We start from the raw sequence: 68,271 nt of genomic DNA on the forward strand, positions 1-68,271 counted from the left end.
TCATTATTGCCATTACATCACTGTTTTAGCAGGAAAATGAGGCTCGGAGACACGGAGGAAATGCGCTCAGGTTTGCACAGCTGGAGAAATGGCAGGATTTGAATCTGGGAGAGTGTGACGAGGAAAAATCCCCGCGGCCTCCTCCTCCTCCCCCAACTACAGGTGTTAGTTGTCACAACCACAAGACACACCTGCTTTCCTTCATCTCTGAAAAGGCTGGGCTCCTGTCTGTCTTGAAGGCCTGGCAGTGTTTGAGGCCAGAAGGGAAAGAGGGCCAGCCGTGGGCAAACTACGGCCCGCGGGCCGGATCCTGCCCGTTTGAAATGAATAAAACTAAAAAAAAAAAAAAAGACCGTACCCTTTTATGTAATGATGTTTACTTTGAATTTATATTAGTTCACACAAACACTCCATCCATGCTTTTGTTCCGGCCCTCCGGTCCAGTTTAAGAACCCATTGTGGCCCTCGAGTCAAAAAGTTTGCCCACCCCTGGCTTAGGCCAAGGGTGCAGCTGGGCCTGCCACCAAGCTCACTGCCAGAGACACTGGCCTTCCTTCCTGTGGGACCTCTGTCCCCATTAAATCTTATTCTGCCCCAGCACCTTCCCTGGGTGCCCTTGATTGGGGTAGGCACACCCACTGTGCCCCCTCCCCAGGCCTACCTGCTGTTTTTTCCTGTTGCCCCAGCCCACCCACTGGGAGAGGTAGGGAGGCTTGTCAAGCCTGTAGGGCAGCGGTTCTCAACCTGTGGGTCGCGACCCCTTTGGGGGTCGAATGACCCTTTCACAGGGGCCGCCTAAAACCATCGGAAAACACATGTATAATTACATATTGCTTTTGTGATGAATCATTATGCTTTAATTATGTTCAATTTGTAACAATGAAATTGGGGGTCACCACAACATGAGGAACTGTGTTAAAGAGTCGCGGCATTAGGAAGGTCGAGAACCACTGCTCTGGGGGGTAGGAGAGAGCCAGAGGAATCAGGAGCAGCAGGGAGTAGCCACGCGGTGGGGGAGGGGGCCAGGTGGGAGAGCAGGGGGTCCTCTGGATCCTAAGGGCCCAGGAAATGCAGAGTTTTATAAACACACAGACACCCCAAAATAAACGGAAACCTCTGAAGGAACACTGGCGACTGAGGCCTTCCTCACCCCTCGCTTGGCAGAAAATGAGAACACACCCACCTTTTTCTTAAAGGGGCGCTTCTACTGCCCATTTGGGGCCTTCATTTCTCTTACAGATCAGTCTTCAATGTCAGTTCCCCTTGGTTCCCTGGGCTTTGCCACAGGAGTTGGTCTGTACCTTCTGCTTGAAAACGGCAGATGACATGTGCTCAGTCCACCTTTAATGGGCCTGTTGTTTGTTTTATTCTGTCTGGACCTTACTCCTCTCACCTGTGAAATGGAGATAATAGCAGCATTAACGGGAAGGGTGAAATGGGTTAATACGTGTAAAATATTAAATTGTGATGGTGCGGTAGAATCACTCTTGAGTGTTTGCAGTTTGCAATTACTGCCTGCTGTTGTTTTCTGATGATACGGGAGGGCAGCTCAATCTCAGCCCAGGTCACAAACCCCCTGGGGAAACGCTGATGTGCTCCAGACTCAGCCCCTACCCAGAGCAAACCTGACCCCTGAACAGTCCCATGCCACTTTGCCCGTTGCTCTGGCACCTTTCTGGGTGTGGATGTCAGAGACAGGCTGAGCCCCGGCCCCTGGAAGCCCCCAGAGAGGATTCCCGAGAACCCAGCTGGTCTCAGTGGGACAAACCCATAAATTCTACTTCCAGGCATCTGGGCAAACCTTCATTGTGATGATGATTATTAATTATTATCATTTGCTTGTAACAAGGAACCCTTATGAATGTAGTTAACAAAACCAGCTAATATTTATCAAGGCTTGTTAGGAACCAGCTACCATGCCATGCACAGTTTTATTTAATTCCCTTTTATAGAAAGGGAAACTGAGGCACATAAAAGTCAAGTAACTTGTCCAGGCACGAATTTTGTAAGCGATGGGTTCAGGATTTGAACCCTGGCTATTTCACTCCAGAGTACTGTATGCTTTTGGGGGTAAACTTTTTATTAAAAAAGAAGAATACACTGTTGAAAAGTGAGCATATCATGGTGTTCACTTGAAGACTTTTCACAAAGTGTATGCACCTGCGTAACCAGAACCCAGACCAAGAAGCAGAGCCTCACCAGCCCCCACCCCGATTCCCTCTGTGCTCCCTTCTCGCCACTGCCCCCCCACCTCTCTGACGTCCAATATCCTGGATGATTAGTTCTGCTTGTTTCTGAGCTTCGTATAAATGGAATCACACAGATTCCATTTTCTGCCTGGCTTCTTTCGCTCAACATGATGTGTGTGAGATTGAACCACGTTGTTTGATTCATTCTCATGCCTGTGTTGCATTCCACTGTATTAGTCATCGCTTCCTGCGTGACAAAGTGTGATGAACCTAGTCACTCCAAACAACATGCACGTGTCATCTCAGTGTCATCTCCCGGTTTCAGCGCTCAGCGGGGCCCTCTGCTCAGGGTCTCATAGGCTGCAACCCGGAGTTGACCAGGGCTGGGGTCTCATCTGAGGTTCAGCTGGGGAAGGATCCCCTTTCAAGCCATGTGGTTGTTGGAAAGATGCCGTTCCTTAAAGGCTGTAGACTGGGGCCCCTGTGTTTCTTCCCAGATGGGCCTCTCTGTGAGGTGAGTCAATCCAGTAGCAAGATGGAAGTTACGATTTTATGTAAGGTGATCACAGAAAGGACATTCCTCACCTTTGCAGCTTGCTGTTGGTTAGGAGGTACAGGTCCCGCCCACACTCAAGGGGAGGGGTGTACAGGAGATTGGACACCAGGAGTGTTGGGGAGCCATTGTTGTATGAGCCTCTTGGCATCCACGTGCGCACACGTCTCAGGTGCGGATACCAAGGAGTAGAGTCCACGTAGGTCCAGCTTTAGGGGATTCTGCCAACCATTTTCCCAAAGCACCGGTGCCGCCCACCTCCCTCGGCTGCATGACACGTAGGAACGTTCTGGTCAGAGCGCGTGCTTTCCCATCTCTCCTCCCTTCTCTTACAGAGGGGCTTGGACTTGGGTTCTTTGCGATAGTAGGTCCCATGTCAGGATCACCAAATTCCCAGCCACGACGCCAGACCTGCTGACGGTTTCAAGGCCATCATATAAACGGGAAGCTACGCTCCAGGAGGCAAGGATTCTTGTCTTGCTCATCAGTGTCGTACCGGCATGTCGCCGGCACTCAATTTTTTTTTTTCCCAATGAAATGAATGAGTTTAGGAACTGTTGTTCAAGGGGTGGGCCTCAGGTGTGACCTGAAATGGAGAGGAAACGTTGATGTATCTGAGCCCATGTGCATTTTCCTGGGAAGAGGACCCAGAGCCTTGACCAGATTTCTCCCCAGCAAAGGTTAGGGTGCCCTGTGACGGGGTACAGTCTGGCTGAGCTATTGGTTCACCTGAAGACACAGTTGGTCCTGGGGAAGGAGGCCAGGAACTGTGTACAGGCCCCTTGAGACGAGTACAGCGCTTGCCTGTGTTGACCTTTGGCCCATTTGGCTCTTAAGGCCCATCTAGCAACAGGCCTGGCCTCTGGGGCCCTCCCCCAGGTCTGCTATTGAAAGGCAAATTCCAGAAGTCCTTGGTGGCTCTGATTCGGGTCAGTGTTAAGCCAACAGGAGCCCCGCCTTTGAGAAAGCTTCTTTCAATCCACAGACAGCCTCCCAGTGTATCTGGTGTGAGGTGACCTCACCCTTTGCCACCCTCTCTCCTGTTTCCTGCAGGTTCCGCAGGCCTTGCTTACGGTCTGCGCTCCCTGCTCATGTGAACAGTGCTCCTATTTTGAGCTTCTTTGGAGGGGTGGGGGCGGGGGGCAGGTGGGTGTGGGGTGGGGGATGTTGTTCCCGTCAGATGCTTCGTGCCTTCCCTTCCAACCTCTTGCCTCTCTAGACATTTCTTCTCAGGTTCCCTCTGAATCATTTCATTTTTTCCTCCTTCCTCACTGTACTCAACACAGACCTCTCTCTTCCCCAGAACAACTGTTCTTTTCTTTCCCCTCCCTCACCCAAATCCTCGTCTTTCACCCTGTTTTCTGACCTCTCCTAAGAACGGATTGTTTTTTTGAAACCCAAGTCGCAGAGATCATCCCTTCTAATCTGAGCCTGAATTTGGATCCCTGTCAAGGAGCGAGGGAGACAGGAATGTTGCTGGGGAATTAGGATCCTACACGGCAAGGCTGGGTGCTCAAGGGGAGAGTGTGTGGAGGAGTCAGAGGAGCCCGGGAAGAAGAGAGGGGTACATTCTTCTGCTGAGGGCAGGGGTGGTGGTGGTCGGGAAATACTCTACAAAAAGAAAGCAGGTAACATTTGACCTGAGTCGTGAGGGATGGGTTAGGCTCTCAGGAGGGAGAGCAGGGAGAGGAGTCTGTGGCGGATGATAGGCACGGTGGGAATAGAGGCGAGAAGACAGGCGCCAAGAGGAGCTAAGGGTGCTGGTACCAGGGAGAGGGGAGGCAGGCGCCACGGATACAAACCGCGTGGCCATGGTCAGCCGTGGTATGTCTGTTTGGCTTTTGTGGTGTAAAGACGTTTGATTAGTGCTGAAGGGATAGGGCTCTTTCTGTGGCGTGGCTGAGAAACCGATTCTGACTTCAGCGTGAAAGCAAATTCACTGGTTATTAAAAATGAAAAGTCTAGAAGGAACTGCTGGGTTCAGGCCCAAGTGACGTCATCAGGCCTCCCTCCAGCTCTCAGCAATGCTTTAACCATGTGCACCCAGCCTCAGGCAGAACCTCCGTATAATGGTCACAAAAGGGCTGCCATGGCTCCAGCCCTTACATCTTCTCAGGTTTGAATCCCATGGGCAACAGTGATCATCTCTTCCCTGAAGTTCCCTAAAAGGCCTTTCGGCTTCTCATTTTTTCTGATGAAATCACAGGCCCATTCCCGACTCAATTATTGTGGAGGCTGCTGTACTCTCCAAATCCTCTCCAAAGCTGAACTTGAGCTACATGCCTATCCCTGCAGCCAGAGAGAGAGTCCCCACCATCTCTGAGAGACGGGGCTGAGATGGGGAGAAAGATGTCGTCTATGAAGAGTGGTCACAAGCCCACAATATTTTAGAGAAGTGAATTGATATGTGGGTAACAGAAACTTCAGATGTCCACCACAGTAGCCAACATACACAGATCATTTCAGTTTACATTAAAATCTGGATTTACGCCTTTCCTTGGAAAATGGGAGCCCCTGGCTATTCCTGGCTCTGCTCTTGCATACGGATCACCGATCTGGTAGGACTGAAAAGAGGCAGCCTCTGTCCTCCCGGCCTCTGCACGGCTCACATCTCCTCTCGGGCTTCCGGAAGCACTTGAGCTTTCACCCCCAGCTTAATTCGATTCTGTACATAAGTCTGTTTCTCCCACCAGCGCAGAAGTGCGAAGGTACCAGGGTCCAGCTGTTCTCCCTGTGCTCCCACAAAGTCCTGAGGACAGATGCCTGGCCATTTTCTGTCATTTCATCCTTTGCTCATGTTTAAATCCATTTTTGTTTTTTTAAATATTTAATCCATAGTGACTTTAGAATCTGATCTGATCACTTCAATGTCTGAAGCCCTTGGGCAAGGGCCTCCACCTATTGTTTGTTGTTTCTGCTTCCTCTGGCGCATACTGACTTGCTTCTCGTCGTTTGGCTGCGTTTTCATTTTTGATGGAAATTAACCTGTGGGGATTCTTTGCAGTGTGACTCCTGGCGATGCACAGGACAGCTCCTTGCCCGCCCCGCCCCCCCCCCCCCCCCCCCGTGTCAATGTGATTCAGCCCCAAATGCCAATAGTGCCGAAGTTGAGAAACCCTGACATTGACCCATAGAAATAAAATCACATTCTTTTAAATTCAGTTTGCTCAGTTAAAGGATGTATGAAAACGTATACACCTGAGAATTCAACTCTGCGTGAAGGAAGATGACGGCATGGTCTGTGTTTAACAGCCCCGTAGGACTTAGCCGTATACTGTTCTTCTCCTCCTGTTTCTGCTTCAGGCTTATTTCTGGCTCCCATTTTGCCCCTGGAGACCTTTCTATTATTGGCGTAAGGGAAGATTAATGGACAATTTTCCTGTTTTCAAGTCAATGGAAACATTTCAGGGCTTAACATTTTTCTAAGCTTGGGAGATGAACATTAAAGTGAACTTTTATCCTAAATAGCAGTTAGATTTCAGGGCGGGGGCGGGGGGTGTCACTAATTATTTTTGCCATTTTATTGATTGAATGGATATTTTTCAACAGACTTAGCGTTATGTTTGTGTGTGTCTTTTACTTTCAATTTCATCATGGATTGGTTTCAGGTGTACAGCCTAGTGGTTAGACAATCATATACTTACAGAGTGTCCCCCTCGGTATTTCCTGCACCCCAGTGGCTCCATACATAGTTACGACAATATTACTGACTACATTCCCTGTGCTTTACTTATATCCCCTGACAGCGTTCCCTTTTAAGGTCAGTAAAAAAACGATTACGCCCTTCTGCCCGCAACCCCTCCTGTAAGACGTACGTCCCTGCACATTTCCTCTGCTGCATTTGTGCTGATTTCAAAGAACCGGCCGGTGATGACCTAACGTTACCATCGCAGCTGCTGGAACTGCGTGTCCTTTCCTGTGTACAAACGTCCATTTGTGGGCTAGGACTTGGAATCTGATTGAAAACGAATGTGTCATAAACAAAAAAGGAATGCCGCTTTTTATGGCGTTTTGTTTTTGGTTCGACTTTGAAAGCGGCAGGAACTAGATAAGGCAGATGCATCCATTCACTTGTTCCCATCAGGTATTCACACAGTTTCTCTTCCACACGCACATGCACGGCTTGTCACCGTTTATCCAAAAAGTCAAAGGAAAGCTTGCTATCCCATCGCTAGGTTATTTCTCTCTTATTTGTGTTTTGATGCAGTAGATGCAAATGATTTTTCTTGACTGGACACAGCTGTCAAGGGCGCATTCTGAAGTAAGACATCCCCAGGATAAATGCCAAGAGTTATTTGCTTGGGTTTAAAGTTCCCACACACCTCCCAGCACTAAGCCCCGCTGATTTCCTGAGAAGCACGCTGGATTTTTTTCCGAGAAGAAGGCTTAAAGTCCAGAAAAGGCCAAGCCATAATGTTTGTTCCCCAGATTGTATCTAAGTCAGTGGTTCTCAACCTTCCCAATGCCGCGACCCTTTCATACAGTTCCTCATGTTGTGGTGACCCCCAATTTCACTGTTACAAATTGAACATAATTAAAGCATAGTGATTAATCACAAAAACAATATGTAATTATACATGTGTTTTCCGATGGTCTTAGGCGACCCCTGTGAAAGGGTCGTTCGACCCCCAAAGGGGTTGCGACCCACAGGTTGAGAACCACCGATCTAAATTGTTTTCTTTTGTTATGTAGCCAGCCTTAGTTCCAAGTTTGCTTTCCAATAGTTTAACGTTTCTCAAAGTCTCTTTGCGTTTGTAACTACTCCTGCCCCTTGTCCTTCCCACATCCTTTATATTTCAGTTAGTAAACGCCAGGCTTCAATGCAGAGCTGGGACTGGGGATGGAGAAAAAAAGGAAGGAAGAGAAATCGGTTTTTATCGTGCCACGGAGAATTTGATTTAAAGTTCCACATTGGAGCGGGATAAGAAAACAGTCTGTAAAAATGACAGCTGGAAAAAAGACAAGACCACATGCTGGCTGATCTCCAAGGATGACTGTTGCCTACTTGTCTCTGACGGCGTTGAGCTGACACAGGTGGCCGGAGCCCCTCTGTCCAGGAGAATGATCTTTCTTCATCGAAGGCAGGGCTTCTCAACCTGGGCACTTCTGACGTTTGGGGCAGAATAACTCTTCGTGGTGGGGACTGTCCTATGCACTGTGGGATGTTTGGCAGCATCCCTGCCCTACTAGATGCCAGTAGCAGCCCCCTCCCACCACGGGGACATCGCCAACACCCGTGGGCAGGGAAATCAATCCCGGGGGAGAACCGCTGGTTGAAAGTGAGACGTCTTGTTGGCAGATGTGTAAGCAGCGCCGGGGACTGAGATGTTTGGCCACATGTTGCATGTGGGGCTGGTTGGTTGGCATCAGCATGTCACCCGTCTGACTGCCTTCCTCAACCCTGCGGATTTCCAGGGTCTGCTCTTCTCCTGGGGTGTTGGTGTCAATGAGACACATGTGTTGGGCAGCCCTGTTGGCCCGGAGCCACCTCTTCTTGCAAGGGCCCCCTTTTAAAGACTTTTACATTCATCTGGCAGATGATCTGGATACATCTGCATCCGCCTATGGTGTGCTCCTTCTCTGGTGTCTCTGCCTTTGCCTCTGGCTCAGCTTGCCCCTGATAGTTGGTCTCCATCGATTATTGGAGAATCTGAGATCGATGTGCTGCGGCTCCCTGTCACTTACCAGAAAAACTCCGGTGGAGGGGACAATTTGCATACTACGCTTTTATTATATAGGAGGATTTGCATCAGGAAAGCGAAAGGTTGGAACTTCAGGACCTGCTGCCAACTCCCAGATAAGAAGTGGTTCACTTTCTAACTGCTGCCACTCCCCGCCCACGGGAGCTTCTAGGAATCATCTAGGGCCTGAGAATTTACTCTTCCAACCACGCTCCCGGCCACACTGGCTCCCACAGGCTGCTCCACGCTGCAAATACTAGGAAGGCTCTTTGGGAGCCAGGTCTGTCTTCCCAGACGTCCGTGACCCTCTGGGCAGTTCTCCTTAGTTGACCTGCGTTCCTGGGCCCCGCAGGCAGTCCCTTTGTCCTCCCCACAAGGACATGCTCACCCACCTGCATGACCACACAGCCCGGCAGTTCTGGGGGCCGAGCTGCCTCGTGGCCAGTTCTCAGGGACAGAGATGTAGGAAGGATGTTCAAATAGGTAGTGAGCTGCTAAGAACCAGAACTTTCTTTTTTAAAAATATATTTTTATTAATTTCAGAGAGGAAGGGAGAGGGAGAGAAATAGAAACATCAATGATGAGAGTTCAATCATTGATCGGCTGCCTCCTGCACGCCCCCTACTGGGGATCAAGCCCACAACCCGGGCATGTGTCCTTGACCAGAATCGAACCTGGGACCCTTCAGTCCACAGGCTGACGCTTTATCCACTGAGCCACACCGGCTAGGGCTAAGCACCGGAACTTTCTGTGGGGCCTGTGGGCTGCCTCTGTTCTTGGGGAACACAACTCCTCATTCAGCGTCTGGAAAAGCCCTTTATGTTGAGTCGCACAGTGGAGTGTTTAAGAACTCAGGCCCTGGAGCCAGACGGCCGGGTTCAAACCCCAGCCCTGCCTCTTACTCTCGCTGTGGCATGGGCCCTTGAATGAACCCGAGCCTCCATGACTCACCTACACAATGGGTACAGGTGAAATGGGAGAACATACGTGGGGTGCTCAGCACAGCTCCTGGCATACAGTATGTGTGGGGTACGGATCAGCTGTTAGTATGATTGATACTGCTCCATAAGCAAGCCAGTCTTGGGAGAGCTGCTCAAGTAATTCAGCACCCGCATGTACTACAAATAAAATATTTTATTATAAAAAGCTCAGCTGCACGGCATCTTGGAAGGAACGGAACGTCCCCTCCAGCTTTCCTGCCGTTGCACAGGAGGGACTAGTCAAGTGTACCGGTTAAGATGGTCTTCAGCATCTTCAGGCCTCGGGCCCTCCAAGAACCGATAGCGTCTGGGCTCTGAGAACCCACCCTGGGCCTCACCCCCACACAGTCATCCAGCCCTTTGTTTCAGGACTCCGGTGAAGAAAGCAAAGGCTTAACTTGTTTTCTTTTGGAAACAAAACAGTCACAGTGAAAAGCAAAACCAAACCACACTCTACACCAGTCACCAGGCATCCTTTCCTGGTCGGAAAGAGGCTGTTGTCACCACTGATTCAGTTGAGGAAAGACAATGGGGAAGATGCACCGCCCCTCCCCCCATGGGGCCCGCAGCATCACGGGACCCGAGACAGCATCTCCGTCCAGTGCGCCAGCTATGGAAGGTTCTGTGGACGTGCGTCACCCCAGACTCACAGGACTCCCCAACCCACACCCCCCATTCGAAACTGCTCAGTCCGCATCTGTCCCCTCGCTTCTCAACTGTGGCTGGAGTGGCTTCATTGGGGGCTGTTGGTGCGGAGGGTGAGTGACCGGAGGGAACACCCCAGAGAGGGGCCGTCAGTCGGGGGGCCGGGCGTTGGGGGCCTTCTCCTGGACTTCGTCGTACTGTGGCGGGGGAGTCAAAGGCTCGATGGAGGGAGGAGGGAGGTTTTTGTCCGGCAGGTTGATCCTAAAGTCTTTGAGGTGAAGCTTCTCGGATTTAATCCTTCGAACTTTCAGTGGCTTCAGGCGTTTAGCCAACTTGGAGTTCTGCCTGTCGGGTGGGTGCCCCAGGCTGCCCTCCACGTCGGCCCTGGGGGTCGTGGGGCTCGTCTCGTCCAGCCCCGTCAGGGACTCATAGGAGGGGAGAGAGATGCTCAACCTCGGGCTGTGGTCTGGTTCCCTCGCTTCTGAGAAGTTGGTGTTCATCACTTCCTCGTAACTGGGGACGTAGTACCTTGAGGAGGCCTCCTCCTCGTCCTCCTGGCTGCAAGACAACAAGCACAGGCACGAGGGTGAGCAAGGCCTCAAGTCACCTAAAATCATGAGAAGATGGACTCTAAATCAAGCGTTGGCTCTGGGCTCATAGACACCTGCCTTGGAAAGAACCAATGGGTCTGAGAAGTAATAAAAGCTAACACTTCTTCTGTTTGCTGTGAGCCAGGCAGTGTGCTAAGTACTTGAGCACATATGAGCCAATGTCACTGCCCTATGAGTTAGGTGCTATTATGATACCCATTGTATGGATGGGAAGACTGATACATTGAGGTTACCTGACTCGGCCATACCTTTAGCAAGTGAGCGGGTGGGAAGTGAATACCGCATTCTCAATCACTACATCATATTATCTGGGTGTTAATCGCTCCTTGCCTGTAAGTCCCACACTTCACATGCCCACTGGGCTATTCTGATGCCCAGCTGGTCCTGTAGCCAAAAGGCAACATAAACATGCATGAAACAGCTGCCAGCTCGAAGCAAAATGGTTGGCCCCAGGTAGAGAAGGCATATCTGAATGTAAAATTTATACGGACAGTGGGGCCTTGACTTACGAGTTTAATTCGTTCCGAGACTGAGCTCGTTAAGGAGCTCGTTAACTCAAATTACTCTGTGAACTCAATGCAAAAAATCGGCCGAGAGACAGCTGGTATTTCAAAAAACTCGTTAGTCGGGACACTTGTAAGTCAAGGCCCCACTGTATTTCAAATTATTCTGTGATTTTTATCTTCCAGGTTCACCATAAGACTCAAAGAATAAGTCAGGTCCTCATCCTTACGTTCATTTGACTGTTGAAATAAAAACTCCCAAACCAGGGTGTTTTTTACACATTTATAGGGACTGATGCCAACAGCCATTTCCCAGAGCCCTACACTCGGACCGGTGGGATGGTAACAGCATCTGAAACCTTGCTGTTGTCTGGCTTTCCTCTCATGTCCTTCGGGCACGCACCGGGTGAGCTCACGGCTCGGTGAGTAATTATGGGGGACTGCTTTTCCTTCTTCGTTCTTTCCCAAGTTTTCTAGCACATGCACGCTTGTCTTTTATTATCAGAAAATAGGTTTAAGTTTTCCAAAGTAAAAACAACTCCCTCCCACTCTAAGTAGCGCTTTCCTATAAGATAAGAGCTACTTACAGAAAATTCAAGCACAGAAAGATCCGGTGAAGAAAAGAAAGCCCTCCCAGACCCCCCCACTGCTAACGCTCTGCTGCACACCTTTCCAGATCCGTCCCTACCTGACCCCACAGCCACTACACTGGACGCCATGAGGCTGCCCTCCACGTCGGCCCCGGTTGTCGCATCAGATATTGTGGGTTATCACACAGCATCCTGCACCGAAAATGCTGTGTGATAACCTCCTGTCCTCAGGGTGGCGGACACGGCCCCCCACCAGCAAGTAGAGATCAGCTGTGACTGCTCAGAAGGTCGCTGGAGGACAGGCCACAATTGAGCCCGATGGATGGATATTTAGGGTGCGTCTCTGAGAAACACAGAGGCACAAACTCCTTTGTGCTTGTGTGGCTGTCTCCCAAGGATCAGCTCTCCGAACAGAATCGACAGGCACCCACATCGTTAACACCGCCTCTTACTGTGAAACTCCCCTCCTGCAAGGTCACGCGGCCAGCGGCAGCCCGCCAGCGCCCGGGCCGTCTGTCACGGCCAGCACGAGAGGCAAAGAATAACGACACCTTCTCTGTGTTTGCATTTCATGGCTAACGAGGTTGGACATCATCAATAGTCCGGACGTCTCTGAAATGCTTGCCTGTCTCCTTCTGTCCATTTTCCTACCGGCGTGTTCATCTTTATTCATGTGCAAGGGCTCTTGATAATGGGGGCATTAACGTTTATCATGTATCCCCAACACATCACTCATCCTTTAATTCTGTTTGGGGCATTTGTGATCACAGAGAACACTGCTTCCCAACCACTTCCACTCAAAGCAGATGCCCACAGCACGCCGGGAGGGATGGACAGGCAGCCCAGCGGGAGGCTCGGGCCACCCCAGTCCCCACGCCACCTCCCTGGGGGCGTCAAAATCTAGGGGCACCTGTAACCCGCTCACACCACTGTCCTTGGGAGACTCTGGGATGGACGTATAAAGTGATTTGTTCAATGAGAAGCTGTGTTACGGAGCCGGAGTGGGGGAGTGGGAAGGTAAAGACTACGCTCTTCTCCTCTGAATTATGAAAACTCTAGCGAAGGAAATAAAGCCACACACTTTCCGACTGCTAGCATTCTGCTGCACACCTCTGCGGACCTTCCCTAACCCCACAGCTACGATATTTGGGTGTGTGCATGCATGGCCCTGGCCGGTCTGGGGCTTGCGGGGGAGCAGGGGGGTGGTCGGCCCGTCCTCACCTGTCCTCCTCCGGGGCGTGCGGCTCGGGCCCCGGCAGGTGCTGGATGTGCGCCATCTCCTCGCCCTGCCGCTGCTTCCGCTTGTCCCGGATGCTCAGGCAGATGGAGAGCAGCAGCAGCATCACCCCGGCCCCCACCAGCACGTAGGCCACGGAGAACGTCTTGCTCTTGAGAATGCCGCTGCCTATCTCCGTCTTGTTGCCCTGGGCTGTGGGCTTCTCGCCGGAGCTGAACCCGGGCACCAGGTTCCACATGGCCATGATGACCCCCAGGACCAGCATCCCCAGGCCGATGGCGGTCAGCGCGTAGTGCGAGCCGTTGGCCTTGGACTGGGCCATCATGCCAGCGGGGGCAGGGCAGGGCCCGGGTCCAAGGAAGAAAATAAATTTAAAAAGCAGCCGCCGCCGCCACCACCACAAAAACCCCTAAACGCACTGACCAGGATCCCTAGCGCCGCACTAGGAAAACAGCAGAACTCGGGCACACGCGAGGCATCGGTGGGGACAGCTGCGGCCAGAGCCTGAAGGGAAAGCAGAGGAGAGGAAAATCAGCTGCGATCACCAGGCCTTTGAGAGCGCGGCGGCTGTGCTCTGGAGGGAGTTGGGGAGCTGCACTGAGATGGAGCCAGGCTCCGGCTGGGCTGCCTTTGATGCATTCCAGATGTCTTACACCAGGAAGGCTGCCCCGCCTACGCCCACCCGAAAAGGAACAGCCAGGCCGCTGCCTGCAGGAGGCCAGAGAGGTCAGGCCTCCGGGTCGGTCCAACATCTTGTGGAATTAAATGAAGTGCAGTGAAGTCTCACGGGAGTACGCGAGGCGTGTGAATGATGGCACGCACAAGCCGTGATCAATGACTGTAGCAGAATCGCCTGGGCGACGGGCATCGGTCAAGGGGACCCAGTGCAGCCAGCCCACTGGGGTCTTCCCCAGCCTCAGTGGCTTCCCATTTCCTGCCGCGGAAACTCCAGGCTCTTCAGAATGAGGGTCATGGCCCTAGCCAGTTTGGCTCAGTGGATAGAGCATTGGCCTGTGGACTACAGGGTCCTGGGTTTGATTCTGGCCAAGGGCACCTACCTCTGTTGGAAGCTGGATCGCTGGCCCTGGTTGGGGCACATGGGGGAGGCAACCAATCGATGTGTCTTTCTTGCATCAATGTTTCTCTCTCTACCTCTATCTCTACTCTCTCTAAAAAAAATCAACCACCAATGGGAAAATATCCATGGGTGAGGATTAACCAAACAACAAGAACAAAAGAATGAAGGTCACGGCTGACCTGGCCTGGTCCTGCCTCTCCCACTCATCGCTCTCCTCGCCCTTCTCTGCACACCCACTTGCAGCATTTCTGCGGTTCGGTGACTACCCCAGCTCGGCTGCCCCTTCGGTGCGCTCCTCCGAGCCCCCGGCAACGAGTGTGGCAAGTCTCTCTCTTCCTGTGACCCTATCTTCCTCATCTCTGGGCCTGACCACAGCAGGGACTCAGAAGCTGTCTGTGGAGTCACAGGAATGAAGTGAACACAGGCCGCATGAAGACACACGTCCCTTCAGCCACATGGAGTTTTCCTTTGCTTAAAGGGACAGAAGCGTGCACCGTCCGCACCTTAGCTGCTGTGCCCCTCTTCCCTTGAAGCAGCTCAGAGACCTCGTGCTAAAGGGAGCAGCCAGCCGTCCCGGGGTTCCATCACCACTTCCTGGCCGGGAGAGTGAGCCACGTCAGCACGTCACCTGAAGGTTTAGCCTGGAACATGTCCAGGGGCCAAGGAGGACGAGCAAGCAATGCTCGTGCGTGCGTGTGTGTGTGTGCGTGTGCGTGTGTGTGTGTGTGTGTGTGTGTGACAGAGATGTTTATCCATTATCTGTTCTCTCACAGTGTCAGGCTGACAAGCATGGAAGTGCGAGACTCCAAACATCATGAAAGCAGAGTCAAGATTCCCACCCTCCTCAGCTCAAAGGAGACACAGATGACGTGAGTAGCAACGGACCAGTGACCCGGCCAAAAATCCAGGAAGAAGCGGTGCTCCCTGATGACCACTCCTCAATACGTTCATTCCGCGAGGCAGCCGCCTCTGCAGGCAGCCGAAGCCTACGGATGTTTAGATGGCCAAGGCCCTCTTTTCAACCCTGCATTCTTTCCGATCTTCCCCAGAGGACGCTAACCAGGCTGCTTGAAATCCGACGCTTCGGAGATATTTTCTCATTAAACAACGGCCTTCCTCTGAAACTGGCCATTCTGTTAGAAAATACTCTAGAAATATTTGGGATAACATCCTTCATCAGCTTGAAGTCTGTTCCTCACCTCCCTCCCCTATACACCCCCCCCCCCCCCCCGCACGCACACACACATTTCTTGTGCATCCGCTAAGCAGTGTTCCGGGCACTAGAGAAACACGGGTGAGCAAGGTAAGGGTGGGTGGGGCTTCCGGGCCAGCAGCCAGCAGTCCACAAGGAATAACCGTAAGTTAGGCAGCCGGGGTCCTAAGCCGGGCTGGAGGGCGTTTGGAAAGTCTCTGCAAGACGGACGTCCCACTGGCACAAGAGGGCCTGCACCCTGAGCATGCTACATTGGGTGTGCACGTGTATGCACGTGTGTGTACATATGTGCATATGCACGCATTTGTATGGTGTGTGATCCTCTATGTGTGTGCATGCATGTGCACAGTGTGCATGTGTGTGACAGGCAGGGCACAGGGGTCCTGCTGCAGACAGACAGAGTGGGACCAGCTGGGAACAGTCTACCGTAAGCACAAGGCACTGGTTTCTCACAATATCACTCCCGGCCAGCGAGGGGAAGGAGGAGGGGTTGGCAGCCCTAGAGACGCCTGGTTCTGCCGGACGGATCTGAGACCAGGCAGAGGCGGAGGGCGCAGTGGTGGAGAGGTGCAGCGTGAGGCTTTTGCTAGAAGCAGGAGGTGGAAAAGCCACAGACCGAGCACCGGTTAAGGTCCCGGCAGGTCGGCCTTGTGCCTGGGAGGCTGATGGTGTGTTTATTAAGCCAGCGATCGGGGCCACGTTGGCCACCACCCCCTCGTTAATTCTCCATTCAAGCACTGCCTTATTCGGTCAGTGAGTAAACTGGCCCGAGATGAGAGTCCAGAGCAGAGATAACACGTCAGGATCCACACGTTCTAGGCCTCAGATTGTCAAAGATTGAAAACAGATGATACTGATATTACCCAGGGTGGATGAGGGTGTTGGAATGGGCGATTTCATACAATTTTTCTGGATGGTAAATTTTGGCATTTACGGATCAAAAGTTTCCACAGCATTTAGAGCCTTTGGTTCTGCAATTCCCACTTCTAAGAATTATGTGTAAGGAAAGGATATCCATTATAGCTTTACGGTAGTGAGAAGCTAGAAGCGACTTAAGTAGCCAATAACCTGGATCTGGTGAAATAAAACATGCGCTTATTAAATTACGGTCTCCAGGCAACTAATGATGCATTTCAAAGTCCAAGAGCAAGGTTAAAAGAACGGTGAGCTCAGTGTGATGCTAATTTAAAAAGCCTATGTACACAGATCCGTATATATGAATATGTAAGAAAAAAGACTGGATGATCCTACTCATGTTAAAAAAGAGACAGTACATTTTCATATCTACAAATGCGTGTAAAAATCCCAGGTGAGGGGCACATTCCAAATTTATAACAATGATTGCTTCTGGGGAAGGAGGAGCCTTGGGAAGTGTCCCTTTTACTCTCTATGTCTGTATTTTGATTTTTTTTTTTTTTTTTACAATCAGAATGCGTTGTTGCAAGGCAACATAGCTTGGTGGTTAAGTGTGAACTTTGGAGCCAGGATGCCTGTGCTCTCAGATCCTCGCTCTGTACCTTCCTAGCTGTGTGACCGTGGACAAGTTACTTAACCTCTCTGTGCCTCAATTTCCACAACTTTGAAAAGGGGATAAGCTCTCCAGCCCTCATATCATAGGGGAGTTATGGTAAGTAAAAGCACCCAGGACAGGATGTGGCCAGCATGTAGTAAGTTCTTATAGAAAGGTTTGTTATTATAAATATTATTTAAAGTCTGCATTCTGAATGGGGTGAGATCACCCACAAGGGGAAAAACTTGGTTTTGGGGGACGGTGTAATAAACTTAAGACACTAGAGTGGTCTTGGCCCTCCGCAGTCTATAAACAGACAGTACCTCTGTGGTCTTCAAATTTCATGGGGGAGGGGGGCAGGGGGAGGGGAGCATTACAGAAAGAGAGTTTATAACGAGTCCTTAGGGGACAGTGGGAAAGAGGTTGAGAAACGCTACTTAATGTATCACAGCACATTGCAAAATCCTGGATCACACACACCATGATGTTTATAGTTATTTTCTCTGTGTGACGGGATTAGATCGATTTTTCCTTTCTTTTTCTCACGGGGAAAAATGAGACTTAAAAAAAAAAAAACCAAACAAATGTACACGTGTTGCTTTTTGAAAAAGAAAATGAGATAAAGGATGTTGTTTTGGGGGCTCACGGCAGGGTTATGTGTCCAGCAGTAGCTTCAGGTTGCTGGTCGATTGCACCGCCCCCTGAAGCCAGGATCCCAATGGCCTGGGGCGAGGGGGGTGGTGGTGGGCAGGATGTGAACGCTCCCTGAGGTGCAGCTTGGCTATTTATCTTATTTCTGGCTCGCTGACCGTGTTATATTTAGTGTGGTGTTCTTTCCCTTTGAAAAATATGGAAAGAAGCTAATTTTGTGCATAGAGGATTTGGACCACATAGCGTCTGACATGTTCCTAAAACAGAATGGCCTGGGTGCTGTGTCAGGACCCGAGGGGTCCCAGCTCCACCGAGTTCACCTCCGGACCCTGGAGTTGGACCCTCCATGGCTCATGTTCAAGGCTGTCCTGAGGGCTTAAGTGAGGGACCCTGTGCCTGGGTTTTCAAGAAAAATTGTTAACCAGTTAAGAGAGGCACTCACCTGTGGTTACCTGGGGGGCTCCAGAAAGGCCTGAAAACAACTCCTCATGCTCAAGCCTCGCGGCAAGGACCCGCCTGTAAGAAACCAGAGGAGCGTGGTAAGTCAGCTGTGAGCATCCCAGTGTGAGGCGCTCACGGGCAGATGTGAGTTTCCTTTGTTTTTCGGGAGTTAGAGCATGGGTTTGGGTAGGGGTACGTGCCAGGAAGGTTGCACCCAAAGAAGCCAAGATTCTGTACCAAAGAAGTGAGGTTGCAGAAGGATAACCACATGGTGGCTACATTTACCAAACCCTCCCATGGTTTTATCCATCGTATATGTGCTCCAGAGGTTAAAAGGAGAGGAAACACTCCCTAGGGTCATACAATGGCGGCACATATAACCTTGATACCAAAACCAAAACCGGATGAGGCAAGAAAGAGAAATGGCAGGCCGACTGGCCCCCACGCCTAGAAACCAAGGTCCTGAACGAAATCTCGGCGAACAGAATCCAGCAATGTTTTTTAAAACAAGATATTACGTCACAATGAAATTGGGTTTGTCCCCAAAACGTAGGGGTGGTTCCACATTAGAAAATCAAGTAAGGTCCTGTCCCAGGAGAAAGGATGAGCCGTGACAGTGTTGCCCAGTGGAGTATTAGGCAGCAGTGAAAACGACAAACCGCAGTTACAGGCACCAACACGGACCATTCTCACACACGTGACGTTGTAGAGAAAAGCAAGCTGCAGAAGCATACACGCAGCAAGATTCCGTTTATATGAAGTTCAGAACCAGGCAAACCACATATTGGTCGACTTTTGTAACATTGGGCAGGAATGCAAAGATGATAAACTAAAGTTCAGGATAGCAGCTCCCTCCCTGGGGGAGTGAGACATGGTGGTGGGGAGGGGAATAGTGGAGGGTACATGGGTTTTGACTTATGATTCCTTAAACTTTGCATGGGAGTTTCCAAAAGCCCATCCATGTCTTTCCACTCTTAGCATAAAATCCAAGCTCCTCTGCTATGGTCTTCAAATCCCACCCTGTTGGATTGGGCTCCTGCCTCTCTCACACCTCATCTCCTGGCTCGCCAACCCTCAGCGGCCTCTGTTCTGTGTCTCAGTCACACCAAGCAGGTCCTGCCCCAGGGCCTTTGCACTGGCTGTTCCATCTGTCTCTCCTGTTTGGCTTCTTTGCTACTTTCTCTCTCAGCTCAAATGCTGCCACCTCAGCAAGGACTGCCCTGACCACTCTACATCAATGCCTGCTCGCTCACCCCAGGCTTCGGTCCTTGATGACACCCCTTCCCGGGGTGGACAGCATTCCCTCACAACCTACACAGTCTTGCTCTGTGGCTCCCCATCTCCCCTACTGGAGCGTGAACTCCCTGAAAGAACGCTCCTGTCTGTCTTCATCTCTGTGTGCCCAGTATCCCGCACCGTGTGTTGGGAATGTAACAGCTACCTACTCACTGTCTGTAAACGGAACGAATAAGTGGATGACTATCTGGCGAGTTAAAACGTTTAGCCCACATCCCATGCGAATTGAGGGAAATTCCCAGTTCAAGGTTGGCACCGAGGGGGAGAGGAGGGGAGGGAGCTAATTTTCATGAGAACCTGGATCCCGAAACCTAATCGTATGCAAATGATTTCCCAGCAGCATGGGCAAGGTGCCCAGATGAAATGCGATTTCCATTCTAACCGCAGAAGGTGACCCTAGCACTATTCCCTGGTGGGGTTGGAGGTTTCAGCGGTTTCCGCACCTTCTCAGGTAGAAGTCAGCAGGAGTGGGAGAGCTGTGAGCCCGCCACTCCCACTGGCAGCTGTTATCTCTGCTCTCAGGCACTTGTCTGGCCAATCAGAGCCAGCAGGGATTTTTAGTTTTGGGGGGTCAGGGGGGGATGAGGAGGGGCTGTGTCCCGGGGAAGGTAGTCTCAGCTCTGGCCATCAGAGTGCTCCACCTGGCTGAGACCCACGTGGGTCCTCACTGCGGCCTGCACCTGGACCGGAGTCTCTATGAACCTAAAGTAAAGACAGTGATTTAAATAAAATCCAACAAGAGAAAGCAGCTCTGCCCCCTTCTCGCTGAGTCCCAGACATTCTATAGAACATGGTTTAGAACCCGGGGATCAGGTCTAGACCTCACATGGCCACTGAGCTCTGCCCTGTGGCCCTGGATGGCACAGCCCCAGAGGCGTGGGCCCAGCCGGCTTTGGGGGAGGAGCTCTCGGCAGTCGAGGTGTCTGGCAGTGTGACCAGCCCCCGCGACAAAGAGGCTCCTTGACGATTCTCCCTGCGCCCCAACCGCTTCCTGCCAAGCTGCATAAGGGATCCCCGCTCCATTCATTCAACCGGCTGCGCTGCATTCCCACCACAAAGGAAGGATTCAGCGGGGCCCTCTCGGCCAAGGTTCAGCCCACAATCACTTTTGTCACCAAGTTCCAGTCCCAGGCAGCAGGGAGGGCGTGGGGCCGGGGGACAGGCTCCCAGCCGCCGCCACTGCCGCTGTGCAGTCAGGGAGTTTCAGGCCACATCCCCAAGAGCCAAGGTCAAAGGGTGTCAGGTTCCTGTTCCATCGGAACAGGTTCTTGTGGATCGTGCTCACGGGAGCAGTGCAAGCCCCGTGCGAATGAATCACAAAGGGGGGTGGGAGGGGCAGCCTGAGCCGGGAGCCACGGGAAAAAGAAGGCTGGTAAGTAATCCGCAAGGCAGAGGGCTGACAGCAGCAGGACCGGTGAAGCCACGCGCCACGTAACAAGGTTTCCGTCAACCACAGACCGCATATTCGACGGTGGTCCCACGGGATTACTGAATTTCTGCTGAGAAATGAAGGCTATGGTTCAGGGGGATTTTTCCTCTAACGGGAGCAGTGTCTGGAGCTTGGCAGTGGACTCCCTCTCACTCATAGTACCTCAATTCTGAGCGCACAGATTGCACCCCAGTCCCTCGGCCACTGACCTGTTTACTCCCAGAGGAGCCCGTCCCCCAGCGATGCATGTTCAGAGGGCGCTGCAGCCCCCAGGCCCGGCTGATGGACTTCAGAGGACCCGGCTGTAGGTGCTCTGTTGAGGACCTAAGGTCCTGTACACGGACTCAGGCCCACGGGAACACCTTAACCTGTATGAAGTGCCACGGCCACTCCAGTGAGAGTTTTCCTTGTGGGACCAACCTGTCCCTGGACATTGGAAATATTGTCAGGTTGTAATGGTGTAAAGCAGAGATAGTTTTATTTCTTCTATCAGTTCAATACCAGAGAGAGCCTTTTATGCCAGACTAGGGGCCCAGTGCACAAATTCGTGCACCTTGAAAGGACCTGTGGGCTGTGAGGCTGCGGCAGGCCCAGGGGTGGGTCTTGGCCCATCCTCTGCGCCCCCGCCCAGCCCCTCCTGCCATGACCCCCAGTCCCCTGTCTGCCATCAGCCCTGCTCCTGCCGCTCCCATGAGCTGACAGTGCCAGCTCCGCTTGCAACCGCAGATGGCGCGGAGCGATTGGGGCTGGCGCCAGCAGCAGCTGCTGCCCTGATTTCCCCTCAGGAGCAGGGGGAGGTGGAGAACCCTCAGGGGCGATCAGGCCAGCAGGCACCGCTTACACCCACTGATGGTGCCGAGTGATCGGAACCGGCACCAGGCACCAGCAGTGGGTGTGAGCAGTGGCTCTGGCGCCGGCAGCGGATGTGAGTGGGGCCAGCGCTTGGGTGGGACCATGGCACATGGGAGCAAAGAATTTTCAGTAACCACCAGAGGCTCGCCCTGATGATAGGGACTGGTGCTCTGCCTTGGTCTGGCACCCCTGCTCACCTGCTCCACCATCCCGCTGCGGCCAACGCCTGCCATGTTCTGCACATGCCCCCTGGTGGCCAGCGCATGTCATAGTGACCGGTTGTTCGGTTGTTCCACGGTTCGGTCTATTTGCATATTAGTCTTTTATTATATATTATAGGGCCAGGGGAACACAAAACAAATTTCCAAAGTCAAAACAGTGGGTCCTCGGTTCTACACTCTCTCTGTGGTAACAGCCTCCCTCTTTTTCCTGAACCACCACAAAGTTCCTTGATCTGACCACTGCTCCGACAGGCAATAGCCACCCATGTGGCCATGGCAGTCCCTGTGTGTTCCTTATCCTTCGTCCTGGTTTCTCATTCCTGCTGACCCTCAGGCCACCGTCACTCCCTCCTGACAGTCACTGTTACGGTGACCGGCGTCTCCCCCAGCCAGTTTCTCCTTGATATTCCCACCCAGCCCACATCCCTGCTCATGGGGCAGCGGTGACAGCTCTGGTTCTCTGACCCTGTCGGAAGGAAGCGGGGGGAGGACTTGTGGGACAGAGTGATAAAGTCTGCAGTGTGTCCAGTAATGCCCAGGCCTTCCCACTCACTCACTGACTCCCCGGCATCTTCCAGTCCTGCAGGCTCCAGTCACGGTCAGTCCCTGCACAGGTGTACCGTTTTATCTCTTTACTGTACCTTTTCAAGTTTAGTTATGCTTGGACACACAGACACCACTGCTGCATGGCCTGCAGTACTCAACCCAGGAACCTGCTGTGCAGGCTGCAGCCTTAGAGCCTAGGTGTGGAGTGGGCTGCACCATCTGGGTTTGTGTAGGTGCCTCTGATGTTCGCACGAGGACCATGCATTTCTCAGGACCTACCCTGTCATTAAGCAACGTGTGATTGTAATAGAAGCACCAGCCTCAACAAGAACGAAATCGGCAGCAGCTGAGACCCTGAATCAGACCACAAACTCATCCCACCCTCACAGCCACCCTTCGGAAACGAGCAGCCCCCTGCCTCGAGTCTCAGAGAGGTCAGGTGACTGGCCTTGGGTCACCCCGCTGGAAGCAGCAGAGCCAAGGTTCACAGTCACATCCAGCCGGCGCGGATGTCCACCTCCTGTCCCCGGCACCACACCAGCTCCCACAAAGCCGAGTCCCCGTGGGCCGCTCTCTGGGCAGGACACACAGGCCAGAAATGAACACGGCACAGTTTATCCTCGGAGACACTAGATCACGAACACACGAGGGCGGGCAGGTGTGCACTTCTTTTTAAATGGCTTTTTAAAGAGTTTGATCCCAACAATTCCTGGGCCCCTACTGTGTGCCGGGGGCTACGGGGGAGCACACAGGTGCGTGAGACATGCTTTTATAGTCCGGCGGGAAGACAGGTGACCCTCACTCACAGAAGGGAAGGCGACATCCGGGTAACAGTGAGCGTGCGGTGAACACCGACTTTGCCAGGCCCTCCGTGGAGCTCCTCCCATATATAATCATTTAATAGCTATTAGTTCTATTTTATAGGTGAGGTTCAGAGAGGTAAAGCTACTTGTCCAAGGCCACACAGCCTGTGCAAGCAGAGATCAAGCATGTCTGATCCTGAAACCCGCACTCTTAACCACGAAGCAGTACTGCTGAAGCGGGCCCAGTAACAAGTCCACAGACAGAGCGACCCGGTCTAGTGAGGGGGGCGGGGAGCAGGAAGGTAAGACCGGCAGCTCCGCAGGGCCTGGAGGTACATGTACACGTCCTTGGGTGGAGTGTGGGGTAGGAGGAGACGAGGGTATTCCAGAGGCAAGGGCTCGGGCTAAGACACTGCAGAGCTCAGAGGCAGCCTCCCCGCCCAGCCTGGGTGAGGGGCTCAGGCCCTGCAGCTCGGGGCTCCAGGCTGACCCACTGAAGCGCTGGAGAAGTTAAGGAGGACACAGTCCCTCTGAAGACCAGAAGCCGGAAACAAATTAGGGACCTTTTCTGTGGGAGTTTGATGGGCCATGTCTTTCTCTGCGCCGGTGGCCGGCACGTGACCCTATTGAGAAGCCCGCACCGGGCACCCTGTCTCCAGCCCCGTGCAGTGTTTCTCGGGAAATGTGACATCTCTGTGCGCTCCCCGCTGGTGCTCACGGGTGCAGGGCAGCCGCCAGGGCTCCTGTCACCGTCAACTCAGAGTGACTCTGACACCTCGATCCTCCTCCAGGCCCGGGGAGGAGCCAGCAGTGGCCTCTCCGTCTGGCAAGCTGGGCTGAGCAGCTGAGCCCAGGCGCTGACCGCCACCCGGCCCAGCCTGCTGGCCCCGCATCTGCTCAGCAACAGAAATACCTGCCACTATCGTCTGGACGCCGACTGCAAGCTGGGCTCACACTGAGTGCTTTGCACACGTTAGCCTGTTTCAGCCTCACCTTTGTCCGTGTTATCACTGAACACACGGGGCAGAGCGGTGGAGGACCTTGCCCCAGGCCTCACAGCTCTAAGGGGTGCCCTGTGCACAGAATCTCCTGTTTGGAACTTCCTCATCCCGGGGGCAACAGAACCCCAGCCTTCCGGACAAGCTTAGCTAAACCAAGGCAGGGCCAACCCCTGTAACGAAGCTTGGCCACATGATCTGGCCACTGAGGCTACCCTCTGGGCACCAGGACCTTCCAGGGACCAGAGGACCAGGCTGGAGTCTGGGAGGCAGAAGTTGAGGCTGGAGGCACCTGGTTAATGCATTGGCTGCTTGCCAGGCTCCTGTGCCCGGGCATCGTCTGGACACGGCACTGTCCTTGGGCAGCAGGCCTGGACACTGACTTGACTCATTTGGTCCTTCCTCCCCAAGAGGCATTTTGCAGCAAAAAGTAGAAGGCAGAGGGGGAGCTGAAATGTGAGCACGGACTCCACCCGCCCCCCACGGTGTGGGCGCCTTGCAGGAGGCTGCATTCCTAGCCCAGCTCTGCCCCTGAATGGCTACAGAGACAACTTCATTCCTACCTCCTCCAGCCTCCGTCGCTCATCTGTGAGAGCGGAATGGGACCGGGACCTACCTCGCTGGGTTGTTACGCGTAACGAGGTCAAAGTTTTGAGATTCAGGCATTTATTCATTCACTCAACAGAATATTAACTAAGCACCTGCCACCTGCCACCTGCTCTAACGCTGGGGAGAGAAGAATGGCCCAAACAGATAGAAGGCCTGTCCCCATGGAGCTCACCGAGAACCAGCCTGGAGAATATCCTAGAGGTCAGGCTGGAGGGAAATGATGGTGCTGGGGAGGCGGGAGGCGGTGCCGGAAGCGGTGATTTTAAATATGATGGTCAGAAAACACAGCCACCGACCAAAGATATCTGAGCAAAGACCTGCAGGAGACGAGGAGAGAACCATACGAAAACCTGGGAGAAGGGCATTCTAGGCGGAGGGAGCCTGCACAAAGGCCCTGAGGCAGGGACAGGAGGCTGAAAGCAGTCAGTGAATGCATTCAGGGGAATCGTCGGGTGCCTGCTCTAAATGGGCCAGCTGACGACAGACGTGTGGAGGGCGGCGAGCACCCCTTCATTCCTAAAGCACCCATCCGTTCTTAAAGAGGCCAGGAGGGGGTGAGGGGCTGATTCGAGGCCATTTACACTGGGGGCAAAGAAGAATCTGGGGTCCAGCTCAGAGATATTTGCCACTCACCACCCTGTGTTTCTCAGAATTTGGGAAAAGGCATGTGGTGGGCTGAGTCATGGCCCCCAAAGCCATCCAGATCCTAGTCCCTGGCATCCTGACGGGTACTTTACGGGGCAAAAAGGACTTTTCAGATGCGATGAATGAAGGATCTTAAGATGGGCAGAGTAGCTGGGGTTATCCAGGTGGGTCCACTGATTGTTATTCCAAGTGTCTTCATAAGAGGGAGGAGGACGTACGACACGTGATGGAAGCAAGAGGCTGGCGAGACGAGAGGAGGGGCCGTGAACCGAGGGGTGCGTGGGGCCCCTGGAGCCCCCAGAAGGAACTGGTCCTGACATGGAACTGACTGTGTGTGGGCTCCAGACCCCCGGAACCGCACGAGAATAAATGTGTGTTGCTCTCAGCCACCGTGTGCGGGCTCAGCGGTTACAGGAAATGAATGCAGGCAGCGTTCCTGTTCGCACCTTCCCGGGGCGCCCGCCCCACTCAGCCTGTTGGCTTACCCGATGGCGGGTTTCATTGGGCCCAGTTCCTTCATCCTGATCAAACCAATCACTTTTGCACCCAATGCCCAGGTGGCCAGGCTGGAGGGGGGCTGGGCGAGCCGCCCTCCTCTGCCCGGTTTACACTTTAACCCAGGGCCCTGCGCCTGAGCCAAGTTCGCACTCGCTCTTGGCCGGGATGAAACTGGGATAAAAGGCACGCGTTCCCAGGCTGCATCCACAGGCACCCCGCTTTCCCGACGGCTCAGAACGACAGCTCCCTGGCCCTCGAACAAAACAAGCCGCTTACGTGGTCCTTGGGTGAGGGGTTTAACCGAAGCTAGAGGGTGTGGAGATGACCGGCGGACCTCTGCGGCCGCTGACTCCTGGGCGCAGAGCCCTCCCCGTTCCCAGGCCTCTCCCGGCCGGCCTGATTCTGGAGATTAGCACACGGTTGGAGAAAGTTTACCCTGCCCATATCTGGACATGTTCTTTTCCAGCCACGGCGACGGTGCCGCCATAGAAGTGGCTCACAAACCTTCTGCCAGGAGCCCTGTTGGCACACAGCTGACCTCGTCCTGCCCTCTCCCTGTCCCCCCGCCCCCCTCCAATTTCTACTTGAAGCATTTTAGCCAGAGCTGCTTTCTCGAGCCCCCAGCCTCCTCCTGCTTCCAATGTTTAGGAAGCCACTTGTCACACCCAATTCTTTTTTTTTCCTTTTGGAATGGTAGCAACAACATTTACCCTTCTCCTGAGTGCTGACCAAGGGCCAGGCACTGTGCTTCCCATGCATTTATGGTCATTAATAATTTATTTTATTTCTTTATTGATTTCAGAGAGGAAGGGAGAAGGAGAGAGAGAGAGAGAAATATCAATGATGAGAGAGAATCATTTATCGGCTGCCTCCTGCATGCCCCCCACTGGGGATCGAGCCCATAACCCAGGCATGTGCCCTTGGCCGGAACTGACCCTGGGACCCTGCAGTCCACAGGCCGCAATGCTCTATCCACTGAGCCAAGCCGGCAAGGGCTCATTAATAATTTTATTTATTTGGAAAATCAGAATACTTTATATATGTGGATTAATGCTTATTACCAAGATTTATTTAATAGGATTATATTTTAAATTTATTATTTCATATCTCATTTAAATTTCCCAAGAACCCTAATGAGAAAGTTTCTAGAATAACCTCCTTTTCACAGATGAGGAAACTGAAGTTCAGAGAAGTTAAGATACCTGCTCAGTCACACAGCGAATGACAGCAAAGATTCAAGCTGGATTTGTCTGGCTCCAGAGCGAGCACGCTGTCAGTCCCCCCACTCCCATGCCTCTCCATCCCCCCATGCCCACGGAGAGCCCCCTCCCCACGCCCTGGCTGCAGGAAGCCTTTTCGAGGCTGACCTTGGTCTCCGTGGGCAGGAGGTAGAGTTCCTTATTTTCCTTCGTGTCCTTTCCCCTCCATAAATATCAGCTTCCCCCATGTGACTCACTCAGGCCTCTGCAACCCTGATATTCATCTGGAAGTATTGTAAATAATTGACGCTGGGGTGTTTAATCATAAAACTGCAATTGAGGCTAAAACATGGCAGCCTGCAGGAGAGGGGGAGGGGAGTGACAGGCCGAGGAGAGCGGGGTTTGCTTTGGGGGGCTCGGCACCTCTTTCACTTCGGGGAAAACAACAAGAACTGCCCTCGGCCAAGTGCTCACGGCCTCCACAGCACGGCCAATGCTTCACTGTCTTCTCCCTTGTTGCTCCCAGCAGCCTTGAGGGGGGTGCTCCTGGAACCCCAGGGTCCCCCCAGGAATTAGCCCCCTCTCTGCCAGTGATGATTAGACAGACAGAACCCCCTTCACAGGGTTGAAGAGTGAATGTTTTATCCATGTTAACTGTCCAGCGCTGGTATACAGTAAGTGCCCAAGCATGGCGCACCGAGGGAAGGAGGACATTTGCATAACCCTAAACCCTAGCTCCAACATTAACTCTCGCCCAACATTAACTCTAAAGTCTCCTGGAACTGAAAAAGGTTCCTTTTGCTTTCTTTCTTTTAAAAAAATATATTTTTTATTGATTTCAGAAAGGAAGGGAGAGGGAGAGGGAGAGGGAGAGAGAGAGAGAGAGGAACATCAATGATGAGAGGGAATCACTGATTGGCTGCCTCCTGCACGCCCCCTACTGGGGATTGAGCCCGCAACCTGGGCATGTGTCCTTGACTGGAATCAAACCCGGGACCCTTCAGTCTGCAGGCCGACGCTCTATCCACTGAGCCAAAGCAGCCAGGGCTCCTTTGACTTTCTTTGCAGACGATCCTCTATAGATAAGCCCCCGGTGAAACTCCTGAGGTGCCAAGGATTTCTCAGGGGCTCCAGAGGGCACCTCTCAGCCGGCCTTCCTCTCTGCCTTCTGACCCATATATGCCAATCGGGGCCAGTGAAGTGCTGGAAAGGCAATGACCTCCCGGGGTGCGCCAGAGATAGGAGGTGTGCCAGAGAGAGCCGGCTGAGGTGCGATGTCACCTGCAGGGCACAGGGCACCCCGGATCTCTCCTTCTCCGCCTGTGCTGGAGGGCGAGGGAGGAGGAGGTGCCGGCTCACCAGCCTGGTATTCCAGGTTGCCTGCTCCTGGTCCCCAATATCCAGTCTTCCCTTCCGGCATCGTAAGAAAACTACGGACCCTCCCCTGACAAGGGCTCCATCTGTTTCCTGTGCTGCTGTGACAAGTGACTACAAACGTAGTGGCTTAAAGCAACGTCAAGTCATTCCCTTTCAGTTCTGGAGGTCAGAAGCCTAAAAGCCAGGTGTAGACAGACTGCATTCCTTCCAGAGGGGCTGGGGAACCCATCCCCTGGCCTCTTCAACTCCCAGAGGCCCCTGCATTGCTGCCCCACCTCCCCCACTTCAAAGCGCTCCATTCCGATTCTGACCTCGGCTCCATCCTTCCTCTCTGAGGGACCCTCCTGCCTGCCTCTTACATAACGTGACTCTGCAAAGGCCTTTTACCATATTAGGTGACACAATCACGGGTTCTGGATTGGGAGGAGGATGTGTCTGTGTGTGTGAGAGAGAGAGAGAGAGAGCGCGCACGGGGGGTTGGGGGGGTGCGTATTCATTAATAATTTCATTATCCAGCCTACCATTAGGGGTCTAGGCACTGCCCTGTACAATTTCAGGGGCTCACTGGCCTTTCACAGACTGTCCCCCAAGATAAAACCCCCACTCCGGAATGAACACATGGCTCTCGGAGCTCAGGTGTACCTGGTATAACAGCGTACACCAGATTACAAACGGGGGATTACACATTTGACAAGCCGGCCTTTTGTTTTTAAAAGCCTGCATCCCTAAGTCGTGATAAGAAGAGCTAACACGCACTGAGTCTGGATGATCTCATTTACTCTAGGTAGAAGCTGCTACCATCATCCCATGCTACAGAGCAGGGGTGGGGAACCTTTTTTTCTGCCATTTGGATATTTATAACATCATCCGTGGGCCATATAAAATTATCAACTTAAAAATTAGCCTGCTATATTTGATCAAACATTTAATTCACTCACCCCTAATGCCTTGGCAGGGCCAGACCAAATGATTTCCCAGGCCCGCGGGCCAGACGTTCCCCACCCGTTACAGATGCAGACACTGAGGCCCAGAGAGGTTACGGAACTTGCTCGAAGTCTCATGTTAATAAGTAGCAGAGCGAGGCTGTGAACCAGACAGTTGAGTCCAGAGTCCCTCTAAGATCCCGCCTCTCATCTACCTCCAAGCCATGCTTTAAAAAGAGTGGGTTTTTTAAACGTCTACACACCCTCCACCCTGCTTCCAAGAACAAAGCACTCCTTTGTCCAATGTCAGAAGCAGAAGCGTGCTGATGGCAGGGACATGAAGGCCCCGTGGGGTTGTCCCAGACCCCTCAGTGACAAAGACGAACGGATACCAGAGATTTCTTGTCCTACGTAACCTGTGACAAGCCGTGGGTCCGGCTGAGCGCTGACCCTGTGCCCTCCGCCCCTCTGCTCAGCGCTGCGACTCGGCTCACGGGCTGCCCGGGGTCCTGCCTCCCGTCCAAGGACTCTGCCCCGCTCTGAGCTGCCACAGCCCAGCTGGGGGTGAGATTCAGCCCCCTCCTGGGCCCAGGTGCCGAGCTGGACCCTAACCTGAGCCAGCACACATCCCTGGCTGCTCCCCTGTCCTCTCCATGAGAGGAGGGAACGGGCCCAGGACGGTGGCCTCAGGCTCTCACGGGCTTGTCCAGATTCAAATCCAGGAGCCCACGGCAGGGGTCACGGTATCCGTGCACCTGTGGGTGCTCCGGTCACCTCGCTGTCCCTCGGCCGGGAGCTACACTGCACCATCACCACCCCACGGGGGGCCTGACCGCCACAGGAGTTCACCTCATGTCTGGAGGTCAGACCTCTGGCCCAGCCTGCAGGGTGCTGGGATCGGAAGATCGGCTGAGGAAGCGAACCTCTGCACTTTGGGGCACAGACTGGGATGACTGCAGCCAAGGCAGCCGAGGGTGGGGGTCAGCAGGGGTCAAGTCTGCTCCCTGAGGCAGGAGAGACTTTCAGCTTCAACAATGACAGCGGCCGTGCAGAGAGTAACAACAGCAAATAACAATAATAATGACGAGGGCGGGGGGAGGAGGAAGCGGCTTTTTCCTGAGTGCCCCCACAAGGGGGCATAGATGAATGGTGCAGCTGGTGAGGGTGGGCCCAGGGGGATGTGTGTGGAGGCGGCAGGAGCAAGGCTGCTGAACTCTGATCTGCTGTCTCCCTCCAGTCGCTCATTCCACAAACAAGCCACGCCAGGCAGTTGTCCAGATGCTGTGGGGCATGGCAGCAGGCATGCCCTCCCTTTACGAAACTCCAGCATCAAACAGGAAAACCCCCAACCAGGTAACCTGGGGGACGCTTATTATTGTCACAGAAGACGTCTCCGCAGGGACCTCTGACTAGACCTCTGTCCAGAGCTTGTCGTGCTAGTCACTCCCCAGGAGGATCATGGGAGTCCCAGGGGACGGCCACACTGGGCTGAGGGGCCAGGCTGCCCAGGGCTACCTGGGTGGGTGGGGGGGGGGATGCTGTGTGGCTGTCCTGGGTGCCTGTCCAACTCCAGGTCCCCTTCTCCTGGCTCTAAGCCTGGGCGTGGCCAGGCCTGGCCAATCAGGTCTTCCATAGGGCAGGCCCCGCCCAATCAGAACCAGTAAAACTCAGTGCTTCATGTTGGAGGAAATGCTGGTGGGGTACCCCTCCCTCCCCTGCAGCTGCTGGTGGCCATCTGGTCCCCACTAGGGGAGGAGCTGCGGAGCAGGGGGAGGGGGCGGCAGAAATGAGAGCTGAGGTGAAGAGTGAGCAGGACCCCAGCAACACCACTCGAACCCACGAATCCAGCGGGACCTACTCAAGTTTCCGTGGTATGAACCAATCGTACCCCCTTCTGCCCCATAAAAATTTAAAATAAAATGACTGAAAACCAAAACAAAACAAAACTGCCAGGTGCCCCAGTCCCGCCTTTCCGAGGCGAGCGAGGGGCCGCCAGGTGCAAGCACCTGCGAGGTGGGCAGTCCGGAGCGGGGCGTGTCCAGGCCCCATCCCAGGGTTCCTGACCTCCTTCCTCGGCCAAGATGTTTTGAGGATGACTATCTGGGTCACTCACCAAGACTGGCCGTGGCAGTGACTGAGGAAGTGACAGTCACAGGGCTGAACGTTGGCTAATCTCCCCCCGGCCACCACCCTAGAACACACCACTGAAGAGACAGTGTCGCAAACCGCCCCAGCTGGAACGGCTCTGCGGTGAGCAGGGCGTACGGGGTGGAGGAGCCAGGCCTGCCCTTGAAAACGTTACTGCTGTGGTTGAAAGCACATCTAGCAAGCGGACACACACGCAGGAAAAGGGAAGCAGGGCACGTGGGGCCAGGCAGGCACGCACGAGGGGACGCCACCTCTCTGACCCGTGGGCCAGGCACTGTGCTGGGCCCTGAGCTAGCTGTCCGCAGCACTCTGCCCTCAAGCCTGCAAGAAGGGCAAACAGAAGAAAAGGTTATGAGGGAGAGAGGGCAGCAAGGAACAAAGTGGCATCAACAACCCCAAGGAGAGAAAAGAAAGTAAAACTGGAGAGAGAATGAGAACAGGGGGCAGGAAGGAGCAGGGGAATGAAGACGGGGTCCCTGACAGGCGAGGGAATGGCCAGGAGACTGGTCGGGGGTGCACAGGGGTGGAGGGACCTTTTGGAAGGGGGGCAAACCTGGTGCTGGGCCTCATGCTCCCACAGGGCAGCTGCCAGGCCTCTGCCGTCCCAGCAGCTATTATAGGGGCCGCACCCATGTCCGGGCTGTGTACACAGATAAGCCAAGAGTCACAGAGAGCCCAGAGCGGGGTTGCCAGGGTGTACCCTGCCACCTACACTCATTGCAGTGGTTGCCCAAGCACAGAGGGGATACAGCAAGCAGGGCCCTGGAGAGAGGCCACGCCCCAGGATGGCCCCCCACCTCCTGCATAACCCAAGCCGACCTCACACCTCCCCTGGATACAGACCACAAAGGCCTCCTCCATGGCCTCCCAGCCTCCTGGCCTGACCCCACCTGCTTTTGGTGGGTGGCCTTTCCAAAAGGCAAATGTAATTACACCATCCTCACTCCAGATCCCTCCATGGCTCCCCATTGCCCCCGGGATAAAGCCCTGATCATAAGGCCCTTCCAGCCCCTAACTTACCTGCCATGCCCCTCAGTCACAGGCTGATTTCTGTGCACTTTCCATGTACCATCTCATTTAATCCTCCCTACAACCCTACCTGTCTCCCCATTCTGCAGACAATTTAACTGCAACTGGGAGAGGTCCAGTAACCTCTGCATTTCCCACATTGGCAGAGTCACTGTCCTCTTCATCTGGGCTCCAGATCCATCTCACCCATGACCCCGGGATATCCCTAGGAAACACGTCCAGGCTGAAAACCACAACGCTAGTCGACTGGCTTAATTATTTTATAAGCAGCACAGATAATAATTTATGTTAAGATTATTAACAATATCTATGTTCAACACCTCGGCAGGTGGTGCCAGTCTGCTTGCCCAAAGATCTCAAACAAACCTACTTCCTGCCTCTTCGCTGCCGCTCCCGTCACCTGGGCGACCACAACAGCCTCCTCGCTGGTCTCCCGGCTGCCGCCCTTGCCCCGCCCTTGCCCCGCCCGTCTTCTCCACGGGGCAGTTCTGCAAAGTGAGCTTCTAAAAGCACCCTCTGTCCTGTCACTCCCTTGCCCGGCCTCTACTGTCCTGAGAATAAAACCCAATCTCCCCACCTGCCTTCGGGCGTTCTGTCACCTACCCCTGGCCCCTCGGCCTCCTTCGAGTCCTGGCCACTCAGAGGGAGGTCCTCGGACCAGCAGCCTCGGTGGCCGTGGGGCTGGTTAGGAAAGCAGAATCCCAGCTCCTCTGGGGACCTGCTGGGTCAGAACCCGAATTGCCACAGGTGAGCTGCACCTTCAAGTCCGGGAAGAGCTGCTCCGGGCCACCCCACGCCCACCTGGGGCTCCAGCCACACCGCCCCTCACCACTGGCTCTATCTAGTCTGTTGCTTAAATGTCACCATCACGCTGAGGTGACACGTTTGCAAGTAATGACCATGCGACTCTGTCTGAGAACTCTGCTGGTTTCGGAAGCGGCTGTGACGGCAACTTGTAATCTTCTTTGTTTACGTTATTTTGTGTCCCCTCCCATCCCCCACACCCAGAGGAAGCTCTACGCGGGCAGGCACAGGGCGGGCGGTATCGGGCACAGAGGAGGCGCTCTGCACATAGTTTTAGAATGAATAGCAGCCACAGGTATTGTGCCCTTATGAGGTGGTAGGAAATTTTCTTTCCAGGGATTATCTTGTTAATTCTGCATGAAACCTATGAGGTGAGACAGGTCCTAATTAAGATAATCCCCACTGCACAGGTGAGGAAGAGGAGGCACGTGACACAGGTCACAGAGCTGGTCACAGGCAGAGTAGGGGTCCGCCGGGGGCCGGGCGGGTAGTGATCTGGCCCCCGTGACAGCACCGGCTGCCCCTGCACAATCCCGCCCTCTTATTTGTAAATCAAACAGAATTTTGCACACACAGGGGGTGCTTGGCGTTGGAAAGAATTTCCTAGGGAACACTTCCGCAAAATCAGGAATTCTGCTGTGGGGGAGCCAGGGCCCCCTCGTGTGCTTCGTGTAGATGACATTCTCGTACCCGGTGTCTGTGCAAGCCAGGGCTGTCCATCCACGTGTTCCCGAAGGCGGCTGCTATAAACCCTTCACCTCCAGACACGGGCCCAGAAACGAGCCCAACAGGGAAGATGCTCAAGGGAAGGACCGGTCGCCACTTCTGTGCCCTCTGTTGGGGCTGTCATGCCCTCCCTGTCACAGCCCCCAGGTCAGTAATGTCCATCTATGGAGAGCTAGTGCCTGCCTTCCACGGCCTTTCCTGTCTGCCCTCTGCCTCACTCCACAGAGCACAACCACGGGGCTGTACCAGGTACCCCCACCATCGTAGCTCCACACACTTTATCACATCATCAGCACAATCGCTACCGGTTCTTGAGCAAGAGCTTGTGTTAGGCTCCCTCAGTCACCTCCCTTAATTTAATCCTCAGCAAAATCCTTTACACAAGGAACATGGAGTCTCCATTTTTTGCAAAGGAAGAACCTGAAGCTCAGAGAGGTCAAGTAATTTGCCCAAGGTCACACAGCCAGCTGGCAAGGGACCTAGAACTTGGAACCATTCACCTCAGAGTGGTCCTGGCAAACTGATACTCCTTCCTGAGTCTGCACCATGTGCCAGGCGCTGTGCTGAGGCCTACACTGCTTGATCTCACAACAGCTCCCATGACGTGGGTGCCCATTTTACAGGTGGGGAAACTGAGGCTCAGAGAGGCAGACGGACACATCCCCAAGGTCAGACAGGCAAGATGAGTGCAGGAATTTGCACAGCGCCACGCTGTGTGGCCGCTCTGCGTTTAGCCTGGCACGGTCGCACATTTTTCACTTATAAACCAGCCCTCGCGGAGTCTCATGCAGGCAGCTGGGCGTCACGGTTTGATAGTTTCCCTTTATTTTTGTTTTCGATCCAAAGGAAACAGGGCAGCTTGAGAAACCCACACTGGTTCCCAAGATGCAGGCAAAATAAATAAAACACACACACACAAAATCAACAAACAGAAGGGCTGTTTGTCCACCTTGAGCACCTGCCGTTCCCCCACCTCCGGTCTGCGAGCAGGCTGGGGCTCGGGAAGCCTGCCTGTCATTTAGACGCGACGGCAACTGCCAGCTGCATCCCCTCCAGCGGCGCCCTAACCCAAGCCTGGAAGAAGGCCTGCGTTTTAACATGAGGGAATCCGAGAGAGGGTGTAATCACAGGCCCCCGGTTCCCTGGACGAGGTTCAGAATGGCTTTTTGCCACACGTGCTGCGCCCTGAAGACGGTCCTGTCACTTCCTCGAAGGCATGAAGGACAACCACCCATCCTGGTGCAGCCCGGAGTCCCACCAGCTTAGTCACAGCCCAGAGCGTGCGACCTCGCAGATGACGGTAAATGAAGCTGACAAGTGTGATGGGCGGGGTGCCATTCTGTACACCATACACCCATCGCCTCGGTTCATGGTCACCATAGCCTTTTAAGGTTGCTATGAGCACCCCCCGTTTTGCAGAGGAGGAAACCGAGGCGGTGAAGCAACTTGTCCAAAGTCCTGCAGCTGGTAGAGCTGGGAGTTGAACCTACTTCTGGAGGCAGTGCACAGAGCCTTCCTGAAGAGGGGCGGGCGCGTCTCTCGCTCAACCAGCGATGGATGCTCAGGGCAGTGTGGTGCAGTGAAAAGCGTCAGGAGTTAGGCAACTCCCCAAGTGTCAATTCCAGCTCCTCCATTTTCCAGCTGTGTGACTCCGGGCAGGGATTTGCCCTCCCTGAGCCTCAGTTGTTGCTCTGTAAAATGGGGAGAAGAATAGCACCTAAACCAATAGGGTTATTGTAAGGATTAAGTCAGGTACCAATCACAATAACCAACATTTACTGAATGCTTCCCATGCTCAAGGCACTGTAAAGAAAGATGTACCGCCATCCTCTTCATTTTACAGATGAGGAGGCTCAGAGAGGTTGAGTCATTTGTACAAAGACACACAGCTAACTGCAGAGATGTGGGGATTTCAGCCTAACTAGCCTGACTCTGAGCCCAGGCTCCTCAGAACTGCACAGTGCATCCTCTTATGTAATTCAACACGTGCACAAACCAACAGGCCTAGTGTCTGTAACACGACAGCTCTCAACCCACAGCCAAAGTCATTATCATCTGGGGGGTGGCCATGGAGACAGAACCCAGAGAGGGCCTGTCTAGTTCTGCCTGCTGCCCAGTGCCTGGCAGGCGTCTACAGCCCTCCACGGGAGTCCGGCGCTCTGTTCCCGGCACAGCAGACCCTGTGATGCCCGGCACATGGCCAGAATCAGCGTGGACACTGAGATGCTTTGTCGGTGGCTTAGAGCTGGTCTTGGCGATTATCGGAAGTCCCCCTGGGACCAGACGTTGACCCCCAGTTGGTTTATGCTGAGAAACAGACGAACAGTAAGCCCTCCACATCTTCAAGAACTCAACTGTCCTGGCCAGAAGAGACAGTCATGATCAGAGTCTGGGGGTGCCTGCCAGGCTGGGGGAGAGGGGGGCAGTCAAGGTTGCCCGTGGCACTTGTTGAAAATACAGATGCCACTGGGCCCGAGCCCAGACTGCTGACTCTGAGCTGCAGGGCGGGGCAGAGGCATCTGCTCATTTACTTAAAGTATAATTTACATCTAGCAAAATGCATCTAGCAAAATCTTAGTGTACAGTTTGACGAGTTGGAACCACCACCCAGATCAAGTCATAAGACGTTTCCATCTCCCGGAGGGTTCTCTGTGCGCCTTCTTCCAATCAGCCCCCACCCCGGCCGCCACCGACCCGCTTCCCATCACTGTGGGTTAGTGTCGCCTGCGCAAGAGCCTACACATGGGCTCATACCCCGTGCCCTTATCTCGGCCTTCTTCCCCGCATCCATGTGCTGCCGTGTCTGTAGTTCGTTGGGTCCCTTTGCCTTGCTGAGCAGCGCCCACTGTGTGGATATACCACGTCTGTCTGTTCACCTGCTGACGGACAGCGGGGCATCCGCTCATTTGGGCAGCTGTGCATGAGGCTGCTGTGAGCACCTGCGTGTGAGTCTGCGTGAGCAGGTGTTAGCCTCTCTCCATCAATCCCCAGGCCCGGGACTGCTTGCTGGCACACAGGAAGGGGCGTTTATCTCCATCCTCTCTGCAGGTGCTGTGGCAGCCCGGCCGGGGTGGGGTCCCTCGCCTGCTCTTCTTCAAGCCCCTGTCCCGGTGAGGAGCCCCCGGGGTTGCAGGACCCTCTCTGGGTCACGGAGGAATCGGTCTTCCTGACCAATGATCCCTGAGTCATCCCACAGCTTGACTGACATTTAGCTTTGAAAGCTGAACCTGCTCTGGGTGGTTTGTTCTGCTTAATGATGTCAGCCTTTCACACCAGGGCTTAGCAGCCCATGGAGATAACACAAGGAGTATCTGGTTGCTAAGGCTGTGACCGAGTTTCATGCCTCCTTCCCCTGCAGTCGCGACTGAATGTGCTGATGAAAATGGGTCATTCACAGCCCTTCCTCTACCCCCACCCGGAACCCCCCAGGGCATCAGTGCCAATTTAGCAAAGGCAGGAAAGCAAGGTGGTGATTAAAATCTGTGTCTGGCCCAGCCGGCGTGGCTCCGTGGTTGAGCGTCGATCCATGAACCAGGAGGTCATGGTTCGGTTCCTGGTCAGGGCACATGTCTGGGTTGTTGACTCAATCCCCAGTAGGGGGTGTGCAGGAGGCAGCCGATCAATGATTCTCTGTCATCATTAATGTTTCTCTCTTTCTCTCCCTCTCCCTTCCTCTCTCTGAAATTATGTGTGTATGCATATATATAATCTGTGTCTGTCTGAGGGGTGGCCTTAGGCAAATTGCTTCCCCTTTCTGAGCCTTGCTTTCCTCCTCTGTAAAATGGGGACCCTGGCAGTGCTACCTCATGACACTGGAGGAAGGACTACCCAATCTGGGGTGTGGAAAGGAGGTAGCAGTGGCCAGCTGGGCAGCAGGTGGGGGGCAGAAGCAAAGGGAGCAGTAACTTGAGACCAGTTGTTATCTGAGGACCACCTCACCCCTACCTTGCAGAGGGAGGATGGGGGTTGCTAATATGCAGATTCTGGGGTCCCACTGGGGTCCCACTATGGATGTAAAGAACCAGAATCTAGGGGGAGGCTTCCGAGTGACCCTTGAACCCGCATCCTGGAGTATGGCCCGAGGCAGAGCCTGGGGAGTTGTGTGGCCCGAGGATGCAGGGACAGGTGGGGTGGGAGGGCCTGAGCGGGGCCGGGGCACGGACTTCACCACGAGTTTCGGTTCCAATCTGGAAAATGGGCGTCATAACAGAACCCACCTTAGTGCACTGTCGTGAGGCTTAAGTAAACCCACCGTGGAAATGGGCCAGGGAGGATCAGGACCAATTTATTCCTCCCCCAAGCCAGCCTCCCGGCGCTGACCCAGGAATTCCAGCCCCATGTGCCGCCCACGGCCCGTGGGTCAACTCAGCCACGTCCTACCACCTTTGCCAGGGAGGCACTGCCAGGCCAGGGTTAAAAGTTCCAGCTACGGAGTTAAGAGGTCGCAGGTTCGACTCCTGGCTGTACCCTTCCTGGTTGGGTGAACGAGAGTTCAAGAGATTAACACTCAGCTTGCAGCTATGGCAGCTGAGCTATAAAAGGGCATCATAAAAGGCAGTGTTTCTCTCACTAATGGAGTAATTGTCAGAGGCCATCATGCGCTCCAGCACCTAACCCCATGCCGGCACCCTTCGCACGGCCATGGACTTGGTCCTGCTCCCCTAGGACTGGGGGTGCAGCTGGTGCCTCCTGACAACCGGGCAACAGTCCCCACCCCCAGGCCCAGGAACAGCGGCCACGCTCTCTCCTGCGCTGGTGGGACAGCCTCTCTCCCTGCAGCCATGTCATGTCCTCCCTCCTGCGCGTCTCGGCTTTAACCCAGCTCCTCCAAGAGGCCCCTAAGGTGCCGCTTGCTCAGCCAGGTGCAGCCGAACAGGGGGCTCCTGACCGCCAGGGAGGCCCAGCTCTGCACCTGAGTCTCGGTTCCTCATCTGGAAAGTGGGCGTCATAGCAGAACCGACCTTGGTGCACTGTCGTGAGGCTTAAGTAAACCCACGCGGACAAACCCGGCAACCCAGTGCCTGGCCCACACCAGCACCCTAAGAGTGACGCACACTGGGCACTCCTATCCTCTCCCACGGCCGGTGTCACCTCCCTCCTGGCAGAGACTGTAAGCCCGTGAGGACAGGACTCGTGTCCGACACAACCACCCCCACATGGTGCCGAGTCTCAGGATGTTCTCGGCTCCGACAGGGAGGTGGCCGGTCACTGTTCCCTGGGACTCCTCCCCGGGGCTGCTGTCCTCCTGGTGAGAGCGGGTTCTCCGGGGGGGCGGGGGGTGTTAGGGTGCATTGTGGCTCTAGGTGGCGGGGCGAGAGCAGCCTGCATGGGCCAGCAGGTTCCTCCTCTGCCGCCCCCTCCAGCCAAGGTCACTCAGATTTCCAGGGGGCCTCCCAGGGGACCCCCCACAAGGCCCAGGCGGGATGAGTCAAACCAGGAACAACCCTGGATTCATCCCATCTGAGCCCCTCGCACAGGGAGGGGGCATTCTCATCCACGTGACGGACACCCCAGAGAGGGGGGCCCGGAGGGACTCCGCCCAAGGTCCCCGCCAGCGAGGAGCCAGGCAGGATTAGAAACGAAAGCTCTAAGCTCTCACCCAGGGTTCTTCCTTTTGCCACGTGCCAATCTTAACTAATCAGGCAATCTTAACTCAAACACATAAACAAAGAGAAAAACTCAACATCTGAAACACAATAAACCCCACCCCGACACACTCTGGGAGAGGGGTCCAGGGAGACACTCCCATACCCAGTAGCAACTACCACACCAACAGGCCGCCTTCCATTCTCCACCCAACGGCCTGTGCAACTCAGCTGCTTCCCCAGAAAGAGCTGCTGTTGTCAGTCTGTGTCCCCTTGGTCATACTTCGTCCACGTCACTTCAACACCTTCTGCTCCCCTCCTCCTTCCATCCATCACCCCCCCTTCTCCTCCAGACCTCCTAATGACAGTGCAAGCACATACCCGTCTCCCCGTGGCCCGGGCCTGAAATCTCAGTGACCTTGGGCATCCTCTCTCCTGCTAACTCCGTCCCTCATCAAACACACACTCCCAGGTCTCAGACTGGCAGCCCTGTGATGCAGTGTGGAGGACACGGATAACCTCATTTATAAAGCTTGAGAACCTGGTAAGCCGGGGCCAAATGCTCACATGCAATAGGCAGTTAGTGCTGGGTCATAGCCATGTCCTGCAGGAGGGGCCTGCCTCCCACTGTGCCCAGGCTTTCCCTCTCCCCGCTACCTCCCGCCTGGCCACGCTCCCCATAACATCTCCTGCCGCCTCCTTTTAGACACGTGCACTGGCGACCCCTCGTCCAGTCCGGCCCCAGACTTGTGTCTTCCTCCTTCGCAAAGCCTTTCTTTCCCGTGATTCTTCCTGCCCCCACCCACCTCCCTCCTCAGGACCCACCCCTGGGGCATTTGTGAGCCACAGTTGATTGCAAGCCAGGAAGAGAGCCCGCCCTGGGACGTGACCTTGATCTGGAAGTTCCCAGCCTCGGTGAGGAAATAATTTCTGTGGTTTAACCTCCCAGTGTATGGTTTTCATTACGGCAGCCTGAGCTGACCACGACCAGGCCCTTTTCTGAGATGCGGCCATCCCCACCGATAATGATTCCCAGGTCTCCAGGATGACAAGTCTCAGAGGCAGATACTGTACCCTGGTGAGGTCATGTCACTGCAGCCGATGGAGGTGCAGACCCCGCATTTCCTCCAGAGATGCCCTGCACGCTTGTCTCAGCCTTTGCCTCAGGCCCCCCATCCCCGTATCTGACCACGAGAGTCATCCTTCCTGTCCTCCTTGCAGCTGAAACGCAAGCCTTCTGCCCTCGGCTCTCCCTATGGCTCTAGCGCAGTGGTTCTCAACCTTCCTCATGTCGTGACCCTTTAATACAGTTCCTCATGTTGTGCTGACCCCCACCCATAACATTATTTCCGTTGCTACTTCATAACTGTCATGTTGCTACTGTTATGAATCGTCATGTAAATATCTGATATGCAGGATGTATTTTGTTACAAATTGAACATAATGAAAGCATAGTGATTAATCACAAAAAACAATATGTAATTATATATGTGTTTTCCGATGGTCTTAGGTGACCCCTGTGAAAGGGTCGTTTGACCCCCAAAGGGGTCGCGGCCCACAGGTTGAGAACCACTGCTCTAGCGCCTGCTTCGCAGTCAAGGCCCATCCATCAAAGAGCCCGGCCAGCAGCACTGCTCTGGTCCACTGAGCGCAGGCGCAGAGCCTCCCAGCTTGCTTTGGGGGGAAGGAGTCTGTTCCGCCACGGAGACCACCAGGAATCGCGAGTGCCCGCATGACAGACACCACAGGAAAGACTGTCGGGGAAAGGGTCAGCAGGTGGCACCCTCTCCAAGATTCCAGGTTTAAAAGAGAGAGTTTGGGATAAAGCAGGGCTGCAAGTGGGATGGTCTTGATGGAATAATTTTTTTTAAAGGTGGAATTTGTGACATTTGCCTAAAGAAGAAATAAGCAACTGATATCTGAATTGATGCCCGGAGTGTGAACCGAGACTCAGGAAAAGCAAGTCTGGTTGGCATGATGTCATGAGAAGAATCTGTGTAAGAATATGATCAGGGTGAGGCCCAGATTCCTAAGAAGAAAGGGCGGACTGAGGGCCCCTCGGGCATTCCCCCAGCCATGTCTGTCCACGATTGTTAACTGTATTAAGTACCGTGATATTTTACGCCGGAGGTTTGGTACACACACTAACTGAGTCCCCACAACTCTCCGTGAGGAAGGTAGGCATTATGCCCATTTTACAGATGAGTAAACAGTATCGGACCAGCAAGGGTAAGTCATTTGCCCAGGATCACAAAGCTATCAAGCACAAAACCAGAATTCTGACCCCCTTCTGTCTGGCCCCAGAGCCCACTTTCTGTTCCACATGCCAGGAGTTCCACGCCTGGCTGGATATCTGAAGCAACCAGAAAGTGTGTTCAAAATCCAGTGACCAAGAGTATCCCCAGGCCCCCCACTGGACACCTGGCGGGGCCCCCACCCGGCAATGGCTGCCCACAGATTTCTCCACCAGCCTCCTTGAGGTCCTGCTTGGGTGGCTGGACCTCCTGGCTTCCCTGATGGACATGGCCCCTGGCCCCTCAGACCGTCTTTCTCCTTCACCTTTGGCCCCCACCCCTAACATTGGGTAAGACCCAATTCTTACGAGAAATCCCTTATCCCATAGGTCACAGTGGCTCGGCTTCCCTGACGCACCCTGAACGAGATCGCCATCCTACCGTCTGCTCTCCCCCACAGACCTTTCAGTCTAAGGCAGCGGCTTCCGAAAGTGGTCCCAGACCGCCAGCATCTGCATCGCCCAGGGCTTGTGAGAAATGCATATTCTCGGGCCTCCCCCAGACCTACTGAATCAGGAACTCTGCAGGAGGGTCCGGCAAGATGGTTACCAAGCCCCCCCAGGAGCTTCTACCATGTACTAAAGTTTAAGAACCACCCATGTGGGCATTTAAAAAGCCTGCCTCTCTCTTTTCATTTGCGATGACGTAAAAGTTCTGGAAAAAGATAGACATGATGGTGACACATCATTATGAATGTGCTTAATGCCACTGAAGAGCTAATGCTTAAAAATGATTTTTAAAATTATTATTTTTTTAAAAAGGGTAATTAGCCAGAAGCTACACACTAAAGATTACACATTGTATGACTCCATTTATGTAAAATATCCAGAAAGCCAGGGGGTGGGGGGAAAGGGAGAGGGGGGAGTAACTGGTTAATGGGTGTGAGGTTTCTTGTGTGTGGGGGGGAGTGATGGCTAACCGGCTATGTCTGCGATGGTTGTCCAACACCGTGAATGTACCCAGTGCCAATGGACTGTTCACTTTTCAATAGTTAATTTAATTAATAGTTAATTTCTGAGGCCAGACATGGTATCGATGACCATTAGCATTTATTCAGACATCATTTTTAATCTGATGGTATTCTGCTGATGGATGTGCCGTAGTCTGTGTTAGGCCTTCATGCTGGGCATGTGGATTCTCTCCACAAGAAGACATTTCAGCTGGTGAAAACATTTTAATCAGGGTGCTGAGATTTAGCAAAGCCCCGCCCTACAACAAGCAGCCACACGCCACTCAGCTTCGGGGGGGAGGGATGCTATCTGGGCGGAAAGACCCCAGGGCCAGGCAGCATCGCTGGTGCACATTTATTTCAGGCACAATTGTTTGGGGGGAAAGGCTTTCATTTTCATGTGCTGAAGACAAAGTCAAATGCCTCTCAGACTTACCCATCTCACTCCTGAGACAGATGAGCTTGATTCCTTGGCAAGGAGGAGCGAACGTTCTCCAGAATTCCCAGTTATCTCCCCAATTCCCAGTCCTGAGGTTACCTACCAGGCAAAGTGCGTTAAAAGCCGGCACTCTTGTTTCCCATCATAGCATAGTGGTTAAGAATACAGAGCCTGGCCTGGCCCGTGTGGCTCAGTGGTTGAGCGTCAACCCATGAACCAAGAGGTCCCCAGTTCCATTCCCAGTCAGGGCACGTGTCCAGGTTGCAAATTCCAACCCCAGTGGGGGTGTGTGCATGAGGCAACTAATCAATGTTTCTCTCTCATCGATGTTTCCATCTCTCTATCCCTCTCCCTTCCTCTAAAAAATATCAATAAAAAAAAAAAAAGGAATACAGACTCTGGGTTCAAATCCCAGCACCACCACTTACTAGCAGTGGACGGTGAAACCGAGTGCGAAAGATGACAGAAGCCTGGGTCCCAGAAGGCCTCTGTGGGCCCACGGCCCCACCTTCCCCACCCAGCACCTTACACTGGAACTATGTCCTGAGTATCGTAAGCCCTTGAGCTGTGGGGCGGTTTGCACAGTGGCGAGCATACCCCTGCCTCAGTTCTCCCAAGTCATAGGACTGTTATGAGTTGACATATGCAAAATGCTTAGAACGGTGCCTGGCACAACTGGTATGTAAACTTAAACTAATATCTATAATAATAAAAGCATAATATGTAAATCGACCGAACGGCCAAACAGCAGAACGACCATCCGGATGACCACACTATGGCACCCACTGGTGCCAGGCCAGTCAAGGCGGATGCAATGCGATTGGTTGGGGGGGCCCTGTCATTGCCCCACGATCGCCCCGCAGAGGGAGGCCTAGGCCACTGGCTGGCGGGTCGATCGATCGAGGGTGATCAATGAGGAGGGGGGGCTCTGTGACCAATTGCCCTGCAGAGGGAGGCCCAGGCCACGGGCTGGCAGTGGGTGGGTGGGGCTTCCCTTTGTGGGGAAATTGATCATGGGGCTCCCGGACTGCCAGAGGGTGCAGGCAGGGCTGAGGACTGCCCCCCCCCCAGTGCACAAATTTCGTGCACCGGGCCTCTAGTTAGGAATAACTTGTAAAGGGCAGACCCACTCACCAGCCAGCCCAGGATCTGCCTCCTCCAGGGCCACCCCCAAGACAGGGATGATGGGGAAGGCTTGGATGTCCAGCCCCCCAGTTCCATCAAGGATATGGACCCCATCCGGGACATTTCCCCAAACATCTTGTGACTTCATCACTAACCGGATGTCTCTGCCTCCCAGGAATTTCCCTAAACGCTTTTTGAGTGTTTTCAGCCCGAAACCCTCTTATAGGAAGCAAATGTGTCAGCTTCTCCTGTCTGGGAGAAGTTCCCAGGACCTGGTCAACTTCATCCTGGGCAAGAGCACGCACGTGCTTAAAGCTGCCGACACACTTCCCCACATGCGATGAGTCAGTACAAACACGCAGGGCTGAGCTCCATTACCTTCATCTCCACCCGTGCAGCCAGGCGCAGTTCCCCTCGGCCCAAGACCGCCCTGTCCAGTCAACGGCTCCATCCGCTCCCAGCCACAAAACTCAGGACCCATGATCCGTAAACCCAGAGCTTGTACCCCCGGCGAACGACACGCTTATCTCTACCATTTATCTGCAACGGGTTGCTGGTCTCAGACCTATGGTTTCTGTTTCTTTCTTCTTTGTGTGTGTGTGTGTGTGTGTGTGTGTGCGCACAGATCCCATTGGGAATCTGATGAAAGCTACTGACCCTCCACAAAATGCAGACATGGAAGGTCTGATGCTTAGTGGGTCCTTACAGGCAATCTGGGGGCCCTGAGATGAGTTATTACAATCTTGAAATGACCCAACAATTTCATAACCATCTTGACGGCTGTACTATTTTATTGCTTTGATGACCAGGAGAACATCTCAGAGCAGCATTTACAAGCACCTTTATCTGCACAGAAAATTCTGGAAGCATGGCTACTTCTGGGGAAAAGTACGGGGGGGGGGGGGGTCTGTGGTGGGCGGAAAACGTATCTTTTCCATTGCACATCCTTTTACACATTTTTTTAACTGTGTGTAAAAACATTCGAATTAAACTAATTTTTAATTAAACAAAAAAGAGTTCATAGAAAGTTACTTAGGTGAAGAGCTACATACAATCCATTGTTACGTCCATTCCTTTGACATGGGGAGGTCACGGGGGGGGGGGAAAGGTCAGCTGACTACCCCACAGACTGGGACTAACACCAGCTGGGAAAGACAAAACATCACTCAAGGAAAGATGATAAATTGTTTCCACTTGGTGTTCAATGTAGGTCATTAAAGTTTCAAATTGGAGAGGAGGGTGTTATTAGTATTTCATTAGGTCCCTACACAGCTGGGGTGCTGGGGGTAGGAATTGGCCACACCTTCTTAGGGAAGTTTAGGAGGTGCACATGTAAGCAAATCGACCCTGAGCAAGGCTGGAGGTGATAAAGACTGTGTAAATGCTAAACAATGCTGGGGTGGGTAAGGGGGAGGGGGGGAGACAACTAGTGGAGGGTAAATAGTCCCTCACATGTACCTCCCCCCCCAATTCAAAGATGGTAGCTCTGCATTAATTGGGTCCAATGCTGTGAAATTGCCCTTTCTGTGAGTCATGGGGGCCTAGAACCTGATACTTCCCATGCCGAGGTGAGAATTGCATGAGGTCACATGGGTAAAGCTCCTGGCTCTGTGCCAGGCACACAGGAGGTACGAGGCACATAGTAGGTCCATCCCTTCTGCCCTCCCCTCCTGGATCATCAGCATGAAACTTTCTATGCTCGGCCATCCTATTTCATAAAAGCCCAATATGCTAAGTGTCTGGTCGTTTGGTCAGCCATTCAACCAAAGTGTAATATGAAAATGATATGCTAAGGCTGCTCAACCGCTTGCTATGACGTGCACTGACCACCAGGGGGCAGACAGTTGACCGGTAGGTTAGCTTGCTGCTGAGGTCTGGCGGATCAGGACTGAGCAAGATGAGCCAGACATGCCCTGGAGACCTCCCACGGTCCCTCCCCGGCTGGCCAACCTCCCATGTCCCTCCCCAGCCCCGATTGTGCACTGGTAGGGTCCCTTGGCCTGGCCTGTGCCCTCTCACAATCCGGGAGCCCTCGGGGGATGTTGGAGAGCTGGTTTCAGCCCAATCCCGCAGGCCAGGCTGAGGGACCCCACTGGTGCACGAATTCGTGCACTGGGCCTCTAGTTTCATATAAACATAGATGCTCCACATAAACCCGGCAATCCCACGCCTAGGTATTGCCCCAGGGGAATAAAACACTTAGGTTCATCCTAAAACCGAAACGCAAATGTTTACGGTGGCTTTAGTCATCATCACCAAAAAATGAAAACACTCCAAATGCCCTTCAACAGGGGAAGGGGTAAACAAAGTGTGGCACACCGTAGCCTGGGATACACACAGTATGGAGGGATCTCAAATGCCTTATGACAGTGATGGCGAACCTTTTGAGTTCGGCATGTCAGCATTTCAAAAAACCCTAACTTAACTCTGGTGCCGTGTCACATATAGAAATTTTTTGATATTTGCAACCATAGTAAAACAAAGACTTATGTTTTTGGTATTTATTTTATATATTTAAATACCATTTAACCAAGAAAAATCAACCAAAAAAATGAATTCACGTGTCACCTCTGACACGCGTGTCATAGGTTCGCCATCACTGCCTTAGGAGGAGTAAAGGAAGCCAGACTCGGAGGCTTCACACTGTGATTCCATTTAACTGCCACCCTGGAAAAGACAGCACTGAATGCACAGGGAGCATCAGTGCTTGCTAAGCACAGGGTGTGAGAGGGATGGACCACAAAGGGCAGCAGGAGGGACTCTGGGGTGTCAATGAAACCTTTCTGTATCTTGATTATGGTGGCGGCCACAAAACTGTGTTTGTCTAACTCATAGAACTGTACACGAGAAGGGTGAATTCCCGCGGCCGGCGTGGCTCCGTGGCTGAGCATCAACCTATGAACCAGGAGATCACAGTTCAATTTCCAGTCAGGGCATATGCCTGAGTTGCGGGCTCGATCCCCAGGGTGGGGTGTGCAGGAGGCAGCCGATCAGTGATTCTCTCTCATCATTGATGTTTCTCTCTCTCCCTCTGCCTTCCTCTCTGAGATCAATAAAAAATATGTATTTTTTTAAAAAGGTGAATTCTACTGTTTTGTAAATGTGTGTGTGTGTTATAATGCTGGGAGGGTGGTGTCTTAGCTCAGGTTGCTATAGCAAAATACCATAGACTGAATAGCTTAAACAATAGACATTTATTTTTCATGGTTCTGGAGACTGGATGCCCAAGATCCAGGTGCCGGCAGGTTTGGTGTCTGGTGAGAGCCAGCTTCCTGGCTCGGAGGAGGCAGCCTTTTGGCTGTGTCCTCACCTGGCCTTACCTGGGTGATCTCTCTCTCTCTCTTCTTCTAAGGGCACGAATCCCATCGTTGCTGTCTTACTCTGGTGCCCGAATCTAAACCTAGTCACCTCCCAAAGATCCCGCCTCCTAATACCATTACACTGGGGGCGGGAACTTCGACACAGGACTCTGTGGGTTCAGCCTGGCTCCTACCATAGCTTCCTCCGTCTGGGAAGGGAGGCCCAGATGCTCAAAGTAAAAGAACCACCTGGAATAGTGGCTAAGATTTGCAAAGCCCTCTATAGCTCACAGAGCAGCTTATCTCATAGTGACCCTTGGGGAAAGGGAGGGGGTCTACAACATAATTTTTATTTAAATAATTTAAAAATAATATTTATTAAAAAAACATGTCCTTCTAAGAATAATACTTACTTGCTAAACAAAAATTCAGAAATCTAGATTAACAGAAAAATTTCAAACCATTAAATTACCCTTGCCATCCACAACTACTGATAATATCTATGATGCTGTTCAGACGTTATGTATTTTGTAAACAAACATATCTCTTTTTTACAAAAATGAGATCTTACTGCTATATGGTTCTATGATCTAATTTTAATGATCTTTATTTTAAAAAATTGATTTTAGAGAGAGAAAGGGAGAGAGAGAGAGGGAGAGAAACATTGACATGTTGCCTCCCATATGCACCCTCACCGGGGATCAAACCTACATCCTGGTTATGTGCCCTGACCAGTAATCGAACCTGCCTTTTAGTGTACAGGATGATGCTCCAACCAACTGAGCCACCTGGGCTGGTGACCTAATTTTTAAAATTTTTTTATATGATGAACAATTTTTCACATCACCACTATTCTTATAAACTATAATTTTTCATGGCTGAGGAATAATCCAGTACATGGAGGACCCATCATTTATATAAACAACCCTCCACTGACGGACACATAGTTGGTTTCTACTTTTATTGCTATTATAAAAAAAACAAGTGTTGAAACTGACTCCTTACATACCCACGTTTCCCCGGGATACACTCCTGGTGTTGAAACTGCTGTGTTTTTTGCAGCTTTTGAAGTGCATCTGCAGACAGTCCAATCTGCACTCCTACCATAAGCTCGTGGGAGCACCTCCCAACATCAGCTTTCTTTTTTAACTTAAAATTTTAAAACTTTCCCAAACATTTAAACCATCATACATGGAAGACGGTACTGTTTTAATGGGCATTTTTTTTACTACGATGAGGTTGAATACGGTTGCTCCCCGCCCCCTCCGCCCATGTGCTCATTGGTCAACAGCATTCCTTCTTGACCCCATTTCTCGACACGGGCCTCCAGCCTTTCCTTTTCCTGATTGGAAAGCTCGTGCATGTGTTTAGAAATCGGGCCCTCGTCTGCCAGGTGTTAAAAATACTGCTCCAATGTATCATTTGCTGCATCTAAGTTTTTACACGTCCCAGTCACTTTCAAGAATTTCTTTTATGATTTTACTATCGTGCTCTAAAGGCCCCTTCCCTAAAGGGGTGCTGGTGTCTTCCCAGCGGAGAAACCTCCCAGAGGCCACTTGGCCCGAGTGACCACAGTCAGCACCCCCCAAAAGTCATACTGACGTCACGTCTATCGGGACACGATGCTGCAAGGACCTCACTCTTTCCTAAAACCCCAAACCCCGTGGGGTCCAATCATGAGAAGACACCAGGCAAACCCAAACTGGGGGGCATTCTACAACCCCCCGACCAGCCCTCTTCAGAGCCCTCAAGGTCAAGAAAGCCAAGGAAAGACGGAGAAACGGTGACGGGCCAGCAGAGCCGAAGGAGGTGTGATGGCTGAAGGCGATGTGGCGACGTGGATCGGACCCGGAGCAGGAACACGGCAGCGGGGAGACGGCGGAATCCAAACGAAGTCTGTTGTTTCCTGGGCAGCGATGTGAATTTCTTTCCTGCTACTTCTTTTCATCTTGGAACGCTCACTGTCTCCTGTACTTCCTTTGATTATCATCATAGCCTTTGCTCAAGACACATAGCAACGATGGCAGATTTCTTTACAAAGCTTAGTATTAAATATTAAATATCTTTCTCCGTTTCAATTTTGCATGACTCTGCCAAGGAAAAGAAATTTAAAGCTCAAGTTATCTGAAGCCTGGACGCTTCCATGAGGAACCGGCTACATCTAAGCCGGCGACTGTTCCCGCTGCCGTCAGCAGAGCCAGGCCCCAGAGCGACGGGACCGGGTGCAGTCGCCTCTGAAAAGCGAGCTACAGAACAGATGGCCTTGGCTAAGCCAGGCTACAGGGTCAGGATGGGGGCGAGGGCGGGGCATTTTCTTCCAGAATTTCCCAGGAGTCCCAGTCCATCGTTTTTTCCCAGAATGGTTTGATGCGGGGTGAAATCTCAACCTGAGCTTCCAGGTGCTCTGTGCCGAGGGGACAGGGTTGCCTTGAGGGGCTGCCGAGGAGGGGCATGGCCAAGCAGACCCCCTTCCTCAAGAGAGACATGGAAGGCTTACCCCCCGCCCCTGGAGGAGGGTGGGCTGCAGCCTGGCTGGCATCGAATGCTCCAGGAGATTTCTTCGAGAAACAGACAACTCAGAGGCTTCCTCTCACTTCAGCGAGGAAGTTACTTTTGAAAGCACTTGGGAAGTTCCCATTCCGGCCTCGGCCTCGGGTGGGAGGCCCAGGGAAGGGAGTGGCCAGGACTGGCGCCTCCCAGCCGTAGCGGAATTCCTGAAGGTCAGGGACCCAGCAGATGTGGACAAAGGCTGCTGCCACCACCGTGATATGAAAAATCTGATGCGACTGGAGCCATGTGTCAAACGTGCCAGGACAGATGCGCTCGGGAGCCAGCTCCGGGATCTACGTCACAGCCAGGAGGCAGAGCCGCCCACCGGGCCCTCGGCGGTGGCCTTGACCGTGCCCTCGAGATAGTGAAGTACATGGTGGGCGTCCTGCTCTTGCCGGCCGGTGTTCAGGAGTGGCACACCGGCCCCCCTGTGCCACATGAGGGCGGAGATGCCCGGGACACAGACGACGGAGGGGTAGACGAGCTGTGACTGTGGGAGCAAAGGGGACAAAGCTCCCCCGATCCCTAGAGCAACCCCTGAATAACCCAGTTTGCAGAAAGTCGGAGAGACGTTCTCTGAGTGACAGGAGGCAGTGGGAGAGCCGAGAGAGGCGGAGGCAGAGCCCTGCGCCCAGGGACCTCCCAGAAGCCACCTTCTCCTGCAGCGGGCCATGAAGTTCAGTTAGCCTGAGGTCAGTCAAGACTCCCAGGAAAATAGCACAGAACCAAGCAGATGGGCCTGGATGCTTCGCTCTCTGCATGGATGCAAGGGTGCTCCTGAGCGGCCCGCGAGGGGGCCTGGGCCGGCCATGGCCGCGCAGAGGTGGTCGCTGGCCTTCAGCCAGTCGGGGAGCACGTCCTAGGGGATGGCCCTCCAGCGTCCCCCCACCCCCAGACCTTATTCACGAACCCCTCCGTCTTTTCCCTGGCACGGTGGCCTGCGGGGAAGTGTCGGGGCTGGCACCCACGCCTGCTCCTCCTGGGGCACTGGGCATGCTCCCTCTTCAGCTTGGTTGGCTTGGCACTGCCCTGTTTGCCCTCCTCTTCGGGCAGGGGTCCCGCTTCAGCCAGCTGCACTGGGCCCGTTCCCTGTTCCCTGCGGGAGCCCCGTGCCCTGTGCCTCCACATGTCCTTGGTGTTTTACATACTCACGCTGTAGCCCTACTTTTGCCCGCCCCTGTACGGATCTGGTGACGCGGTGCATACCCACCCACACATAACGAGGCGACAGTTTTACTAGGGTCCTCCTCTCACCACGGAAAATGCACGCTGTTTCCAGGTCTACTTTCTTCTATTCCCCTTTTGGAAAGCCAGGGAAGACCACTTAACTGATTAAAAAACTCACTAAGATGCCGGGCCGGCGTGGCTCAGTGGCTGAGCGACGACCTATGAACCTGCAGGTCAGGGTTCGATTCCCAGTCGGGGCACATGCCTAGGTTGTGGGCTCCATCCCCAGTTAGGGGCGTGCAGGAGGCAGCTGATCAATGATTCTCTCTCATCATTGATGTTTCTATCTCTCCCTCTTTGAAATCAATAAAAATATATTTTTTTAAAAAACACCACTCACTAATAAGTCACTGCCTGCAGTCTGTAAACATTAGGGTAGGGCAGTGGTCAGCAAACCACGGCTCTCGAGCCACATGCGGTTCTTTGGCCCCTTTGTGGTTCTTCCACAAAATACCGGCTCGTCCACAAAATACCGACTTCTGTGCATGGGCCACGAAGTTTCGATTGCACTGTACGTGCGCGCCCGCAGGTGGTATTTTGTGGAAGAGCCACACTCATGGGGCCCAAGAGCCACATGTGGCTTGCGAGCCACGGTTCGCCGACCACGGGCCTAGGGAACCTCCAAGATCGCTTCTACTATCAACAATTTACACGGCATCAACAAAGCTGGGATCCCGGGAGGGGACGAGAGATGCCAGGAGGTCCTGTCCCCAAGGTGGAGTAACAGGCCTCATCACCAGAATAGGAAGCAAATTCTCAGCACACCTTTGCCATGGACACACCTGCTCTCTCGGCGGGAGGGTTTGGAGATGAGCAAGTCACGTGCTGATCTTTCCAGGGAGACACCCCAGTGCTAGTCCTGGGACCTGGGGCGAGGAATGAAGACATGCAGCTGCGTTAACACCAACAGAGCAGACACTCAGACGGCACGCAGCCTGCTCCCTCCGTCCCTATGATCTTTGGGTCACATCCATCCCACCCCAAAGGCTGACCTCCTCCAAGTCAAAGAGGCTCACTGAGAACTGGTTTTGCTTTAGATCTCATAAAAATAGTCTTTTTTCGAGAACCCATGGCTACACAGAGGCGTGGCCTCCTAGAGTCCACGGAGGTGAATCATTTGCATAGCTTTACAGGGTTTTGGCCCTGGGAGTGTTAGAGGGAGCCAACATGGAAGGCGGCCTCCTGAGGACCTGCCAGCCACCCGAGGAGGGAAGCGTGCGGGACCAGCAGGTTAGATCCAGGGCGAGGAACCGTCACTCGGGGAAATATACCTGCGATGAGGATGGATTGAAAACCAGGCTACGAAATGGCAGAGCCAGCAAGCACGCTAACAAACCCTCATTAAAACCCCGCAAATGAGCTGATGGTTTCCTCCCAAGGCTTCTGCACTGAACATGAGCTGCTTTTGAGACCTGGGGACAAAAACAACCTTGAAAGCCTGTCTGTCCAGAGGTGCATCGTAAAGAGCAGCAAATAAGTTTAGTGGCCAGCGTCCTCCCCGCAGTGGTGCCAGCGTGAACGGACAGCAGCTGACAAGGTCAAGACGCACGGGCTCTGACGTGCAGCCCTTTGCTCCCAGGGCCTCAGCCTTGACTCCTCTGGACGTGCCATGGTGGATGCCTCCAAAGTGCCTGGCAGTGTGGGGTGCGGGGGAGAAAGGGGCTCTGGGAGGCGGAGAATGCCCTGGGTGTTTGTTTTCTTTTTCCAAGAATCACCCTCAAAATCATGCAAAGAGGAATTGGGAAACTTGGGTTCCAATCCTGACTCTGATCTCGGGCAAGCCCCGGGCTTCGGTTTCCCTGCTCGTAAAAGCACCAGGTTGGACTTTCTGATGGTTAAGGTCCCTCTGGCTCCACTTTCCGAGCTAAAGGGACCAGCATTCAGGCTGAAAGACTTGTAATTCTGATAAATCTAGGGCAAGCGAGAATAAGGAGACTTTCGGCAGCTCAGACCAAGTAAACAAGGGTGGATAGGAGGCGGGCCACCCAGCAGTCCTGAGATGCCAGCTGGGGCTGGGGGGGGGGGGGGAGGAGTCGGAATTAGCCTGAGGCCTCCGCTGAGACCCTCCTAGAGGCCCCCTGGCTGTGTCTTGGGGGGGAGGCGGGCAGGGCAGTCTGGCCTGAATCAGGGAAAACCAAACAAGTGACCTGTTTCTTTGAGGAGCCAGAGCTCCCGGGGTCAGGGGGAGGGGGTGGGGGGGGCACACAGTGTGCCAAGGGCTCAATCCAGGAGAAGGGAGGAAAAGACATTGCTGGGTGAAGCTGGGCCACCTGTCCAGGCCGGGGAGGAGTAAGACCCTAGGAAGGGGCTGGCAAGACTGAGATGCTGAGACAGCCTGAGCTACATGGGGGCTCAAACAAGTCTCTGACCTGGATGCTGCCAGGCCTCCTGGGATCATGCAGAGAACCCTGGAGGGGGCAGGAGAGCGGGGTGCCTCCTTGGGCAAGTTTCTTTCCCTCCCTGAGTTCTGTGTGTCAAATGAGTGTGGTCCCCTCCACCCGAGACATCCCAGGGTGCCCCTGTGGCAGGTGAGAGGCGGTGCCTGTTCCACCACGAAGCCAAAAACACGGAGAAGGACACCCTTACCGCTGTCAGACTGCCAGGATGCCTCCAAGCTTCCGAGCAGACACCACAAAAGCGAAAGCAAAAGCCAGTAGCCAGAGCAGACCCTTCACCCTGTCCCCCATCAGAAGGCACTGAGTTTCTAGAACATTCCAGGCACTTGGGGAGAAAATTTTTCAGTCCCTCGAATTCCATGTAACTTGGTGCTGGGGAAGAGAAGCCCAGAGCCAGAGGCCCTCGCACTCCAGTCTCTTCCAGCCTGAGGGTTTTAGGGGGTTGTTGTCACCCCACGGAGGGAGGAGGGAGGGGAGGACATTTACCAGATCCTCAACCCAGTAAAACAGGAGCCCCTGGCGGATCCGGCTGCCCAGCGCGAGTGCCGACAGGAGGCAGGCCGCCGGCCCTGCCTTTCCTCACACACACACAGACTCCCGGACCTTGGGACTCCGGGAGCCAGAGCCAGAAAGGCACAGCTGGAGGGGACGGGGCCCTGCCAAGGTGCCAGGCCCTCGCCACCTCTCTGGTGGAAGCTGGGCTGGCAGTGCGGGCCTCACACCCAATCCACGAATCTGACCCTTGACCAGCGGTCACATGTTAAGACCACATGTTCCTCTCTGCCTCCTGGGCGGGGCTCCAATCCACGCCCCCTTTTTCACGCCCTCTGCCCCCAACCTGCAGGCCAGCCTGCTCTCCCCAGCAGCCTTCTCCAAACTTCCATCCAACAGCAGCCGGAATTGTCCTCCTAACGTAGCAAAAGGATCAAACGACTCCCCAGCTTAAGGGACGTGTCTTCCTTGTTCGGTGTCCGCAGAGCGCCCAGCACGCTGCCTGGTGGGCAGAGGCACACCTGCTGAGTGGTTCCCAGGTGTCTACATGATGCCGTCTCACCTGTGTGACCGCCGCCCACCCAGTCCAGCTCACTCCGAGCCCTCCACTCCCTCTACTTTCCCCTCCCTCACTCTCTGAGCACCCACACCAGCACACGTGGCCTCCATACCTCCCTGCCTTTGCTGACGCCGTTCCATCTGCTCAGACACCCTTCCTCTCTGTCACCCTGAGTGGCTCTAATTCACTGTTGGATGTTCAAACATTCTTCTTGTAGCAGGACCTCTGGTCAGGCCCCCGCCCGGGTTATTTTCTTTCTTCTGTTCTCCCCTAAGCCCTGTGACCGAACTTCCTAGAGGAGTGGCTGTGTGCGAGGCATGAGCGACCCGTCCTGCTTTTCATCCCCTTTTACAGGTGAAGAAACCAAGGCTCAGAGAGGCCACGTGACTATCACTGGGGGTCACAGAGAAACTCCTGGGAGGGGTGGGGCCTGACTAGATCGCCACCTCTCTGGGACCCTTGTCATTGACTACTCACCAGGCTGGGCCCTGAGACAAGCCCAGGAAACCCTAATGATGGAACCACTGTCAGCTCAGGACATGGTGAGGAACAGATGCACCGCCAGTCTCCTCCCCTTCCTGCTCTCCAGCCTGTACCTCTGGCAAGCTGTAGGGAGAGGCATCTGGAGGGGAAGGGGCTCCCTCCCAATGCCCTGCGGCCCCATCAACTTGGGTTGGGATCTTTCGTGACAAGTCTCCAAAGTGTCAAGGTGGTTCCGGGGCCCCAGAGCCTTTCACTAGCGCCCCTCCTACCCCCCTCGCCCCAGCTGCTAGGGAGGGACCTGGCCCAGGTCACGCAGGCTCTTCCGTGCCCTGCACGGGTGCCCCAAGGCTGACTGGGGCAGGGAGTGCCGGGCGGGGCTGGGGAACATATGGACGCCTAGGCTTCCCGGGCCCCAGCCCTTGGTTAGGAAAGATTTCTTTCTGAAAGCGACCATCCCTCTTAGACTCGGCATATACCTCCCTTCCGGCGCAGACTGTAGCTGGATGTGGGTCCCAGTAACTGCTATGTGCTAGGCACCAGCTCCCCCGCCCCCCCCCAGCATCGCCTGTTACAGCGGTTCACAGGGAGAAACTCGGTCACCCCACCTTGCTCACGATTCCTCGCCCTGTTGCTTCTAATACGTAACACGCACATCCACACCCTCCAATCGAAATCCCTAAAAAGCCTCGATTTCTAGAAAGGAGTAAGTGATGGGGGGGAGGAGGACCTTGCAGGCAGCGCCGGGGTGGGTTCAGGGGGCCTACCGGGAAATTCCCCAAATTCTGCACCAGGGGAAGGCGCCTCTTTGTCCTCCAGGCCAAGGGTTCAAACCCCGCCGGCGGCTGGCACCTGCCCCGCCCGAGGCGCCCCGGAGGCCGCCGCCTTCCCCGGCCGAGGCCCCAGCACGGAGCCCGGGGGGGCGGGGTGCCCGCGCTGGAAGGGCGCTGCCCGGGCGGCTGCGGGTACGAAGTTCTTCCGGCGCCAGACCCGGGGCTGAAAGCTCTCGGACAGACGCACAGACAGACCCCGGCAGCCCTGGCTCCCTCCCCGGGGAGCCCGCGGTCCCTCCGGGGCGCGGCGGCGCAGACTCACCGGGGCGGCGGGTCCCGCTCGGTCTCCGCCGGGCGGCGGGGGCGGGGGCTCCACGGGCTGCCTCCTCCGGGCGCCGGGATCGCGGGGCGGGGGCCTCCGGGGGTCGGGGAGACCGCGCACCGCCCGCTCGGGACCGGGATGCAGACGCAGGAAGCGCGGCCCCGGAGCGCGGCGCGCGGGAGGCGGGGCGGCGGACGCAGAGGGCGGGGCCACCGGAGTCGCTCCCGCCCCGAGGCGCCGCCCACCGGGGACCCTCCCCCCGGGCCCGCCGCGCCACCCCCCGGCCCCGGGCGGGGACCCCGGCTGCGAGGGCGACACCCCCTCCCCGGCGGCTGCGGGAGCGCTGGGGTCGCAGGACGCCGGGCCCAAGTCCTCTCCCCGCCCCGCCGCGGCGAGCGAGGAGGGGAGAGGGGACGAACCCCCAAGATGTGGGGGTGCAGTGGGGAAGGGAGGTCGGGGCCGGGAGCCGGGGTATTTGTGGGTTAATAGCGATGGGAGACGCCCCACCTCTGGATCCCCCCTGGGCGCGGGCGCTCGGACCCCGCAGCGCCGGTACCTGGTCTCGCGCTCACCTGGCCGCCCCGCGCCGGCTCTTCCCGGGGGGCTGGGGGGTTGGGGTGCTCGGCTGCTCCCTCTCACCCTCCGGCAGCGGGATCAGGGCTGGCAGCGCTGGGGCCCGCGCCTGCGAGGTGACTGAGGGCGGAGGTTTGGGAAGCGAGTTTTTAAACGGCGAGTCCGCTCACGCCTCCCCTCCGGCTCCCCACCCCGTCCCAGGTGTCCCAGCGCCTTCGGGGTCCACGCCGGCGCCTCCGCCCGGACGGAGCCGGTTTGGCGTGCGGGTCCCGCGCGCGGGGTCGGGGCGCTCAGGCCCCGGAGCCTCCGGTGCTGGGGGGCCATCCCCAACTTCGCAGGGAACTTTCCCAGGAAAGCGCAGGCGCTGCCCCCCCCCCCCCCCGCGCCGCTGCCCGAGGCCGGTCCCCGGGAGGGCGAACCCCGCTGGGCGAGGGCGCTCTCACCTGCAGCTCGGGCTCCGCCCGGCCTGGAGGTTTGCCCGGGAGCCGCGCCGGCCTGGCGTCCGACCTGGGTGGGTTGATCGCAGCCAAACCACCGAAAGCCGAGGCTCTAAACAGAAGGAGAAGGCAGCCCGCCTCCTCCCTCAACCTCAGGCTGAAATCCCGGGGAGATCAGGCCTGGGTCCCCTTCTCGGGTGCGTGTCCAAGCCTTTGAAGTTTAAGCCCTGAGAAAAATCCCACGGGCAGCCGGCCAGGTGTCAGAGGAGGCGCCTCCTACCGGGAAGCTCGCGTGTCCAGCACAGAAATGAGGCGCCTGGTGGGACTGCAACCGAGTTCCCCTCCAGACGGCTGCAGGCTGCATTCATGGGGACTCATGGTCTCCGGTGTGCGTGTGTGCGTGTGTGTGTGTGTATGCGTGTGTGTGTGTGTGTGTGTGCCTACAGTTACCACTGGTGGGTATTGCAGCCCCCCCCCCCCCACACACACACACATTGTTTCAACTCCACAGTCACGGGTCAGCAGAACCCTGGTGTGCACGCAAATTCAGGGCTGCCTTGTGCCGAGGCTGGGGAAGGCATTTGGGGAAACAGCAGGGAGTTCCCGTGAGCATAACATCACTGCTAGTCCTCCCATCCTCACTACGGACTGCTTTCCTTGCACCATCTCCTGGAACCCTTGTACCAACCCACGAGATGGTCAGCGCTTACACCCACTTTACAGAAGAGAAGGCAGAGGCTTCAAGCGGGGAGGCCTTCTGCCCAATCACCCAGCTGGGAAGTAGCAGGAGTTAGCCCCTGGTTGGGTGGCTCTAGACCAGTGGTTCTCAACCTTGGCTGCACATTAGAAGCACCTGGGAATCTTTTTTAAAATCCTGATTTCTGGGCCTCACCCTCCGGAAATTGTGTTTTTTATGGGGTGGGGCCACAACATTAGTAACCAAGAAACAGAATTTCCGGAGGGTGAGGCCCAGAAATCAGGATTTTAAAAAAAGATTCCCAGGTGATTCTAATGTGCAGCCAAGGTTGAGAACCACTGCTCTAGAAGCTGTTCTGGAATTTGTCCTTGTCAGTTGCACATGCTCTCTACTCTGGGACAAGGTCCCCCACCCCCACCCCCGCCCCCACTTCCCCGACTGCCAGTCAGGAAGTCGCCTTTGTCCCATCTCGGCACAGGGATGGGGTTCTCGCCAGTTCCACTCCCGCTCTCAAGGGCAGGGATTCCTGTGGCTACTTCATCGGCTCCCTGCAGGTGCTTCGTACATATTTGATGAGTGAACAAAAGCCCCCAGAATATTATGTTAGGGGTTGGGGAGCCCCTGTGTAAGCGGGTACCTGTGAGAACATGCTCCCGGATAAGATCTGTACATGTGCATCGCAAAGTTTAGACTGAATCTGGCAACCTGCCAGGCTGCAGAGCAGCGATGGGGATAGTCACGTAGCCCGCAGATAAGACTGGAATCTGGTTTCCATTTCACTCTGCGAGTCTGACTTCTGAGAGGCCCCGGCTGGGGATGATCGCTTCAGGCCCTGGCTCCAGCTCCCACCTGGAGGTGAAGAGCCTCAGTACTTTTCCGTGCCAGGATCCGGCTCCAGATTCGCCCGGCGCTGCTGCAAACCCAACGGGGCGGGTCCGTGGATCTCAGCAAACCATCTTCGGAGCGCTCTTTAGGCGGCTCACCCTGGCTAGCCTGGGGAGAGGCTGGCGAAATTCTCAGCCAAAGCTGAGCCACAGGCAAATCTGAGAAGGTGGGAGAGGAGACCTGTTTCTCTTTGTCATCTCCCCGCCCCCTCCTTTTACTACCCAAGCCACATACCAGCCTGCTGACACCCTGTAACTGTGTCCCCTGCACTGAGTGGAAAATAAATGGCAAGCAGCCAGCATCAAAATAAAAAACAAACAAAACAAAATAAAACCCCCCAAGATGTCCACATCCCAATCCCCAGAACCTGCAAATATGTTACTTTACATGGCAAAAGGGACTTTGCAGATATGATGAAGGTAAGGGTCTTGAGATGGGAGATCATCCTGAATTATCCTGCTGGACCTAATGTCCCCGAAGTGATTCTTATAAGAGGGAGGCAGGAGGGTTAGAGTCAGGGAAGAAAATGGGACAGGTGAAGCAGAGGTCAGAGTGATTCAGTGGCTGAGGGAGCTAGGAGCCGAGGAGTGTGGGAAGCTTCTAGAACAGGGGTGGGCAAACTTTTTGACTCGAGGGCCACAATGGGTTCTTAAACTGGACCGGAGGGCCAGAACAAAAGCATGGATGGAGTGTTTGTGTGAACTAATATAAATTCAAAGTAAACATCATTACATAAAAGGGTACGGTCTTTTATTTCAATAGTTTTATTCATTTCAAATGGGCCGGATCCGGCCCGCGGGCCATAGTTTGCCCAGGGCTGTTCTAGAAACTAGAGAAGGCCAGGAATGGATTCTCCCCTAGGCCCCCCAGGAGGAGCCCTCCCCGCTGACACCTTAATTTCAGTTTAGTGAGATCAGTTATGGACCTCTGACCTCTAGAAATATAAGATAATACATTTGTGTTGTTCTAAACCAGGACATTTTCGGTCATTTGTCACAGCAGCGACAGGAAACTAATACGTCCTGCAAACTCAGCCATGTAGGAAGGTGTTTATTTCACCTGCCTTTTTAGCTAACCGTTCACCATGATGCTCTTCTCACAAGTGGCACCACGTTCTGTGGATTTAGGAAGAAGGCAGGATTTTATCAGCTCTGTCTTGGGGTTCTGAGTCTTCTGCCACTTATGAGCTGTGTGACCTTGGGCAGATGTCTCCTCCTCTCTGAACCTCATTCCTCATCTGCCAAACAGGGATGCTAATGATGCCTACTTCGAAGGATCAATATGAGGATTGGGTGAACCAGAATGTGACAAAGTGCCTTGTAAATAGCCCAGCGTGACCTGAATATGAGTCATTTGGGGCATTAGCTTCTCCAGTTCTGAAAGCCTGGATTCTAAGAAGAGACGATGCTGCTCTGATCATTTGCTCTGGCTAAGTGGGCAGGTGACTAATTCAAAATATTGAACTGTCGGCCCTGGCGGGGTACTTCGTTGGTTAGAGCACGGTCTGGTTAGAACATCGTCCCAATATGCCACAGTTGTGGGTTCAGGGCACATACAAGAATCAACCAATGAATGCATAAATAAATGGAATGACAAATCGATGTTTCTCTCTCTCTCAAATCAACAGATAAAAAAGAAGCTTATTTTCAAAAAAAATAAAATAAAATATTGAACTGTCTCTGGTCAGTGACAAGACACCAATCTGCCATGAAGTGAAGCTGGGAGAATCTACTTGCATGAATATATCTTCATGCAGAACTCACACATGTGCTCAAGAACACGTGTCCAAGGACTTTTCATTGCTGATTATCTATAACGGTGAAAAACTGTGATCAAACTAAATGCCACCGGTGGGAGAGATGCTAAATAAATCATGATGCAGGCTCCTGCTGGAATATTATGCGGCCATGAAAAGGGGGTGGTTCTATCTAACAGGGAAGAATATCCAAGATGTATCATTTCCTGAGAAAGGCACTAGACTAAGCATGATGATGTCACACAAATGTGTTTTTTTAAATATGAAGACACATATATATTTGATTATGCCTAGAAGTGTGTGGGAGGAGTCAAACTGTGGTGACCCTTAGAAATTGAGAAGAGGGGTGTGTGTGTGTGTGTGTGTGTGTGTGATGGGGGAGGTATTTTTTTCAACAAGAATGTGTTAAATTAATAATAAAAACTAAGAAAAAACAAGGAGGAGCCACCTGTATGGTCCCCAGGGAGTGCACCCTCCTTTACCTGCCCCCGTGGGGTGGTCTGCCCCCACCTGTCGCTCTTTCCTTTTGTTCCGTTCTGAGCAGGGGACCGTCCTCTTCCTACTCACTCTTTACAAGGCTCATTTCTAAAACCTCGAGTTGCTGAGCAATGTCTCTGCTGTGTGACTCTTGACAAAGTCAGCAGTAAATTACAGACGTACATGTACTTGTAACCTGGCCTTCCTCTAGAGCAAGTCACATTAGTCACTGGGAAGGGATATGTCTTCTGTACAGGTGTCACCTGTGACATACTGGCCCAGCCTCTCTGAAGGTGGCATCAGGTCTGTGTGGCAGAGAAACTATGCTCAGGTAGTGCAAAGTAACATGGAGAGTTGGACATTCGCTTCAATGAAGCAATTTTCATCCCATTTCCTGGAACATTTTCATTCAAGAAATACATCTCTACCTGAGTTACCGATGTATCTGGGCCTGTGCAGACGAATCTGACAGCCGGAAGGGAGCTAGTAAGGACCTCAGGGCATTTGAGCACAGGTTCCTAAGACCCCTGAGCACAGCCGGCCAGCAATTCTATCTCCTTATCACCCCATATTCCTTTGTGCCCCTGCCCTTGGAACCCCGCTCTGGTCTCTTAATCAGTGCAATACACCCAGCTACTTCCTATCTGGTGTCCTGCTCCCAAGCTCTCACCTTGAATCATTCTCCAGGCTGCAGGGTCAGCAGTGTGAAGCAGGTCTGAGCAATGGTTCCTTGCTGCCCGCAGCACCGAGTCCAGACTCCCTAATGAGGACACACAAGCACTTCATACGTAATCGGGTGGGCCCTTCTGATTTGCTCCGCCTCCTTATTCATCGCTCCCTCAGGCTCCATGCGTATTCTCTCTCTTCCTGCGGGTCCCTTTTCATCAATGATGCAACCTTTCCCAGAAGATTCCGGTAAATTCCCTGGAAAGGCCTTTGCAAGAACTGAGTCACAGGCCCATTCCTAAACCTACCAAACTCCCACAGCGGCGGGGTCACAGAAAACACTGCTCCCGTCCAAACCCAGAGCACAGCTTCCACTGGTGGACACTTTTGAAATTAATTTTACAAATACGTAAGGATTCATGACAGCCACATGCTGGAAACAACCTACACATCCTTCAACAGGCGAATGTTTAAACTGTGGCATAGCCATACCATGGAATATGATACAGCAATAAAAAGGAACTAAGTATCAATGGATTCACCCACCTAGAAGGATCTCAAGGGGGTAAAGAAAGGGGAATCTCAAAAGGTTACATACTGTATGATTTTGTTTATATAATATTCCTGAAATTACAGAGATGAAGAACATTGCCAGGGGTTGCGGATAGGGGTGGTGGTGAGGGGTGAGGGTGGCTACGGTGGAGTAGCATGAGGGAGCTTGTGTTGATGGAACATTCTGGGTCTTGATTGAGGTGCTGGTTACACACGCGCACACACACACACACATGAATATACGTGAAACATGAAATCTGAGTAAGCCCTGTGGATTGTATCGAAGTCAGCTTCCTGGCTGTGATAGTATATGATAGTTATGCAACATGCTACCATTGGAGAAGGCTGGGTGAAGCACGCACAAGATCCCCTGGTGAATTTTACCTTTTTGCAATTTCCTGCGAATCTATAATTATTTCAAAATGAAGATTTCAACCCAAGTGATACATAAATAAAGTCAATAAATACATAGGGGTATTGGGGTGCGGGGAGGGGGGGGTGGGTGTCTGAAAAACATGACCAGCACAGGAATAGTTAAATTCCCCAGATCACCAGAGGAGGTGAGAGATCCAGACCACACAGCTAAGCAGGCAGGAAGTATAACTTTTTCCATGACTCAGTCGAATTTATCTTGGAGCCCTACTCCGCCAGGTGGTGGAAATGTTCCCCTTTCGTTAGATGCTGGGGTTGCATCTAAATTCTGAAGCCTCATGTCCCACCACAGCCCCCCAGGGGCACATCTGGTGCAGGTGCCACCCACCAAGTGCCCAGACTGGCTGCTGGCTGCTGGCCCCTGCGAGTCCATGCGGAGCTGCCCCTCACCCCAGCTCCACAACACGCTGAGCCCGAGGGAAACCTGGCAGGACAACAAGTCCCTCTCTGGCACCGTCTGATTCACACCGAGTCCATAAATATATTTGCTTGGCCCATAGAGTATTTTAAGAAATTAGTTGGCAACATGTGAAATGGGTGTTTCCACGTAGTAATCTAGGTAGCTGGAGCAGATGGCGCTGGGCACACATCCCAATGGGTCAGCTTCCCGGGGACCCGATGGGTGCTGGCTGTCCCTTTAGACCAGACATGCCCCTTTGTGGGTTTGCCACAGTCCCTGCCATTCCCTATTGTGCATCTGGCTTGGATCCACTCATTTACAACCTGCCTGGCCCCTCTAGGCACGTGAGTTGGCAACCCTCACTCTTTCCTCCTTCTGTGTCACTTTTGGGTTTTCTCCAGCTCCTTGCTGGGGTGCAGAAACCCATTGCCTACATAAGTCGAAAGCTGTTCATTCCAGGACCGTGCTGGCTCCACACAGGAAAGGGACACAATGAGACACGGCCCGGCGTCCGTTCTCAGGATCCCTGGCTTCCTTCCAGACTCTCCTTCCTCCTCCTCATCTGGGATCCTTTCTTTTGTCTTAGGAGACAGGAAGCCTTGGGAGCCCAGCAGCTGTGTCTTGTCCTCACCCCGGCCCGCAGCCTACGCTATCGTACACTCCCACCCATCTTCTGTTCCCTTTGATTACTGGGCTTTCAAAACTCAAAAGCCAGGACTTTTGCTTCCCTTTCCCGCTGTGTCTACCATCCTGGAGACATAGGACAACACCTGCCTGGATTTTGCGGCCGGAGAGATCTTTCTGTAAGCCAGGCGCTGTGCTCAGCTCATTCCACGCACTGTCTCATTTCAGCCTCAAACTGGAAATGAGGCGAATGAAACGGAATTTTTGGACAGGAACCCGGATTCTTTGTCTGCAGAATCAAAGTATGAATCCACGGGCAGAGAGTAGTATAGCAAAGGTGGAGATTCATTGAAGAACAAGTACAGACTCCCACGTGGGGAGAGGGAAAGAGTCCCACAGAATGGACTCCCACGTGGGGAAGGGGTGAGGGTCCCCCTGACTTCTTTTTCCCTATCCTATATAATGAAAGGCTAATATGCAAATAGACTGAACGGCAGAACAACTGGAACAACCGAACAACCGGTCGCTATGACAAGCGCTGACCACCAGGGGGCGTCAGCGGGTGCGAGCGGGGCCAGCGTTGTCAGTGCCTGGGAGGGGCAGTGGTGGGAGCGGGGCTGCCAGCAGACAGGGGACCAGGGGTCGTGATGGGAGGAGCTTGGGCGGGGGCGCAGAGGATGGGCCGAGACCCGCCCCTGTGCCTACCACAGCCTCACGGCCCATAGTTCCTTTCAAGGTGCACGAATTTGTGCACTGGGCCCCTAGTGGCTTATAAAGGCTGCAGATCCTGGTGCCTTGATAGCCCCTCTGATTGGTCACTATTCCCTTAGATGGTTACTACAGTGACTCCTGAACTCAAAGGTCAGACACCACATGGGACACTCATGCCCTCCTCCCTCACTGTTCTTTTCTTCCTGGCTCTCTTCCTTCTTCTTATTTTGTAAATATAGACCTTGTTGGCTACTTCCAGCTGCCTTGTCTGACGTAAATGCAACTATTACTGCTCCCTGCACCTGGCTTCCTTGAGTTATGGAGATGTACCTTCTCCCAATCTGTAGCCCTATGTTCTTCCATGGACCCCAGTTCTAACAATTCCCTAAGCCTGCTTATATTCCCTAAAATTCCTGCTTCACTAAGAGAGAGGGAGTGTTTGTCTCAAGTCAACAGCTGGTGAGAGGCAGGGCTGGCACCTGGACCCAGATCCCATAGCCACTGGGTTCCCACAAAGGCAAGGCTTAATTTCAGGCCACCTTTTGTGCTTCCTGCACTCCCAGGTGCCTGCCCATCCAAGCAGGGCAGGGGCCAGTCAGGATTCATACCTGGATGAAACTGAAAGACCATTGGTCGAGCTGTTCCCAAGGCCCGCCTATTACCCAACTGATTGGCAGGGTGGCTGTGACTGACAGGCTTCCGATGAATGACACGATGGAATAGTTGGACCCTCCGCACCGCACTTGAACCGCGGCTGTGAGCCCAGACCGCCCGCGCACGTGGATTCCCTGGAGAAGAGCAGGGATAAAAATGGAAGGACGAGACAAGAGGTTGAGTCAGAGTTGGTAAATCCGGTTTAGGAGCGGGTAGATGCTGCCTGCTGTCAATTTGCAAATCAGCAGCTCGCCTTGCAAGCTGGACAAGGCCATTTCTCCGAAAATCCAATTACAATGCAGAGCCTGGAGGGCAGCCCTGGGTTTCTGCTCAGCTCCCTGTCCTCCCCCGGCTTCCCTCGCCTGCCTCATGTCCAAGGGCCCTGCTAGCCCCTGGGGCTCCGGGAGAGCTGTTCCCTCTACCAGTGGTTCTCAACCTTCCTAGTGCCGCGACCCTTTAATACAGTTCCTCATGTGGTGGTGACCCCAACCATAAAATTATTTTCGTTGCTACTTCATAACTGTAATGTTGCGACTGTTATGAATCGTCATGTAAATATCTGATATGCTATATGTGTTTTCCGATGGTCGCGACCCACAGGTTGAGAACTGCTGCAGCACTCGGGCACCAAGCAGTCCTTCCCCACCATCTGTCCCTCCAGCCCTCTGCCTACCCCTGCCTACCAGGGGTCTGGGAGCAAGGAGTCAGCGCAGGAAAACACAGACCCACCCCCCCCCCCCTACCCCCGCCCCCAGTCCCTTAGATTTTCTCAGGACGGGCATCTGGACCCGGTTTGGACAGCACCATGGGGCTAACTAGTCAGAAAGGGGGAAGGGGTGTTTTGTTTTGTTGGTTTGAATTCAGTGTAATTCAAAGTTTAAAAATTTGTATTAATTGGCATTGTTACATTTTCCTGTTGGAAATGTGACCATTTTTTCACCGTGTGTTGCCTTTTAGCTAGTAGCAGGCACCATTCCCAGAGCCCACGCTATTAGAGTTGTGCATGTATGAGGCCGTCTAGCGTGGTGCTTAGGCACAGGGCCCAGCCTGGGTCCAAACCCTGGGCCTGTCATTACTGACTACAGCTCCTGGGGTGAGTCATTTAACCTTGTGGGGCCTCAGCTTCCTTGTCTGTGAAATAGGGTTGGTAAGAGTCCTGACCAAGTTGGTGCCTGTAAAATACAGCAGGCACTGCCTGGCTCATGAAACGTTGCTCTGTAAAAGGAGGCTCTTATTCTTTTTGGAGAAAACCCCCCCAAGGTGACAGTCACGGAAGGGATGGGGTGACGTGGTCCCTGCTCTTTGCGTCCGGGCCACTTGTCTCAGCAGAATTATGATCTGAGAGCTAAGGACACCATCCTGGCCGTTGACCTGGCCTCTCCAGTGTCTCGCTCGGCTGGCACCAGAGACAGAGCCACCTGGGAGTGCTCCGTGGACTCACGGGGGGCACAAAGGCCCGGAGGAGTGTGCCAGGCTGGGCTCCTCCCCACTCACTGGGGACTACTGAGCACGGTGGGGGGAGGTGGGCAAAGATGCAGAAGTGGGGCCCAGTCTGCGCCCTTGGCTCTCAGGAGGAGGGTGGGAGTGGGAAGGGGTAGGAGGGTGATGGGAAAGGGCAGGACGGTGACGGGGAGGGCAAGCAGCCTGGAGACAGAGCAGCTGTGCCCGGAGTCCAATCACCCCTTTGTCCAGCTGCTCAGAAGGAGGAAACAGTGGCCAGACGTGCTGAGTTCAGAGTTGGTGACCTTGTGGGCTGCCAGGGTGATGGGAACTGCCACCCAACCCCTGGAAATCCCCCATGGGGGTTGGCGGGGGTGGGGGGGTGGGGGGGGGATGTAGGGCCGCCCTGTGCAGGAACTCTCCTCTGGTCCCAGGCCTTGTACTGCCTTTTCTTTTTTCTTTTTCCTTGGGGCGTAATTCCTATTCAGTGAGGTACAAGACTCTTACGTGGAGATTTTACCCATGTATATCCCTGTGTAGCCACCACCCAGTTCAAAATCTAGAGCTTTCCCAGGACCCAAGAAGGCTGCCTTAGACCCTTTCCCAGCCAAGACCCCCAAAGTACCCTTCATCCGCATAAATTAGTTTTGCCCATTTTTGAACTTCAAATAAACAGAATCGTACCGTTCAGGAGCCCCGCCCCCTTGGGCTTCGTTTTGCTTTGAGGTCTCAGCTCCTGAAAAATGCCACCTCCTCAGGGAGGCCTCCCCTGACCTCCCGACTGGAGACCCGTCACCGGGTGCTCCGCTCATTGGTGAGCTCTCCCCTCGCACCGTGAGGTGTACGAAGGGCAGGAGTGAGTTGGTCTTGTTGACTGTCAGTCCCCAGGGAGTAGGCAGGCGCCTGCGGGAGAGCAGCGTGTTCAGCGTGGCTGTGTATTCAGATCATCTTTTATTTTATTTTTTTTCAGATAATCTTTTAAAGAGTAACTATGAGTCCCACCTCAGAGCAATTGAATAGGAATCTCTGGGGGTGGGACCCTAACAGCAGGGCTTTATTGTCATTTTTTTAAAATATATTTTTATTGATTTCAGAGAGGAAGGGAGAGAAACATCAATGATGAGAGAGAATCATTGATTGGCTGCCTCTTGCACGCCCCCTACTGGGGATGGAGCCTACACCCTGGGCATGTGCCCTTGACCAGAATCGAACCCAGGACCCTTCAGTCCACAGGCCGATGCTCTATCTACTAAGCCAAACCGGTTAGGGCAGCAGTTGGGTTTTAAGTACTCTCAGGTGTTCCTATTGCACCGGCCTCCAGATCTAAGAACCACTCGGCTGGCTCGGTGTGCCTGGGGTGGGGCATCTGTAGTTTTAACCACTATCCAGGTGTTTCTGAATCTCATTCTAGCTTGAGGACCCCTAAGTGAGGGCCCTGGTTTCCATGACCTGCAGGGAACCCCCAGGAGTCAACAGATAAGGCCCCTCCGGC

The 68,271-nt window shown here is 53.8% G+C and overlaps 1 protein-coding gene across 3 annotated transcripts; it reads right to left on the reverse strand.

The window, feature by feature from the left end:
* Positions 1–9,539: 9,539 nt before the first annotated feature.
* TMEM51 (transmembrane protein 51) lies at positions 9,540–57,583 on the reverse strand. Of its 3 annotated transcripts, none has more exons than XM_081088093.1 (4): positions 57,492–57,583; positions 17,884–17,957; positions 12,974–13,493; positions 9,540–10,606 (listed from the first exon to the last, which is right to left on the reverse strand). In XM_081088093.1, the coding sequence occupies exons 3-4, from the start codon at positions 13,312–13,314 to the stop codon at positions 10,198–10,200; spliced, it is 750 nt and encodes a 249-aa protein (XP_080944219.1). In that variant the 5' UTR covers positions 13,315–13,493; positions 17,884–17,957; positions 57,492–57,583; the 3' UTR covers positions 9,540–10,197. The 3 variants fall into 3 exon arrangements, with proteins under 3 accessions (XP_080944219.1, XP_080944220.1, XP_080944221.1); XM_081088094.1 differs by lacking the exon at positions 57,492–57,583 and adding an exon at positions 57,048–57,064; XM_081088095.1 differs by lacking the exon at positions 57,492–57,583 and adding an exon at positions 56,476–56,652.
* Between the last annotated feature and the right edge of the window lie 10,688 nt (positions 57,584–68,271).

This window comes from Myotis nattereri (assembly GCF_964212035.1).
Source record: "Myotis nattereri genome assembly, chromosome: 3".
Lineage (NCBI taxonomy): Eukaryota > Metazoa > Chordata > Mammalia > Chiroptera > Vespertilionidae > Myotis > Myotis nattereri.

Excerpts from the sequence above, each read along its gene's own strand:
- TMEM51 (XM_081088093.1), bottom strand. The coding sequence starts at position 13,314 with ATGATGGCCCAGTCCAAGGCCAACGGCTCGCACTACGCGCTGACCGCC. Across the intron at positions 10,607-12,973 it reads CACGCCCCGGAGGAGGACAG|CCAGGAGGACGAGGAGGAGG; the intron begins GTGAGGACGGGC and ends GTTGTCTTGCAG.